Genomic DNA, 71,906 nt, shown 5'->3' on the forward strand with positions numbered 1-71,906 from the left:
AGAAGGTAAGGTCATGGGGCCTGGCAAACAGGGACATGCTGAAAGCAAGCAGATGCTTCTCCCTGAGGTCCCCGGGAGCGAAAGAGGGACACTGGAGAAAGAGGGGAGTGACTGTGTTAAACCTCCACGGGGGATGAGAGAGAACGGTAAATGTGCAATAATGAGCTGCAGCCATGAATACATCCGGAGTGTGCCCAAGGCAAGCAACAGCTGAGCACGGGAGCACCTTTTCAAAGCAGAGGAGACCTGTTGCTTGCTAGAAGCCTGTCACATCTAATACTGTTGGTGGGGAATCAATCATGCCCAGGAGGACAAGGGAGTGGTCAGAGGTCCTTAGTCTGGGGAGCTATCAACAAAGCAAACCCACACTTCGGGGATCTCCTGAGTCAGTAGTTGTAGACATATCTTCATGTTTCATAGCCCTTGTAACTTGTTTGCCATGAGTTTACCCAGCTACTTTTTGGGAGCATTTATACTCTTCATGATCAGTGATTCTTCTGACATAATTTCACACGGAAATATGGTGCCTGGTTTTCTTCAAATCCACTGTTCTCAAGGGTAGGAAAAAATGAACAGCTATTCCCTGTTCAGTTCTGCGTACCAGTCATGATCTTCTATGCTTCTGTTGCCCACTCCCTGCCACTGTCTTTTGTCCAAGCCAAAGATCACAAATCTGTTTATCCTTTCTTAATCCAAAAATAATTCTGGAGCTTTTTTTTCAGCTCTGCTGTGTACATCTCATATTCCTTCAACAGCTTTTCTTGAGCTTTCTTTTTGCCACTTGGGGAGTACCAGGTATTCACTCCATACAAGTGGTTGGCTTCATAATCCCTGTAGTGTAGGCAGAGCTCTGGGGATGAAGAAAAAGTTGTTCCAAATGTTGCTTTCATGCAAAGAGGGGTCACACAGGCTACACAAGGGCTGAAGAGATTGCAAATGGTTGCACGGTCAGCTAGCAAGGCAGCAAAGAAATCACATTCATTACTATACCTGTGTATCTTGCTGCTGGGGGAAAGGAAGAAGATTCAGAGAGTATCCAAAAAAAAGGGGACTACTAACCTTGCATATAGGTTACTCCTTGGATGATATTAATTTGAGGATTAAATAGAAGATGCTCCTTTTCAAACAAATATTGGTAAATCAGGTAAATGTGTTCTGCTGCTATTTTCCAAGAAATGGGGAGAGCTGCTACTAAGATAGACATAACTGAGAAAACCATATTTTTATTGACTGTGTATTATCCATGGACAAGTCTTTTCCTCATCTGCATTTAGAAGATTTCCATCGAAATTAATAATATTCTCAAACTTGATGCAGAACTTGCAAATATTCTCAGAGATCTGATTATCGTGCCTTATTCTCTCATGCCAATGATTATCGTACCATACTCTTATCATATAGGAAGGGAGGTCCTTTTCCATAGTGTAGTACTCTGTGCCTGTTCTTAGAAAAGCAGTTGTGTTTGTGCATTGCAGTGACTCGGCAGACCCACGTACATGCCTTTTTCCAGAGGGAAATAAAGTCCAGAAGGCACAACTTGTAACTAACCAGGGCAATCTCACAGGTCTGTGAACTCCTTCTCAGCTGAAACCACAAAGGTCATCAGCTGTCTGCATACCAGAATTTAAATAGACATTTTGCTCACCAGAATGACCAGGAACAAGTGCTGAGGGATAGCCCTGTGGGTAGACAACATACTTGTGAAGGAACTTGTTTCTGTTGATGATGATACACCTATTATCCACCTGCAAACCCACAAAAGCAGCATTATAACCAGGACTTAAGACAGGGGGTGATTCATATGGAAATGCAATTGTTTGTAGGAACAAGACACCTTGCCACAAAAAGAATCGTGTAACACACAGCCAATCTTGCCTTGAGAGAAATCCAAATACAAGTGGACGTTCTAATTCATTTGCCTTGGGCTGTATTACCTTCCCTGGAAGGAGAAAAGAATAGGGAAAACAACAAAAATAACAAAAATGCAGACCCTTCATTCATTCCTCTGGGCTGGGCAATGATTTCTTCCTCTCTTCCTCAGATCCTTGTCATGTCGATAGCTCAATATCCTGCCCTGGGGACAGAGAGCTGAGAGGCAGAAGAGAACAGAGGCATTGTACACAGAGAGGGTGAGGCACCTATAGTTCACTGCAGTTTCAGTTTTTCCAATGCAAATTTCCTCTCTTCGGCACCCTGGTCGTTAACATCTTAACGGGTAAGGACATTGCATAGCCATAACTCTGTTTTCTCGCGGTCTTAATTTAATTACATGGAGACAGGAGATAAATTATTTTAAAAATGCTGTTTAAGGTATTTGTTCTGCCATTTCTTTCAAACAAAAGCATCTCCTTTCCGTATAACTGCCTTGATTACTGGGGAATGTAGTGCTCATGACAGATGCCCAAAGCTGCAGAGGAAGATGTGTGTGCCTAGGCCATGTAGGGTGGTGTAGGGTTACTGCGTTCCCTCAGCCCAGATCCGGAAGAGCTGAGCATCTGAAATGCTGAAGTCCACACCTGCAATCTGACTCGGGGCCAGCCGGCTTGGGCAGACCACACTCAGCCTGTTGGACCTTTGGCACTGAGGCTGATGCTGTCATTCGTGCACTGAGCTGCCCCGGCTTTGTGCCTGTCAACCCCGAGGCTGGCTGGGGTCTCGGTGCTTTCTGATGAGCCTGGTACCCATTCCTGGAGCACGGATAACAACTGACAGACCTGGGTGGCTCACGAATTGCTGTGGGAAGAAGGGGAGGACAGCGTCCAGCTTTTACATAGCACTCTCTGCTTACAGTGCTCAGAGGTGGGTGCCGGAGAACGGTACTGAATGGCTGCCAGGGGCTCCTGCGAGCTCTAACCCCCGTTTTCCAGTTCCGGGAGGTGACTGTGTGACAGATGGACCTGTCTGGGTCTCCCTTCGAAGCCTCTCTCCCCAGGCTGCACCCCGACACCCAATATTCCCGTGAGCGGAGGGCATGCCACCCTGCACTGGCACCTGAGCGTCCCACAGCGACTTTGCCGCGTATCACCCCACGCGAGGAAGTTGGGCACTTCAGCGGCCCGAGAGCCGACGCGGGGCCGCGAGTTCCGCGGGGCGGAGAGGGAAGCGGAGCCCCGCGCAACCCCGGCCCGCCTCCGCCCGGCCCCTGCGGCCGCCCGCGGCCAAGTGCGCGGGGGCGGAGCGGCGGCGCCGGCCCGAGGAGCCGCAGAGAGCGCCGGCCCAGCGGCCCGCGGGGATGCTGCGCTACAGTTCGGGGCTCACGGTCACCGCCACCACCCCCCGGAGGCCGCCCGGCGACGGCGGCCGCTCCCGGCGGAAGGTGCGCGGGGTAGCGCGGGGGGGCGGCGGGGAGATCCCGCGGGCGGGGTCGCGGAGCGAAGCGGAGGTTTGACTTCCCCCCTCGCGTAGTTACCTACGAGGTAACTCTCTTTCTCTCTCTCCCCACCCCCCCCACCCATTATTTTCGGTGTTCTCAGGTGAAGCTTGCGGTGTGCGAGAGCATCTTTTTGTGCGTTCGTTGTAGGTGTGGGGAGAGGAAGAGTTTTTGGGGAGTCCTGCAAGGCTTTTGTAGTTCTAGACCCTGGCTTGTTCTGTAAACCTGCGAGGAAGGTGTACTTCTGTTGGAGACGTACCCCGCATCCTTGAAATGTGTCTGGATATTTACAGTTGAGAACTCGCCTATCCTAAAAAACTTGCCTATCGTGAGAAAGCTCACCGTAATGATTTAGGTGGCAATAGTGATTTAATTGTATAATCAGTTCCTCAAATGCAGATCTATAATTTGCTGATTTTTAAAAAATTTAATAAATGTGATAAATAATAACCATGTATTAATCTGTTGGGCTTCTAAAAAGTTGCTTAAACTCAGACAGATATGACAGGAATGCTCTGCAGCTACCCAGCTTTAAATAGCCCTTTTCTTGCTGCTGTAACTACACTCCTATCATTGTGAATGCTGATTCCACATGTGAAGAAAAAAATCAAAATCAGTGATAAACTTATCCTTACCAAAAATACATCCATACGATCATGATGTTTCATGAATTATGCAGTTATTGTTTTGATGCTTCGAAAATATGAGTTCATAATTGAAAAACTGAAGAATGTTGTGTTGCTCTGGTTTTACGTGATAGCAAGGTCAGAATCGTCTTCCTGAGAAAAAGATCCCTGGTCTCCCTATACGCCTTCTGTGTTCCCATTGAGTTTCCTTGTTTTAGTATTTCTTAAAGAAGTTACAGTAAGGGAACTTCTGTTCAGGTGATAAACTTCTTATTTTCATCCCCACGATAGGTTTCCTGGGAATGACGAACTGTGTTTGATACATTCTTCTAAGGAAACTGGTAAAAATTTAATTTGCAACTACAACCCACTGGGAAGCTCTTGTCCCTTATTTTAGTGAAATGTGACTCCCTTATTGTGAGTTGTCAGAAGAGGAGAGAAAGACAGTTAGAATAACTGCTGAATAAATGAAAGATCTGTGTCACATTCCTGTGTGCCTGCGGTCACAGGAAAAGTGCCCTTTAATTGTGTGTGGAATCTCATGGCAGAGATTTCATCAATGGAGAAGGCTAATCAACAGATAAATGACCAAAGAAAGTACCTTCTTCTTTGCTTTTTAGGACTGAAATTAAACATGCACTGTTGTTCTGCTTTTACCTTCAAAAGTCTAAAGCTAACACTGGACCTTAGGCAAATGGAGTGATTTTTGGCCATTGAGCTGATAGGGTAGTAGATAGTTCCTCAACAAACATGTTATTCTCATTTCTTTTATCAGTATCAACGTATTAATATGTTGATACTGAATATTAAATTCTGGTGGTGTTGAACTCCAGAGTTGGTTTGAAGCTAGATCAGTCTGGAGCCACATCTTTTTCCTGTGGTGTTCTTGTAAAAATCTTAGAGACTGGTCGCAAGTAGAATAGCCTGTATTTTTCTACTGCTGTACTAGTAACTTTGGTTATTCTATAACAGCGTTGCTCATAAATTTAACAATTAATTTTAATGAAATAATCTGTAATTATTTCAGCCCATAGTTAACTATGATTAATGCCTTTCTGGGTGCTTTGTTTTTTGGAAAGGGGGAAGAAGAGGCTGAAGAACATTACTCAAACTGAATCTGTCATCTGTGTTTAAGTTGCACCCTAGTGATTTGAGTAGGATGGTAAACATAAATGTGGATTGTGGATCTGGGCCATGAATTCTCAACATTTTAAACTAAGCTAGATTGGGGTTTTTTTTCCTTAACTGCCATATTGCAGTAGCTCTCCTCTATGCTATCCCATTAGCCTCTTAGAAATTTGGTAAAAAAGCATGTTTTCAGGGTTACTTTTCATTGCAGTCAGGAAACTTCTGCTGTTTGGTGTCATGTTGGGGTGAACCTGTCAGTCTTTTGTTTACTTGTCTGTGTCTTTGTTTCACAAATGATATCAGATGAGCTTTGGAAATGCCACTCATGGGTTGTTGGTGTCAAAAAGCCAGGAGCGAACATAAAATGTCGTCACATTTAAGATTATTTATATTGTTGACTTGCCAAAGCTACAGATGCTGCAAATTAAACAAAAATCTGTCAGTCTTGTAGGACTTTTAGAAAGATACCTGTTTCTTCTTCTACCCAGTATTTATTTTTAAAAGTTACACTCACAAAGTAACAATGCCAGTGACATAAAGGTAAGCTGGAAGTTGTGTCTGTCCCTGTTTTTTCTCACTTGTTCTTACTGTCAATACGCAGATGAAGGAAATTGAATCGCAGCTCTTTCTCTCATTCTCCTCCCCACTTTCTCTCTGCATTACCCAGTTTGTTTCTGGAAATTGCTTTTTCATCCTCAGTTGCACGTTATCCTGCCACTGTTTGGCACTGAGTCGAGACTCTTCCTGTTGGGATTTCATTTCCATTTTAAGGCATCACTACAGCAGTGTTTGCTGTGGGAGGAGGGCTTGCTGTGATTTCCATGTGAGTCTGCTCATTGATTTGGTCAAGTAAACTCACCAACAAATGGCACAGTGTGTTGTTCCTTCAGGAAGCCCTGCAGAGCAAGAACAGTGTATGTACGGTGTTCAGAACTGCTTCTGGGGGCTGGAGGAAAAAGCAGTGCCTGTTGTTTTTCCTTTCCAATCTCCACAGTGTTTCTGAATTTTACAAGATGGGTCTGTGGTTCTGTCCTTAGATAGAATGCATCATCTGGGGCCTAGGAGGAGCAGGACTGCATTGCTACTTCATACATTTGCTGCTGTTTCCCCAGAGATGCTGAGGAAGTCCTATTGTTGTAAACAATAGCAGAATACAGCCTGTGTAAGTTTGTTCCAGCAAGGAACTGGGTGGTACTTTGCCACTGCTGTACAAGCCTTGCTGGGCAACTTCAAGGCTGGAATCCTTATGGTTGCCAATTGGGGTGGGGTGGGGTAAGTGCTTTGGGGGTAATAAATAAGGCAAAGTGAAAAGGGCAAGAAAAAATAGCTTAAATGATAACAAGCTTTTGATTGTACAGAGGTTTTAGTCTCAACAAATGATTGTTGTTAATTTGTATTTCCAACCTAGTTGTTATGACTTGACTGCCATCTGTACTAGACTTCTGTGATTTCCTTCATAGTAGCCCTGTAACACCTGTGATGTGAAGGGCAGTCGTGGTTCACTCACTCTACAGCTACAGGGATAATTAACTTACTTACAATCACTGCACTGTGAATCTGTGTTGGCTATAATTAGCCTCGTACTGATTAATAGGCAAGTTATTTGCTTCAGAGAATCATACACAACCCCATTTCTCCTAACTTTGAGTTGCCAGTCAATATCTATTTCTAGTTATTTCAGGCATTTTAAATGTTTTATCCTAGCAATATGTTCATCCCATTCTGTCCAGTTTTCCTTTGTTCAAAATCAGTGTAAGAAAAAGTTTGCCTCATCTATCACTTCCTGCACAGCACAAATTCACTTCTATATCCTATTTATGGCTCTGGTCTTTGTTTGCGTACATGGAGGAATGCCAGTCTCTGTTTCCCTTCTTATTGTAAACATGTTGTAAGAGGAAAGAGCCATAATAAGCTAATGGGAGGAAAGGGCAGGGGGAAATAGATGAGAAAAGGGGATGTTAATTACCTTACGAATCAATGAGTTTCAAAGATGAGGAGTTTATTATTAATATATCTGGATAACTAATCTGTAAGTAGAAAGTATGACCAGCTTCTGTAATATATGAAGAGAATTTGTTGTTCTTAGAACAAACATAGCAGCCAATCAGTATCAAAAGCCAACGTACCAAGTTTCGTAATTTTTAAATGCATTTCATTGTTTCAGTATTCTTTAGCAAATATGAAAGCATAAACTGCTTTTATACTAAGTTTTGGAGTCCTTACATCACTTTGTGGCTTCTTGTTCTAGATTTGCTAGCATATGGATGAATGATAAATTAACAGTGAGGCAGCCACTGCACAAAACATTGCTTTCACAGATACACCTAAAGAGTAGGTTATATTTCACCTTGATCTTCTTATAGACTTTTTTCCCTTCTTATTCTTTGTAGTACAGACACATCTCACCTATTTTATTAGAACTTTATCTATCTCAGGATATTGTTTCTTGCTGGCCTTGCAGACCTGAAAGACTAAACTGAGAGGAAGATGGAAGGCAGTATGTAACATTTAAAACATACAGTTGACAAGTACAATACCAGTAGTCTAAATGTTAGTGAATTTTCCTCTCAACAGATTTAAAGAAACGCCAGAAGAAAAATAGCGAAGTTGTAGATAGTTCTTCCAATTGCTTTTGCTTGGGAAGAACAAAAAGTTAAAGCCTGTTTGAAAAGTTGAAAAAGGACTTTTGTCTGGAAACGGAAAATAGGGATCCTTGTTGTGATGCTGAACAGTCTTCTCTGAAGAAGTTTTATTGTAAAGAGACTTGAAAATGCAGTCAAGGCAGCTTAAATGATATATAAGACAGTTGGAAGAAATTAATTGAAAAATGGTAATGTGTGGGGTGTATGGGAAGGGCTTTGCTGCAGTGCTCTGAATGCAGTGAACAGAACATTATTGCCATTTTAAAGGCAAAAGGAGGTGCTGTAATGACCAAGATGTGAGCCTGAACAAGTGCAGTGGGAAGGTGGGTGTGAGAGAGAGACACACATTCAGCATGACTCCAGGGGAAACTGGAGAGATCTAGATGAAATGAGATGCTGGGCTGCGGAAGAACAGGGATGATGGCCCACAGTAATCATGAAAGAGATACTTCAGAGGTTTTGAGGAAGAGCTTTAAGAGCTCTCTTTGTTGCCAACAGACAGCTGGGATTTCACAGGAAGATACTGTGCAGCTTTGAATTCAGACAGCCAAATTTTTCATTTCATCATTTGCTATGCTCTGCTTAGGACTTAGAGTTGTTTTCCACAAAAACGTCTCGTGAATAGGACTAAGATTGAATGTTTTAACCAAGTTTCTTGTATGAAATGCACTGCTTTGAAAACACCATTAAAACAAAGATGTCTCAGCCCAAAGCAAGGCAAACTGCAACTGGGGACAGAAAGGTATCGTGCCTGTTGGCAAGAGAATGGCTGTTCTAAAATCAGTTAGGAAACAACACTTCTTAAATTTTTTCTGAAGCTTAAGTTCTGAAGCTTAGTATTTACACACCATTTGTATGTATCAGATTTCAATAATATTCTTATTCCACATTAAGTGGACTTGCAGTACTGAGGTATCCTTGGATCAAATACTTGGCTATATGCTGAGCAGGAAAGAAGCATTTACTCTAAAATACACTCTGTGTTTCTAAATAATCCCTTTTGAAGAATAAAAGTATGCCAAATCAGCAAACAAAACCCAGAAAGCAGAAAATTATGTTCATTGTTCTGTTATCTCAGCTCTCAATGTCATTTATGAGTACCTAGGAACAAGTTGTTGATTGAAATGGTTTTTTGCTACTTCAGGTATGTTTGTAATTATGGGGATGCCCTTGAATTATTTTTTGCCAGCTAAAAACCCCTCTAGCCTTCAAAAATAATATCTCGTCATCTGTGTGGTAGAAAACAGAAAATAGTAAGTTCAAATTTGAATCTCAGTACAGTTCATTCTGTAAAGCAAATTATTAAAATAATTTTTGTGATTTTAACACCTAATCTTGTTCTTCTTTCAGATGAATGTGTGTAGGTTACGCTTAACAGTACCACCTGATGAAGTGTCACAGCCTGAACAGGGACCAAAGGAAACTGAGAGAAAGAAAAGTGTAAGTTTTAAGAATCAAGAGTTACATTCTCTATAAATAAGAAGTAAATATTGTCCTCCACAGATGTTGATATTTGTTGTTTTGGCAGCCCAAAGCCCAGTCATCTTGGAACATTTAAGAACATGTGGATGGTCATCAAGTTGGGTGTGAGCTTTGAGCCTTGGAGTTAGGGATGGCAAAACTGCATGTAAAATAGGACAGTGGTAGAGAAACAACAGAGATTGATGGTGATTTGTGACTGAGGTACATTTAAAACTTGATTATTTCATATTTATATATCGAAGAGCAGGAAACTGTTACCAGGAACAGTGTCCTGTATTAAACAGGATCTTGATCAGGATCCTCTTGATCCCAAAAGAAGGTTTTATGTTTCCTGTAGGCTTAACAGTGTGCAAGATTTGAGCATTAATGTAGGTGGTATGCGGGGTTTCTTGATGTTTTGTGTGTGTTAGCTAGTTTTGGTAAATGGTGATGTACAAATAAGAAATATAAAATAAAGAATTCAAGATTGTTCTGAAGTGAAAGCGATTTGAAGGTCATGTGCTTAGAAGGGTTCAGAAGGGCATTTTTTTGGCAGGTGTGAGTAGTGTGTGCACAGAAAAAATTTTACAATCTGTTTTGGTGCAGAACTTGTTCTTTAAGAGCAGTTTCACAGCAAGAGAAGATGTTTCATTAGTCTTAAGGATGAAGACTAAAAGGGGAAGCTGAACAGCCTCCACAACTTTACCACATATATACTGTGATAAACCAAAATCAAACAAGAAGCTGGTGAGGTTTGCCAGACTCAATATCTGAATAGCAGTATGACAACAGGAAGAGAAACAACAATAGGATTTACTAGAAATAATTTCTTAGTGATATTTAAAGGCAAAAGTAACTGTAAAATTACCGAGAAAGACTAACATTCTAAGAAATAAAAATAAGTGCAAATTAAAATGCTCAAGATAAGGATTCCTTATCAGTTATTTTTTGTCCTGAAATCTTTTATACACTCAGGTTTTCACGCACGGGTCTGGCAGAGTAATTGGTTCTTCAGGATCTAGAAATGTTACTTACACGATAGATTAAATAGTCCTTAATGCAAACTGAATTTGGGCCACCATTGAAGAGTAATAATTCATTTTGTACAGAGGTGTTTGTTTGTAGCACTTAGAGTAGCTTCTCTGTCAGTCTCTTGTCAGCTTGTATCTGATTGCAGAAACCCTCGGACTGGCCTAAGTTTATGGGCTTGTTGCCTTAAGAGGAATCTGAGTTTGCTTTTGAGGAGGATAGGTATTTACTCATACCTTACTCACTTTATGGTTCTGAGTAATGTGATAATGAGAAAGAATTGTTAATGATCAGGGTTGGACAATTTGTAGTGACTTTCTTACGTGACCAGTTTTTTTCTCTGTGGAACCTTGTTTTTAATGAGCTGTTACTTCCCCCATAATACAAGTAAAGGCAAGTGGGCTTTTTATCAGAGAATGTTGAGGAGAGGATAGGAAGATAATAAATACATTATTTGGCTCAATGTACAAAACAGTGATGTTGAAGAGATGGGTCCTTATTAGTTGAGATCAGGAAAAACCGTATGCAATTTAAGTATTGTATGTTCTGAGTAGTTTCTAAAATTCAGTACTTTTAGACAATTTAAAGACTTTAAAAGGCTTCAGAGCTAGATGGGATCTACTCAGCCAATTTCATAGCAATTAAAAAATACAGAGGAATTGTGCCAACTACTTGTGTTTTATAGTTTCTGTGTAATTAAAAAAAATACCCCACAGATAGTATAGCCATAGTGTATGGAAGCAGCTACAAAGAAGTCACTGCTCATGAACTGGTTTTTCCTCCTGTCTCGAAAGCCAGACAGCAGTGTATTACCTGTAGATTTTTATTGTGTAATCAATTGCTTTATGTGTTCAAATTAGTTACACAGTAATGTCCAGTGCACACATGGCTCATGACTAGTCATGCTGTGATGCTTTTACTGCACATTTAATTTTTAAAAAATCTAAAAGCAGTGATCAGATGTCTCTGCTGATCACCCGTGTTCAGCTGGCTTCATGTTAATGAAATCACTTCGAGAACAAGTTCTACAAATGTTAGATAATCCTCACACAGTCCTATGAGAACTGTGTCCCCTTTTTGGAAATAGAGATAATAGAAATTAGGGAACTGCTCTGTTTTCTACCTTGCACTTTATAATTTAAGGTCAAAAAATCCAGCTTCAGCAAGAATCAAATTTAACATGAGATCCCTTGTTGGAATCTGGAGTTCTGTGCTGACTTTAATTGCTGACTCCTAAGAAAATGGGAGCTGAAAAATGCTTTTGGTATTTAAAATATATTAGTGTGACTTACAGAAACAAACTGTGGGGTTAATCTGTGGGATTGTACCATTTTTTCTGGAGTGCTCAACTAAGTCAGGCAGTCAGAGCCTGGCTGCAGGTGCTCTCCTGTTTGGGCAGGACAAGTCTCTGCCTCTGCTGCTGAGGGAGGAGAGCAAAGAGCTTGCAGTGTCAGAGGCAATGCCAGAAAACTATAAATACACCCTGGTGTGACATTTGGTTGTAATCTCCTCTTTCAACTCTTTCATTAGAAGGACGTGATTTTGAGCTGCCCTAATGTGACATGGTGATGGCTCACTATGTTTGTTACTTTTCTGCATCTCTCGGGCTCAGTACCATTAAGAGGTGCTTCAGTTGCAGAATCAGCTAATGAACTGCACAGCAGCTCTTGCTAGTGCTGATCCTCCCAATAACTTGTTTTGCTGCTGGATGTCAGACCAGAAGTGATTCTTTATCAGAAGAAAGCTCTTTTGTTGGTAGCTCTTGGCTTAGCCTTTTTCTTTGGAGTCCAAACTTTGCAGGAAATCTATGCTGCATTTCATTCAATCTGTATCAGTGCAGTAAGTTTCTAGATGAACTTTTTTACTGCTATGCATCCATGAAATAAAAATGTACCAGTGTAAGATATTAAAATGAAGTGATGGATCTGGGTGGTTTTGTTGCAACAAAATTGCTACAGGCAGTACTGTACTAGGGTGGCCTCTCCCTGCCTTTTCTGAAAGGCTGGCAGATGGTGCAGAGTTAGAGACTGATCTCAAAAACTGAAGGGGGAGTGAGCTTGTGTCAGGTTGGATTTTTGTACTCATATTTAGGATATGATACCCTGAAAGAAGCATATGAGAACTTAACTCACAGGTAGAGGCTGGTTGGTTGGGTTGTTCAAATTGTTAGCACTTTAGATAGAGAGAACCACAAACTATTCTGATTTTGTTCCATTATTTCTGTCCATCATAGACAATGGATGACAGTAGTGTGAGGCTGTTTACTTCACCATGAAGTACAAAGGAATATTGTGCTTGGCAGATTATATGCAAAATCTGCATGTTCTGAAGCCTGTCTTGTCTTGCATAATAAAGGGTTACCAGACAATTGTATTGTCCCTGTTTGAGACTGGGCTTATTTTTATCCATCAGTCTCTTTCTTCACTGTCATGGCTAAATTTAGAAGTGTCATTGGAAGCTGCAGCTAAGCTTTTGAGGGCAGAATGTGGAGATATGTATAGACAGACATTTCTTTTTCATTTGGATACGTGGACAAGAGAATGAAAATGAGATAACACTCTGGAAATTTGTGTCAATTTACTGTCTTTGTGGCTTTCAGCCAAGTTTGAGCAGTGTTTAGTTTTAAACTCAGCTTGGTACTTTGGCTGTATATATCCTCAAACACTTTAATTTTCTTATTTTTATTTTAAAGCATCACAGCTAAAAAGTGAAATTCTTTGTACTTCCTAAGCAAGAATATGGAAGCATAGCAAACATTTTTTTTCCCAGCAAAAAAAGTAAGCTGCAAAGAAGCCAGAAGGGGAATTTGCTTCTGTGCGTCATGGTGAGAATCAAGCAGAAACTTGTGTCCGGCCTGGTTCAAGAATATGAGTGCAGTGAACGTGGGGTTGTGGTGCACATGGAATCTAGGACAGTGCTTATTTTCTCTGCTGCTGCCAGCCCACTCCTGTCAGCAGAGCAGAACTTGTGCCTGAACAAATGTGGTTCATCTGCTACAGGTGATGTTACTGTTTCTCACCCTCTCCAGCACTGATTGTTTGATTTTTGACGTGTACTAATTTAGCAACACCTTTGTTAAAAACCAGCACTACATGAAAAATACAGAACGAATTCCACTGACTTCTGAGGTTACTGCTGTATTTGTTGTACCTTAGTTTCCCAATGTGTAAACATTGGCGTTCTGTCTACAGATTTCATGGGTTAGATGTGACTTTGTATAATGCCTGGCACTTCTCTTTTGAGATGGACCCTGAAATTCTACACCCAAGGAGCTTCAAAATTGGAATGTGTTCAGCGATGCATCTTGCATTCTTCACAAATTTAAGAACACTCATGTCTGTTGTGGCATATTTTCCCTATTGTAATACTGTTTTTATGTAAAACATTCTTAAGTGTAACATGGTTTTCATGGGCTGTAGAGGAATATGAAAAGACATAAAAACAGAGCTACCTTTTGTCAGAGCAGAGTAACTTTTCTTGGTGAGCTCAAAGTTATAAATGTGTCATTTTACTGAATAGAAAATATGTGACCTAAGTAACAGTGTGAATATTCTTGTTCCTTGTGTAATTAGGTAAAAGATAACTGGATATCTTAGAAATGTCTGGAATGTGGCTATTAAGGAAAAGATAAAGCCTCACTTAACTGATACAATTCTTGTTAAAAGTTTTTTGATGGTGTAGGTAAACAGAAGATCATGAGTCAGGAATATTTTAAGGCCATGGGGTACTAAACACAGAACTGTGTTAAGCATTACATTAGATGTCCTTTTTTCTCAAGAAAGATGTGTCTTCTGTGCTTTTCTTTCAATTTTGGGGCAGGGAGAAGTAAAAATATGAGCCTATCTGACTTTCATTTAAAAAACGGATATATTAGGAAGCAAATCATACCTCAGCGTTATTTATATAATGCAAATAAAACCATGGGCCATAGAAAAAACAGTTAAAAACTTAAATTTAGGGTTCGGTTTTATAATGTCTTCACCTGTTTCATGCTACTCGTGCTGACTCCTTGGACAGACATAAACAGGATGCAAGGTAATTATCAAGACTTTTGCAACCTTGGCGTGTAAGCTTCTGTTTTAAATATTTATTAGTTAAGTAAACACAAGTCTGTGTTTCTTTGGTACATTCTGTGTGATCACACCAAGCGCAGCTGTCTGTTGCTGCAACACAGACAGGACATGTTCCTGGAGGCTGATACAGGATGTGTGTGCATCCACATGATGTGTCCTTGCTGTCACCTTGGACTGCTCTAGAACTGACTATAGATGTAAAGAAATATTCGCAAATCGATTAAGCTATCTCTGCCTTTTCAGATCATTAGCTCACATTAGAAGGTATTTGGCTGATATTTTGACCTTAAACAGCAATGGTTGATTAATCTAATGTACCCTTCCACCTTCAAGAACTATTCTGGTTAGCTTTACAGTATTTACTTGCTCCTAAATACTTGCATGTATTTGCTTATGCTGTTATCTTCACTGAGATGCCTCACTGTACGTAAGAGTAGAGACCATTGAGGACTGATTCGAAAAATATCTGAGTTCTGAGAGTGGGTATGTATGGGACATAGAGGAAAATAATAGAAAGTATTTGACTTTAAAAAACTGTTCTGTAGTTCTTGAGGATGTGGAAAATCCAGGATTTGTGAAAGAGGAGGCATGGAAGAGAGGATGTGTCAGAGGAAGAACAGAGTATAAGGCAGAAAAGGAAAAAGCAGTGAAGGGAGAAAAATAGACAAAAGTGGGTGGAAGTAGCTTAAGAGAGGAGGCAAACTGGCAGAAGTATACTCAGTGCATGCTTAGTGATGCAGTTCTGTGGAGATCCTTGAGAACTGAGCTAATCAGCAAGGCCTCCTTTAGAGGCAAACCTGTATTGAAAAAGCAGTCAACAAACAAAGCAAGCCATCCACCTCTCAACCCTGCATTCAGAGGAGTTTTCTGATTGTAACCCTTTCCCTAAGAGGAGACTGCATCAGGTGAGCCCTTTTTTGGCTATTTATACAGAACCCTGAAACTAGTGGTCACTGAGTAGGAATTAAGAGTTACTAAACAGAAAAGGGTGAGTAGAAGATAAGCATGGCTGGAATAGAACAGCAATGAAAAAGGTTAGAGAAATATGAGAACAGTTATTTGTGTAGCTGTTGGCTCACACATCTTTAAAATAAGCAAGAACTGAAATTTTGACAGGCACTTGTCTGGGGATTGTGATACGAAGGAAGAAAAAGGAGAGGGTAAAAACAATATCCTGTATTTTAAGTAGCACATAGAACTGAAACAGTCAACAGATGATGGAAATTCTTTTAATCTTCTGAAAGAGGAGTAACAAAAGCATCTTAGGAGGCTTGTGCAAATACAGATAACAGGCAAGTTTAGCATTGTTGCAAGAGACATGTAACCAGTCTGCCTTTGTGCGTACCTAATCCTGCATGTACTATCCATTATAATGTAAATTTAAGTCTGTTCATCTCTGAAATACATATGTAAGTGCCATGGGTGATTCTCCAGCTGCAAAACCATTGGTCTGAATTTGTAGGTCTTTCTTAGAGAGGGGAAAGCATTCCTTAGGAATGTGTTCATAATATTCTAAAAATAAGGAACTTGGTCATAATTTTTATTCCAGAACTCTGCATACAGCACTTCAGACAATTCTGCTAATGTTTCAGAGGCCCAAAGGACCTTGGTATTGGTGATATTTAGCTGTTCACCTCATTAAAAATGAATGATCATGGGCAAAGGGTATGGATTTATGAATTCAATGTCTAGTGCCTTGGTAACCTCTAAACAGTCAAAGTGATTATTCATTCTGTTATCAGGAAGATGGAAACTTGTGTGTAATCCCTTTTTCCAGATGCAGGGGCGGAGCTGCAATGAACTATGAAAGAAACTGTACAACCCTGGAAGCAAACAAACACAAAATAATTATGAGTCATGTCCCCATCTAGTTTCTGTATTTCTCTATTTCAAAGTATGAAGTGTGGAGCTTTTGTTTGTGCACATCCAAACAGCAAAACAAAATCCTCAGTAATACATAATTATGAAACATCTCAGTATGAGGATATGAAGGTTTGCATATAATATTTACAAAGTGCAAAATTATATCATGTATAGGTAGGGCTGGTTGCCCAATATTTTCTTCATTAAATAGTTTTAAGGCTTTCTTTTCAAATGAAGGCTTACAGCTTTGTTGTTTTTTGCCTGAAATGTTCTCTATCAGGTGTCTGCTCTGTGATTGTTCCTCTCCCAGCCCTGCACACACACACACACACCCCCAGAGCTTCAGCAACATAGTTAAACTATTAATGATGTGGTAAAGAAGAGTGTGTAGGATACTGGGTTGAGGAAAATCTGTCAGTGCCGTGTGGGAAGGACACGATGTGAAACAAATGTCTGTCTCTATCCATTTTTCTTAATACAAATAAATTTTCCTGTTCATTTTCCCCTTACCCAAAGAAGTATTTATTCTTATATTGCCAGCATAGTTGTGTTGGTTTGGCTCCTAAAAACTGAGAGTGCTGCTGCTTTAGACTGCAGATGGTGTTCTCTCTTCATGGTCATAGTAAGGACTGGAGATCTCTAGGATGCAGCTGCAGATGGATATAAGATTCTGAGCTTTGTTTCTTTCAGCCTCTGTTTGGTATTTAGACAATGCTTAGAACAAACCAAAACATGTTCTAAAGTCAATGTAGTAAATGTCCTCAGATGTACCTGTACTCTTGTATATCCAGCATAAGAAAGTAAGTTCAGTAAAATCACCTATACTTGATTTTTCTCTAGAACTGACCTTTCAAAAACCATGTGCAAAGCTTATCAGTAACAGCTGTGTTTCCAAACTTTTCATTCTAACTTTCCATTCAGAAATCACTGATTATTTTTAGGTTCCTAGTTGGCAAATATTTCAAGTTCTGTGAGAATATTTTCCTGTTTTTTAAAAAAAGTCTTGATGTGGATGTCTTTATCTGAGGTAGTTGTTTAAATACCTTGTAATCAAGAAGAGAAATGAGTAGTTCTGAGGACTGACTCATTTCAGATGCTTGCCACAGAAGGATGTTTCACTGGGTTGATTAGAAGGGAGGAGAGGTGAGTAGTCATGTCAGGTGGTTGATCTGACCTTGCAGATATTTATTTACATGCTGAGGGAAATCATTCCTGCTGTTTGCATGAATATTTTTCTTACGAAGTGTACTGATGAGATGAACAAGAGGAGTCTGTTGCGAAGGGTGCCTTGAAGCAAGACATGCAATCATTATGAGTATGTTTCACAAATTTCTACAGATCATTAAAATAAAACATGTCAGCTCTTTAAAACAACCTCTATTTATATAGCAAGGCCTGATTTAGAAGGTTTATCCTTCTACAGTAGTTAATAATACTGAAACACCGACATAAATGCTGTTTCATAGCTTTGCTTTAGCTCTTACAATGTCAGTTCTGCAACATCTGTAAAAGAAATGAAGATCCGAAATGAGTTTGATTACTGTGGAGGTTCTTACTTAGCTTTAAATGCAAACTGAAATTCTACTTGGTTTATCTTCAAGAGAAAGAGGTATTTTCTTTTTTAAGGAACCCTGCCTAAAAGCTTTTAATTTCAGTTTCTTAGAAATTTCTATATTTTTTTGAGTAAATTTGTGAATTTTTGTTTCCTGCAGCAGGGAGTTTGGGAAGTGAGGGATAATTCTGTGGTTGGAAGAGTTTATAGGGAACTAGAGACCTGACAGTGATCTGCAAGAATGCAGAAAAGTAGCATAGGGTGTTGAATGAAAATAAGCCAGGATAACCTTTTCTTACATGACTCTACCTCTCCTTGTACAAATCCAGCCTGTTGTCTCTAGCTGTGCCTGCATCACTTCTGTTGAAGGCAGTGGTAATTAGACATCTTTATATTCTTTATCGATTATAAGTTGGTCATTGTTCTTTCCAAAAACATGAAGGCTGACAGGTTGGCTCCAAAATGTTTGGGAGTTAGTGTTCGTATGTACTGTTGTGCTTTCACTATAATTGGTGTCTCTCCTGGCCCTAAGTATCTGTGGTTTTATTAGTGTCTTTTTTTAATTCTAGTACTGTTTTTTTTTAATTTTTTTTTTTTTTAAATTTTTAGGAGCTCTACCATGTACCAAATGGGATGTCTCCAGGGAAGCTCTCTCATGGGATGGTGTATGGTGTTGTGCACCGAACTGACAACAACCATAAGAGAGAAATGGTGGTTTATGGCTGGTCAGCTGATCAGCTGAAAGAGGAGATGAATTACATTAAAGAAGTGAGTTACACTTTCACCTCAAAATATGTTAAATACCATTTCCATATATCCATGTAGAACTGTGAGTGTACAATCAGCTGACTGATTCAAACCTGAGTTTAAATTGGGAACCTACTCTGAAGCTAGAGGCTAGCCTTGTTAGTATTTGAGTTGGGAAAAAAGCATGCTCTGTGCCTGGGAACTGTGCTTGCTGATGGAAGAAACTATGTAAGCAGACAACTGAAAGGATAAAGTCTCTCTCTTTGTGTGCTTCCCCCATTCCCAACCCGCCCCCCCCCAGCTTTGTAAATTAGGTGACATAGTAAAATCAGTTAGGTATATTCTGGGGCAGCCTTTAAATAGTCAGCCATTTAATAAGGATGTCTTTGTACTACTTTCTCTGTGCCTGCTCATTTATCACAGTTGGCAGAAGATCTCCTGAAAAACAAAAATGCATTTCTGATCGTGCTTGAAATTTTTCTGTGCTTGAAACTCAGCATCTCTTTGTCTGTCAGTCTTTGGCTCTTAGGCTGTGGCAGTGACACCCTCATTACCTCAGGGCAAATAATCTGACCTTCCCTTTCCATCCATCTTCACCACCCAGCAGGCTGTTGGTCAGTGCTTATCATGTTACCCTGATTCAAGTGCAAACTGAGTTGATAGAAAAGGGAGGAACCCTGAATCAAGCAAGCAGTGTAAGGCAGTGTAATCATGTGTGCTCCTAACACCTGCCTGGTCTGTGGCTATCAGCACTTGCTTCTCTCCCATGGTACTCCCAGTTTGTCAGCTCTCAATGTTCACCACTCTCAAGCTGCTGAGTTTAGGGACTGGCAGGGTATGTCAGTGCTGCAGTGCTGACAAGGCACACAAGCTGCCTTGGCTGCTGTTTTCCTGCCTGGGTAGTTCCTCTGCCCAGCTGGGGTGGTGTCAAGAGACAGGTGAATTGGCACACAGCAGGGCCAGCTCCCCAAACTGCACGGTCTGTGGTACCTGGTGCAGATTGCTTGGGCTGGAACCATCTCCCTGCCCTTTTCTGTCCCTTATGGAGGGACACGTCAGATCAAGTGAACTGCATGTCTTGCTTATGCATTCAGGGTACTGATGCTTTCAGGAAAAAGTGGGAAAGACATGGGAAGAGACATACTGGCTCTTCTGTCTTCTGGAAGCTGTGTTTAGCTCTGCTAATTGTGATCTTTGGTCTGCCAGAGTAGTGTTGTCTTTAAAAGCAGAGTCTTAAACAAGAGTCCTCAGCTTCTGCCATGTATGTGCTGACTTAAATAGACCAAAAATGACGGGCCCCATCAGAGCTGCTGACAGCTCCCTCTGCCTGAGTCAGATCTGCATCTTGCAATAGGGTGTGTATGTGCCTGTGCCTGTGCGTGGGGAGGCACAGGGCGAGCGGTGCTTTCCTGAGGTGACGGGCAGGAGTCAGCTCCCTTCTCTCTTCCTCATCCCAAAGGGAGCACGTGGGGAGGGAGTACTCCTTGCCTAGGTTTGGTGGCCAGTGCCCCCCCTTTCTGGGAGTCAGTGGGGGTATTCTGTGCAGAGCTGCTAAAAACATCCGCTGCTGAAGTTCTCCCCTCACCCCAGTGTGCAGGGACACAGTAAACTCACTCCCCTAAATGATGTGCAATCAGCCTGTGTTTGGTACAAGTGAGGAAGGGAAAAAAAGAGGTTGAATTACATGGGCTGTAGGCAAACATGATTGCAGTGGTGTGTAAAGCCAAACTGGAAGCCAGCTTGGGGTTTTTTTGAGTTTGGTTTTTTTTCTAGAAAGGCAAGGAATAATTTGCATACATAGTTCTTGAAATCAAATTGAGTTCTCCATTCTTCAGATTTGGAATTGCATTGGTAGATGTAAGCTAGATACAAGTCTAAAAGACTGAAATTAAAAGGGTTTATCTGCAGGATAAACCCTTTAAAAGAATACCAAGGGGAAACCAACCACTTTTAAAAGTATGCAAGTGTACTAAGTCCATGCCTTTTTTTCAGAAATAAAACAATATATGGTCAAATTAATTTAAATTCATTTAGTAATTAGGTTAGAATGATTTATGGATAATTTAATTGAAATTATTTTTTAAAAATTATTTATTTACTAGTGTTTAAGTGTGTACAGAGAAATTTAGAATTACTCATAGTGACAGTTATTTATATATTCCCTATGTAGACAAGTCTTGAGACTTAAGTTTTTATCTTCTTCTTGAGAGTAAATTGCTGTTATGCAGAGGTAGATTAACAATGGAAATTATGGAAAGTAACAATGAAGAACATAGAGAAAAAAATCATGTCCTGTTATAAACAGTATAATCCAAAATTTTGATAAAGGCATTTGATTTTTCTGACACCAGGTGAGAGCAACTCTGGAAAAAGTAAGGAAGAAAATGTATGGTGAATATGATGAAATGAAACGAAAAATACAGCAGCTTACAAATGAACTGAAAGTAAGTATCCATTAATTTGTAGGGAAAGCATATGGGAATAACTGTCTCGGTGTTATCTAGAAACTTTTCTTTTGCTTTAGCAGAACAGAACTAATCTCCCAAAACACTCCAGTTCACTGTTTTATGTGATATCTGTAGTTTCCTTTCTTTATGTATTTTTCCATCCAGGAAGGTAAAGCAGTACAGGGGTGCTTTTGCATATGAAATTACTAATTGCCTGGAAATTCTTGGAAATAAAAGCATGATCTTGATACCATTGCTTGCGTGTATTGGTAATCAGTGGAGATGTATGTAACAGCTTCCAGTTGAATTGAATAAATAATATTCATGATTAGGGGAAACTGATAACTTGGTGTCATTTCAATACTTTGCTCTGTTTTACTGACTCTATTGCTTAAACACTAAATAAAAGAAGTAGCAATATTCTTTAGTATTAAAGTGCTAAAAAATTACTTACCTTTTCATTTTTAATGGAACATTTCAATGGCCATTCGATGACCTGTCTTTCTTCTGACATGCTGCTTTAGCAATAAAAGCAGTTGTACTCTGTAAAAATAGCCTTCATATTAAACTGCTGAGTTGTTTGATCCAAAAAATCTCCCTGAAAACTTGCTTTGAATTTATGTTCAGCATTGATTTTCACAGCCCTGGTTCAGAGGAAGCTTTGGCAATTAAAGGTATTCTGACTTCAAGGGACTGGGACCTTGACTTGTGCCCTTCTGCCATCCTCATTTGTAGGCTGTCAGTTCCCTGCATGCTGTATTAGGTACAAAAATCAGAACTTGTTGTAAACTGGTACTTTTATTCTGTGCAACTGGTCTCAAAAAAAGAGAAAAAAAAAATCCCCCTAACTTGAGAGGAAGAGAGAAAACTCAATTTCTGCAAACTGTGTTAAATAGTCGTAATGCTGCCAGCAAGTGTCACTCTCCTCCCCAGTGTGCATGTAGGTAAATGCTGATTCAGGGTCAGCTTTGTTGTCTTTGCTGCTGATCTTTACTGAATAGCAGTGATGATATCCTGCACTTCCAGATCTTCTGTCAGACCAGTAGAAACACTGCATGAGTCAGAAATTCTTCCTTAATTAAGGGTTTCTGACCAGCTCTGACAGAGTATCTAGTTCTGCAGCAAATTAGCAGTTCATGAAGCTTCCTTCTGACAAAAATGGCACATTAGGAGACATCCTTCCCCTTTTTTAATACTCTAGACTGCCTGAAAGGAAGCACAAGTGTTGTTTTTCCTAATAAAATGAGTTTTTTGTTTGGTTGGTTATTTGGGGGTTGATTTTGGTTTTACACAACTCTTGTCTTTCATGCTGTTTGCGGATCCTGTTTAAAATCCTTTCTATACTCTTTGCTTCAGCTTTCAATCACTGTGCTTTTATCCTATCAATTTCCAGGACAACTTTTTGTTCATAAAGATTGTTTGAAATTTGCTCTTCCAATATCCTGCTCTGGGCTTCTTCACACAAGTTCTTATCTTGTAACTTTCTTAATCCATCCAAAGCATGTCTGCTTTTTTTTGTTTAACATGAACACACATTTATATAAAGTTAACAGAAACTACTTGGCCTCTACTCCCTATGCTGACCTAATCTGTGTATGGCTTGGTTACTACACACTTGTCCTCTCTGTCAGTCCCTGGTGTTCTTCTGTTTTTATCAAGAAACAAATCTGGTCCATCTAAGAATGGGAGCTGGGCTGGCCTCCATTAGTAACACTCTTTCCCTCTTTATTACTGGATCATTTATAATTATTTACAGTGTTTGGGTTTTGGTCTCTTCTTGAATAATGTCATTTTGTGCCTTCTTCCCCCCTTCAGTTTTTAAGTATGTGTGTGTGTACATAACACAAAATGACTAATTTTCACAGAACAAAACTCTCTGGCTTCTCCTCCCTGCTTTGTACTGTTTCATCCTTACGTCTTCTTGATGTTGCTTCTTTATGTACCTGATTAGTCAGTTCCTTCTTAATTAAGGCTTTTCTACAATTCACAGTTCTAGATTTCCTTATTTCTTGCATTCTTCTGCTTTTTGCTCTGAATTTGTACAATCTGCCCACTCTATATATATAATCTTTCTGAATAGCTGCCAATTGTCCTCTTGTCCTTTCAAAAAGAACAGCTTATACAGTGATTGCAGATTAACAATAAACTCAGCTGCTCATGCCTTATTTCTGTTAGATTATTTGGATTTTAAGTTTTGTTTGTTTGTTTGTGAGGTGCAAGAATATACTTTGCGGCCTGTATATTTTAAGCATCATAATACTGTGAAAACGACCTTGGGGTCTTTCTCTTCTGTAGCTCCCTTGGAAAGAATAGGTAAACTTGATCATTATTCTATATAAAACCTTTTTTTTTTTTTCTTGCTCAGGTGACAAATGCTCATCAGGAATCCTTAGAGAATCATGTGCGAGTGCAGGCTGCAGCCTTAGATAGCTTTAGCGAAATGAACAGCTCCTTGACATCAGCATCAATAGACTTGCAGGTACATCTTCATAGCTGCTTCCCAGCTGCCAGCTGCCTTTTCTAGCATGGATATCAAAGCATACCGAAAACATGGATGACAGATACAGATTCTACCACTAAGCAAGACCATAAAGTACTGTCTTGGTTATCTAAAGCACCTAATTTAGGAGACAAAGAAAAAAGATCCAGAAGTTCCTGTGTTTAAAAAAAAAGCATTAAAAAATAGTGTACAATAAGGAGATATAAAGAGATGTAGATATGCAGCAGACTAATACCACAAGTTACGTCTCTATGAAGGATCTAAGGTGAAAATGTGATTTGGTCTGCATAGTGCAAAATGGTGCATCTCCTGACTTAGTTCTGCTGTCAGTTGGTAACAGAAATGGAAGTGGCATGTTTGGATGCCAGCCACTTGTGAGATTTTACATACCTGTGAAATGCAGGGGGAGGGACAAGGTGGGAATGTATTTTCTTTTTTAAAGACTTCTAAATTCCCATGTATTTGAGCTGAACCACTTAATGTCCCTTTCTTGTATGTTGCAGTTGTTTTCAGCCCGCTGCATTTTATATGTATGGCATGGCCCTCGGAGACGAGGGAAGATTATTCATACTGAAATGTATCCGTGTTTCTTTTTTTGTTTTTAATAGTGTTCCAGGACTTGATTTCACTGAGTATACTTCTCATGGAAATACCTTCTAGCAACAACAAAAGCCATAATTTTAAATGTTAAAACTTGCAAAACTGTTCACACTGCATTAATACATCAGGAAGCTCTTTAAATATGCTGTTTCATAATCTCTTGACTATATTAATTCATCAAATCATTTCTGGTTTTTAATATGTGGTTTGCCTCTTTTTTCTAGAAAACTCTAGTGGATGTTACATTGGAGAACACTGATATAAGGGAACAAATAAGGAATTTAAAATATACACACGAGCAATCTATGGAAAAGCTGAGAGAGAAGCAAAAGCAACTGGAAACAGCACAAATTGAAAATCAGTTACTGAAGTTAAAGGTGTGGTATATAAACTCCCCTAAAAATACTGCACAGTAAGGGCATTGGGTGAATGTTAAGTGAATTCCTTGGCCTTATTTGTAAAGGGTTCTTCATTCTTCATGCCCTCATCATGTCCTCTAGCTCACTTATTCCTGTGAATCAATACTGGTTTAATAACAAAGCATCTCAGCTGGCGACAGGCAGTCTTCCCGTAACATGGGATGTAACATAAGAGTCAGGGGTGTTGACAGGTGAAAATTCAAACCATTAAATGGTTACTAGCGTCCATTCCTATTAAGTGAAGGAATATTACAGCTCTCCGCATTGCTACATTAATTTCTTGGTGTTGAGTTTCTTTGGTATTGCACCATTTTTAATAGGTAATCTGTTAAGTCTTATGTGTATGTGGTCAGCAGATATGAGGTGTAGCAGCAGGCATCTTCAAAAGAGAATTAAGCTATTTCTTTCAGAGAAATGCAAGGGAATAAAACATGAAATGCAAGGTTTAATATGACAGAAAGCTTGACCATGTTCTCCCCTCATCTGCCAAATGTATTCTGGTAATCTCAAAAAAAACAAGCCCACAAAAATCCCAAATAAAACAAACACCACCAGCCCCCCTTCTTCTGGGAAGCTTTGTCTCTCTTAAAATTGCTCAAAGTAGACTAATTTGGATATAGTACTGTATCAGAATTTGTCAGATTTTTTTTGGTTAAGTTTGTGAAATTAAGGTGACTGCAGCTGTATTCCTGTTCAATTTTGTCAGAGAAGGTGTTCCTTTTTGGCTGTTTTGCTAGTGACTAGCAGTCATGCTTAATGATGACTGGTTAAACAAGAAAACACAAGTGCATTTCATATTCTGCTTTCCTCTCACAGTGAAGCTTTGCAGGCTATAAAAGTAGCTGTATTTTGCACCTGCTGTTGTCAGCAGGAAATAAAAAGAGGGAAAAACCAAGCAACAGAAGCAAAAATGATGCAATTAGGATTTTAAACCAGAAATTTGGGCTTCACTATAATTTTAAGGACATGCCCCAGCAAGTCAGGGAAAGGTATGTCTGTTTCTAAGAACAGGGAACTGCAGCTTACATCTCAGTTCAACGGAATGCATAAGGATTTGTTTATCTTCAAGCATGTCAAGCTCTGCAGAATACATGCCCTGCATTTACACAGAAAAAGTGTAAATTTTGCCCTCAAACTTGCAGTTTTAGTACCAAATTAGTGAATAAAATACCTCATTACTGTCTTTGACAGTTAAATATGTGTCTGTAAGGTGCCAAGACATCTGGGAATTCATTCTAGGGGTGAATGTAAGAGGATGGTCTGGAATCTGGGAGGTTAGTGTTGGAAAGCAGTAACTACTGTATACCATGATGACATTCTGGGTGCAGAACACACCTGTGGGACTTATTAAAGAGGTTTGGTTTATTCATACATCAGTAACAACTTAGAGTGGAGATGTTGCTTAAGCATATTATAACAGATGCCCTGATACATCTACTTTTTTACTCTTGCTTTTACTGTCCTTATTGCTCAAGGTGTAAGGAAAGGAATGATGGAGATAAAAAGCCAGAGATCCTATTCCAGTTCAGTGTATCTTAAGGAATCTGGGGTTTGATAATTGGCTTTCTCTAAATGGTACAATTCTTTCAGGCTTCCTGAAATGTGGAAGGTTCATTTAACTCCACACCCTCTCCTAAAGTGCACGCACTACCTGTGCCCCAGGGTTGGCCTAGGTGAGATGACAAAGGACACAATTGCAGTACAAGTGGAGTCCTTCAGAGCTCATCCCTTTTCAAAGAATAAAATGCAGTATGCTAAACAAGCTGGTTTCTACCATGCACAATGAACCCAAGGGTTTACTAAACCTTTCGGTCCTTGAAATAGAAAAAAAAATCCAACCCAAAACCTTAATCATCAGAACTCCCTATTTTGTGTTAAGTGTGGTGATCAGCAGGGAACACTTAATTCCTCCTCTTCCTGTCACTTTTGTAGCATCCACAGCATTTCACTATACCATGGGCTGATTCATAGCATCTCTTGGAAGAGAACTAAGTCCTGGACTAGCTGTTTTACTTCACTTTTATTGTGGTTTACATAGTAGATGGGTTTAAGCTGTGAATATCCTATCTGGTGTTTAATTGCTGAGGGTGTGGTTCAGTCAGTGTTTTCAGCCAACAGCAGGAAATCCTGTCTCTGAATTACCATTCTGCCCTCTTCCCTGTAGTTCTAGTAAAGTTTCTGGTTCTGTTGTTAAAAATTAACCCTTCCACACACCTGAGAATGTTGATTTTAAGTTTGATTGCTTTGTTGCATGGTTATCCTTGTTCTTATGCCTACACAAAGAGCAGAATGTGAAAAACCAAGAGAGAGCAGGGAGGGAACTGCAATAAAGTGTTGCTTTGAGTGTTCATGGTCATTTAAAAACAGGAGTTGAAGATAGTCCATCTCTAGTCTATGCTTCAGTAGAATGGGGGGAGATAATATTTCAATGGGGAAATAAACCAAGTGACTTGGAGGCTGTTATGGAAAGGTTCAGTAAAAGAGGCATGGCCTGGTCTTGGATAAGCAATGACTAAATGAGCTGAATTCAGACAACATGGAACTTGATGGAACAGTAACTTCTACAGATTCAAATTATGTGAATACTGGCAGAATGCTGTAAATGGTCTTGATGGAAATGGAAATCTACTTTTGCAATGTCAGATTTATAACAAGGTGGAGCTAAACTTCAAACTCATATTTTCTCATCATGTGAACTCTCTGTCTCCTGCTGCCAGCAATACTGTACTTACTGATGGGTCAACCTTCCTCTCTCATAGGTGGAATCATCACAGGAAGCCAATGCTGAAGTCATGAGAGAGATGACAAGAAAGCTGTATAGTCAGTATGAGGAAAAAATGCGAGAAGAGGAACAGAAACATAAGGCTGAGAAAGAAATGCTCCTAGTATGTATAGCCAGTCTGTAAGAGTGGTGCTTAGCTTGGGTGTCATTCCTCAATTGCTTCATACTCCGGAGTTGATGTGTATTCCTTCACTTCTGTCTCTGTGACTAGTTGTGCCATAGTTACTAAGCTTTCCAAACTTTTGGGGTTGTAGGACTAAGAAAAATTTGTATTCAAACATAGGAATGTCAGATAATAATGTAGATTTAAAAATCTGAAATAGAGTAAGTAGGTTTTTTTAACTTCTGATTCTCTAAAAAAGGAAAATACAATGTCCAATTTTAAGTGACAGTTTAAGAAGAAGAAAGGGAACAACTTCACTGGATACTACTGGAGCAAGAACTCTCCTGTCCCCCAATTCCCCTCCACCCCCAAGTTTAACCTTTCTATGAACAGTCAGTTATTGCATTTTTTAAAATGATAGAGTCAGATAATGATGGAGATTAAAGATAGATGCTCCTTTTTATTTGTATTGCTTTACATGTGAGGAAAGTACAAAGCTGAACATGGCTAACTGTGGTGTTTGAAAAGCTGTCTTTTGCAGCAGCATATTTTTCTTATGCTGTTACTTAACAGCATCCTCAGAAGGGAAATTAGCTATCTAAGAAATGGGTAAAAGTTTCTCTTGGATTGTCATAATGACTCTTTACTAATATCAGTGTATTTCAAAGTACCCCAAACCCTTTGCTCTATGTAATTCACATTTAGGGTCACAGGTCTTCCAGATTTCTGAGTAGGTGTAGTGAGAAGCTTTGAGCTCTTTAAGAGCTCTTAGCCGGGCTGTGTAGCCAAAAAGAGAAATAAATATTCCTCATTAATATATTAGATGCCAATGTGACTGTAAATGTTCTTACTTGTAGGAGGAAACAAATCGTCTTCTGAAGGCTATTGAAGAGGCAAATAAGAAGATGCAGATTACAGAAACAAGCATACAGGAGAAAGACCAGAGGATTGGTGAGCTGGACCGGCTGATTGAACGCATGGAAGAGGTATGAGAGCTGATTGCTGCCTTGAAAGGAAACTCACAAGTGTATGGAGGATATTTCACTTCTTGTTGTTCTGCTGCTCAGTTGCCTGCTCAGTGACAATACCATTGCTGTTTGGATCTTAGTTACTGTATTTGTATCAGTAAATGCACCTGGACTGCCATTGAGACAACTGTGATTAGGAGGTGGTTCTGGCTTTCTGGTGGTCCTTACAGGGCTAAGGTGTCAGCATTTATTTAGGAAGTGAGCCATTATTTTAAAGAGAGAATTTAAAAACCATTCAGTGTCCCTTAATGGTCTAATCAAGTAATAATCATAAATGACCCAGAGTCTCTTAGAAATGTTGTTGTGGTAGGTCTGTGGAGTGAACAAAGCTCCATCTGGGGATAAGTGAGAAGCTGATGGAGAACCTGTAGGTCAGGATTAAAGGGAGGGCAGGGACAGGTGACATTAGAGTGGGGGCCACTCAGCCAGGAATACTAAAAGGATGAGACCCTTTACAGACAATGGGAGCAGCCTCTTGTTCACAAGAGGTCCTCATGGGGATTTTCAACTACCCTGACATCATTTGGAGGGACAACACTGAAGAGCATAAGTAATCCAGGTTCCTGGAATGTGTTGATGATAACTTCCTTCTCCAGTTGCTAGAGGAGCCAGTGAGGAGAAGTGCTGTTCTGGACCTTGTTCTCACCAACAAGGAGGAGTTCCTGGGGAATGTGAAGCTCAAGTGCAGCCTTGGCTGCCATGGCTATGAAATAGTCTTGGATGTACTTTGGCATTTCTCATTTCATTCAATAGCGGGCATCTCATTATCTTTAAAGATTCGTGCCTCACTATCTCAAATACAGGAGCAGAGAGTGTTTTAGTCAGTGGAAGGAATAAAATCTTCTGCTCTTACAAATGAAGTGGTTTTTTTCACCAATTTTACTTTAGTGTAGTACATATTTAATATCGGTGTCTACTGAGAAATAGGTTTTTATAAGTCGGTCTTGCTGGCTTGACTGGTTAGTCTAATGTGCATTGAGTCCCTTTTATCTAATGCTTGAAAATCCATTAGTAGAATTAGTGATTACACTGAAATTACTCAGCTTAATATGCCCCTGTAGTGGCTCCATTAACTTCATCTGGGCTTCAGCCTACAACTTTTAAGTATTATGCAGTGAATGTAGGATTCCAGTATAGTTCACAAGTACAGATGAGTTCCTTCACATTAGTTATTTAGTCTGCTCTTATCTGGCTGATATTCACCCAGTGAGACTGAATGGCTCTTAAATTCCCATTAAAGTGGATAACACACTTACTTCTCTGCTAACTTGTTTTGACTCAGTCCCCAAGTCCTCATAGATCTTCACAAGCACTGTGCTGGTGGCACTTAAAAATAAACAGGAATACTCTGGGGGAAGAAAATGCAGCAATACCTTTTATCTCAGCCTTGGATTGGGAGATCTTTTTGGAGTGATAACATGGACAATTTGACATTTATGTAGTTAAAGATTTTGATGACTCATCTTTTTATTGAAAAAAATTGAGTTTCAAGTACAGCCGTATATCTTCAAATAGAAAATTGAAAAGTGATCTTATTTCCATGCATGGCTGGGAAATTGATTTTATTATTATGTATTCTGTGCTCCTTGGCAATAGGAAATACATGAATTTTGTTTAATCAGTTTCTATTTTAATTTCACAAATGATGCTTTGAATTGCAATGACATATGGTTTGTGAAGCCTTTACATTTTGATACACGGAGAACTGAAAGATAACTTTTCTTGTTTAGGAACGTCACCAGCTGCAAAAACAACTTGAATTAAATGAACTACAAATATCTGGAGCAAAATCTGAAAACAACTCCGACAGTGAAAGGTGAGATATGACTTGTCTGTGGAACTTTTAGTATTGCTAGGAAACTTTAGGGGTTTCTTTGTTTTTGAAGACATCTGAATTTTGCCTTTTCTGACTTTAAAACTGCAGTCCGGTAGGGATTGTCCATCTGAATGTAGGTTTATTTATGTGTAAAATATCAAGACAATTAATTTTTGTGACAAAGACCACCTTCATGCATCTTTTCTGAAAAGTTTGCAAATGTGTAGAGTCCATTGTAGATGGAACAAGCTGTGACATATCTGTGGCTTGCATTTTTCTTAAATCTGTATTCTCAAATTTAGAGGACTATAATCCTGACTATGAATACTTTCACTATCTAAGCTCAAAGGTTTATATGACACTGCTTGAGTGGGTAAAGATGAATTATAACCAGAGACTGAATAATTGTACTTGATTACTACTTATGGTTCTGTGGCACCCAGAAATTTAGTTTTAAGGCTTTGGGCATCCTGCTGTTCTTTGGGAAGCATAAACATAAAAGGAGGTCCCTGCTGAGAGCTTCTCAGTGCCTTGTATTGATCAGTGACCAGCTTCTCTGGTTCCAGGATAAGAATGGCTTTTCGCAGCAGCCTGTTAAAATAATAGCTTAAAGTGAACAGATGTCACTTGCATGCAACATAGAATATGGAGATGAAAGATAATTGCTGGTTTCCTTTACCCCTGAATAACACAGACCCTTCTCGCTTCAGTGAATCCTTTTCAGTGTGAAAAGTTACACTGCAGTAAAAAGGGTAAAGGCAATGTTCAGGCAGGAATTCATGCAATGCAAGCAAGCTCACAGTTGCAATCTATGCTGTGCAAGCAATGAATCTATGTTCAGATGATGCTGGTTTGTTCTTAAGTTGTCTTTACCTGTCTGTACCTTATCAGACACTTGTGCTCCACCTTAGAAAGGATGTCTGTTCCGTTTCTCTATTGCTCTAAATGCTTAAGATCCTGAATCTTCCAATGAGATACAAAATATGTGCTATAATTGCAATCACAATATAAATTAAAGTTTTGTGAGACCTTAATATGCACAATTGAAAAACCAGCAGCAGTGCCTTGAATTTTTTGAGTCCTTGTCCAAGTGCTGCAGTTACATTTCTGCAGAGTACTTCACAGTTAATGGAGACTCTTTTGGGGGTGAAAGAGCATACAATTCAGTCATTCACTGGAATCATGTCTTACAGTTTGCCATCTGCTGCTTTGTCTTAGAATGGTTTTTCTCTTTAACAGGTTTTTTTTCTGCTGTGCACAGGTCAAGATGAAAAAAGCCTTTTTGTTTTTGATTCCCCTCTTCCCGTTCTCAAATTCTGTCCAGTCCTGAACCTAAGAGTACAGCAGTTTATTTTGTAAGCAAGTAATTGCTTTCTTTGACAAATTTTAAGAATTGGACATTCAGATAAATATGGAGACTCCCATGGCCAAAGAGACAAAAACTTACGGAAAAGCTTCACTCCTGTTTCCTTGTATATTCTAAAGCTACTTTTCTGACAAGCTGAAAACCAACTTGTGGCAGGAGTTCTGTGGGTGTTCACTTTCTGTATTAAACAGATCTGAAGAAATGCAGAATCTATCTGAAGAGTTGTATGCACAAATTTAAACCATTTATAGCATTCTTGCTGACTGTTGAGGAGTTAATGCTATTCCAGTTAGCATTGTGCTGCTGTTGGCAGCTCTGCCAAATTCTTGACTCAAGGCTCCCCTGCAGTAAGACAGCTTTGAAAGCTTCCTGGCTTTTGTTTAGCATACATTTCCAAAATATTTGCAGGTAGTAGTAAGTCAGGCTAAATGTGTCTCTCTGAAGCTAAAGATCTAGTTGTCTAAAAGCCTTTCACTTAAAGGAAAACACATCTTGAGATGAGTTTTGTCACATTGTTTAATTGTCAGCATTTCAGGCTCTGACTAAGCATGTCAGTATGCAAGACAAAGGTGAGTTGAATTGGGTGGAGACGGCCACTTAGACTAAGATCACATTAAAATGTACTTTGGACAATTTGACATCTGTCAGTGCAATTTGACTTGCCTGCCCTGATTTATGGTGGATTATGGGGGTTGTTCTTGTTCTGCTTACACTGCATAGCTCCCCACTTACAGGTTTGGTTCTTGCATGTTTTGCCAGGTCGCAGCATTTGGAGGAGGTAGCGGCCAGCCTGAGAGAGCGGATCAAGCATCTGGATGACATGGTCCACTGCCAACAGAAGAAAGTCAAGCATATGGTTGAGGAGGTGAGGTGTAGTAAAACGTCTTTGAGGAGCACTGATTCTTTTAGTACATAATCCAAAGAGAACTGTGTTTGTGCAATTGCCTTATGCCACCTTAGTTACAGTGGAAGTTGAGTTAAGCATCTGGAGCCAGCAAAACAGTAGATGAAAGCAGTTTAATCCAGTGGCTATGGGTTTTATACTTTTATATAAGTATAAAGATCACTTTTATATACGTGATCTTTAGGCTGACACTAATTCTTTACTTCTTCAAGGGTGTTCAGGAAATGCAACATACAACTTCTGGCTCAATTTGAACTATTCAGAGGGTACCTGCTGACACAATGCAGTCTAGTCATGAAGGGTCTCCCTCCTGTACAGAAGTGGAAGGCAAAAACTGACCTTTATTGTTCTGTTGTTTTAGTTTGGGGGGGGATTTTGTTTGGGTTTTTTTGTTTTTTTAATGTGATTCCTCACAGAAATAGGTGAGTAAGCACAGTTTTTCACTGCTCATCTCTTCTTACCCTGGTCTGGGGACACCATCTTAGCGGATACCATTTCCTGCAAAATTTTAAGTGGAATTTTGCTGGATAGATGCTTTAGGTTACAGGCTACTTATGTGTCAGGAAACTTTTGCAGTCAGAAGGCTGTAATTGCAAACATTTCTGTTTCTCCAAGTGGAAAGAATGACGTGGGAAATAGATAAGTTTATATTGGAGCTTTACAAAGCAGACTGACAGCTCTGTTTAGATGAGCCTTCCTACTGCACAGAGGATAGGCATTCATGAGATATCTTTGATTTGTATCTGGACATCATATATTCAAAATATCAAATATTTAGAAACCACTCAAATCTAAGGCATTCTTTCTGCATTCACAATGTGCTATTGCAGGATTTCTGATTAGACATGGAGCTGTTCCGTTTTTGTCAAGTATGTATTTATATGTAATTATGTGTATCTGCTTTGTTTTATAAGATTCTGATGTAGTCCTTCTGTATGATCAGATGTGTGATACTAAGTGTTTTTTACACAGAAGGATTAAAGTCATAACAGACACGTCAAGTCTTGAGGTTTTGGTTTTAGTTTAGTTTGCCATTATCACTGTTTTCAAGCATCATAGCTGGTCTAAAACTGAACTAACAGTTTTTATACCATGATAGTCTATTAAGGAAAATTTCTTCAGTCTAATAATCCAATCCATCTAATTAATGGATTATGGTGTGGCGGTGCAAATGGTACAAAAACCCCTCATTATGGGAACAGTTATTTAATCTGTTTTGTATCTGTGTTCACCAGACATTGTATTATGAGGTTTTTTCTGTGTCTTCTAAACAAAAAAGTTCTAAAGGATTTGTTATACATGTGGCACCTTGAATGATTATAGTAATATATGAGGATGGTGGCCTAAATTTTGCCCTTTATTACTAAACGTGTTTTAAACTGCTAGTTGACCTCTAGTGGGCTGCATTGGTAAAACAAATCCTTTCCACTCCATGTTTTGTTTTGGAATAAAACCACATACAAAGCCTGAGCCAATGATTATGATATCATAAATATTAGATTTAATGGGTGAGTTTAGCTTGCTGATTCCTTGTAATGAATCTCTGTTGGTGCCTTCATATACACAGAAAGCCCATCTAGATCATCTGGTTATCCTATTTAATGAGTGTTAGGTGACCAAGTCACTACTTAATTGTCAAACATGTCTGCTTCTAACTGCTGTCTGACTGCCTGCTCTTCAGATTCAGTTAAACCTCTATCAGTCCTTGACTGCCACATAACCATAGGGTAAATATTTTTGCTCTCTCCTTTAGTCCTTGTGTGTTCTAATTTTTAATTCAGCTTCCTTGAGAACGGCATGAACATCTGTAGCTACATCTGTATTTTCACTAATGAGGTAGCTAAAGACTCCTGTACCAGAGGTTTGATCAGGTCAGGTGGTACCAAGTACATCAGGCATTTAATGTTTGGGGCTTTGCTTTTTAATTTCGTGCTATTTGTTGCTGTGTTTGTACTGTGTTCAAGAAAATATCCACAATATAGTTGGCATGCGCTATTTTAAACTGGACTCTTAATTAAAGGCCTAAAAATAGCAGCTTTAATAATGTAGAGAAGAGTAGCTGTTCACCATGGGGCAAGAGAAAAAGCATTGTAGATATGTATGCCCTCAACTATCCAAGCATGTGGTGCTTTTCATGATTTTGTGGTCTTCTCTACGTAACATTAGATAAGTATTTTTTGGCTCATTTTAAGCAAGCACTCACTAACTATGCCATAGAAGCTGAGAAACTGGCAATGAAAATATTGAAAAGCAAAGCTATCTGAAGAGTCTGTTCTGAAGTTAGGTTAAAAACTAGTGAGCAGCAGCACTAAAAATATCTGCTGGAGTAAATAGGGAAGATTGCACTACTATTTAAGTCCCGGAAGACATGTTCATCAGGGTATATTTAAACACACATCCTCCCTACACTAAATTTAACTGATTGCAGGATTTAATGGCAAGGAATAGCAAGAAAAGTGCAATGAAAACCTGTCATGTTACTCATTATTGCAGTATTTTCATGGCTGGTATCTGTAAAATAACATGCCATCTTAGGGTTTATGAGGGTATTATAATGATATTGATAACTTGCATTTAAATAATTGAGAAAGAATAATCAAGTAATTCAAAAGCTAGAAATCTTTCTTTCTGAAACTCTTAGCTTCTCTGTGGCATGACAGCAGAGTGAGAACAGGCTAACCTGGTGTCGTGGTTCTGACATGTGGTTTTGAAACTCAGGAGAGAAGTGGAAGGAAAAGAAGTAGTCAAAATTATCAGCAGTGCTTTTGTTGGAAGCTGGAACAGAGCTACTCTATGAGCTGCTAGGTGAGAAAGCCTATACTTGCTTGACTGCAGGATGAGATTTATTTAGTATTAATCATCATGTATTGGACACAGATCTGAAGTATAAATAAGGGGTTTATTCTTCCAGTGTAAATCACAACGAGTTTATGCTGTTACAATCTCCAATTCAGAGAAATTGGAGAAATTAACATCACTTCAAAGGGATGCTGAACAAACAAGATATACTGCTTCAAACTCATATGGAGAATTGTCAAAGTTGGACAAGTACTGAGATGAATCTCCTGGCTGAAAAAAATCCCAAAATAGATTGCTCTTAAGCCCTTCTTGGGAAAGATGATGGATCATTTGCAAGTGACAGATGCAAGACATTCTATAAAAGAACAGCAAGCAGTCAGGACGAAGTGAAAGAGAAACTTTATAGTGGAGTTTTCTGATGCAGCAGGCAGCTCTAACACCTCTGATGCTGTTTTGATGGCATTTAAAAAAGTGTTAGGAGGTGGTGGTCAATCCTAACTTAGGCATAAAAGGGGATGCTGGCAGAGAGGCACCAAATGTAGGAGGCCATGGAGGGAAAGAGTATTAACACCTTCCTCTTCATAAGTCTCATCATGTTGGCACTGAATGCAGTGTTTATATGATCTAGGGAATTGAGCCCAGGCAGAGAAGGACACTCACAATTCAGTGTGCTTATACTCCTTAGCAAAGAAATAATTTGCTTCTAATTTTTTTCCTCTTAAAAGAAATCCTTCCATCTCAGGTATTAATAGAACCTTTTTCAACTTGATCTAGTTAAACCAGTCATAAATTAAACAGGAGCACAGAAAATAACTTTCAGAAGAAAAATAAATGGAAGAAATAAAATGGAAGTTTGCTGGAGTCAGACTTTCAATATCTCTGTGTGTTAGCTCTCATGCACACACATTTTTCATCCTCATGGGGATACTTTTCTATGAGAGCAAAAAATTGCTGCCCATTAGTGCACCAGCTGAGCAGAAACTTATCCTGCATAGTCTTAAAGCCTCATGTTCTCATTAAAGAGAGACTGCAGATGATTTATGGCTGACAGATTCATCCATGTGCTGAACTTGTTTGTTATACAAATCTATTTGCTCACTGCTTAGTGTAGTACATTTGATATGAAACGCTGGCAGTTAAAAGTGCAGGACTTGTATCTGGCAGGTGTTTAGAAACCCAGCCCTTTTCTCATGCTATTTGTACATTGCAGGCTTTCAAAAAACAAGTGAGGAGAGACAGATGGCCAGAGTGGGTCACCCAAAGCTCAGAGATTTTTTAGCCTTTGCCGCTATCTCAAAGTATGGCTGGGCAGAGAGAGACTTGCAAAGACAATCCAGGAAAAAGACAGTTTGATGAGAGGAAGAATTTGCAGGGAAATTCAGGTGAAAGGCAGAGGCACACAAACTTCAGGCCCTTCCACTAAGGACTTTCCCCTGCAGAGATGGGACTGGGCAGGCAGATGCAGACACAGAGGCACCACAGCAGGGCATGGGAAGCTGCTACCACATTGTTTCCTTCAGGGTTGAAATTGCTCTTGTTCTGTGAGAGGGGTAAAAGCTTCTCTTCTGAGTATCTATCTATCTGATAGGGTCAACCAGTTCATCCTGTTGATCTGCCAGGGTAGGAAATGAAACTGTCATGTAAGATAAATGAAATACAAAACAAATACAAAAAAATTTGATTTTAAATTAACAAAATAATTATTTTGTGGCTTGATCTCAATTTCAAACCTGGAGAGATTTAAGAGAGGTTTAGTTCTGAGATTTGTGCAATTCACTTTGAAATGGATGCAATTTCATTGCACAATAAGCTAATTTTATATGTAATGTTTCATTGTTGAGAAGCAGGAGAGGGAAGGAAATAAGCATTTACATTTTGTAAGCAAGACGAGGGGGTTGATGCAGATATAGGAAGCTGTTCTGAAGGGGTCTGAAGAAAAAAGGATATTTGATTTCATGCCAAGAACTTATCTACAGAACTCAGATTTCACGTGAAATTCCCCTAACTACTGAATTGAACTGTCTCTAGGTCATGGCCCATGAGCTGTTCTCCAGCTTTAGTCTCAGATTCGTTGGATAATAAATGGTGAGCAGACACCAGGGAGAAGCTGTCTCCTGTTCTGTCGGGGAAGATACTTGCATGAAAGGAAAAAGTGCTAATGAGCAAATGATATCCCAAATGCAGAAGATATTTTGTATTGCACAAATGGGGTATAAAAGAAGAAATTTTTCCACAAAAGACTTGACCATCTGAAAACATCTGTATCAAGACAGTCCAACTTCAGATATACAGAGAATTTTCCCTCTTTGAATATGGAAGAACAGTTTCAAGGTCAAGTAAAAGAAGCCACACAGAAGCACAGAGGAGGACAAGATGGAATTACCAACAACAGATGCCAAACTTTGGTTAACCAAAATCTGCACTGCATAGTACCTACCATAAAAACAAAACAACAACAAAAATGCAGAACGAGAAATGTAGAAAGAGAAACCCACCTTGGGAGATTTGAGGAAGAAGATAAAGGACAGAACACGAATAACTTGCCACACCCTCCTCCACCCCTCCCCAATACAAGCGTTTGGCATTCCTCAGTGGACTTAAGCAAGCAGTACATTGCTTATCTATTGGCAGAGGTAGAAGCACTGCTGGTGTTTGGTGAGAGTGTTTATATATGCATAACATCAGCACTTTCAGCTGGGAATTGCCAGGCCGAGTCATTAATTAGAAAACTTGCCCATTACTAAGGTAGTGCTTAACGAGGTGGGTGATGTGCAGACAATGAGCCAATGTCTGTAACTCATTAGGATATGCCAGCCTCTGCTTTAGCCATATGTGGACATCAACCACTGGCATAATGCGTTCATAGAGCTCATTCATTTAGGAAGGTCTCTATGTTGGTGCATTAACCTAAATCAATCAGTTGTTACTTTTTCTGTAAGTGCAATGTGAATTTTAAAATACAAAAAGTATTGATAAGTTGCTCACATGATTTAAGGAGGATTAAAAGGCAAAGGTGCTCATTCCTATTTACTGTATTATTCTCCCTGAAAAAATTTCAACACTTGTCTAGCCTCTCATAAATACCAGTTAAGGTCCAGTGAAATACTGGACTGGGGAAAATCCTGTTTTCCTTGTACAGCAATTACCTCTGAGAGTTCAGGCTGATGTTACAATGTGTCATCTGTCTTGTTTTGTGCATGCTGTGTAGCATGTGTTTGTTCTGTGTAGTCATATTTATGACCAATTTGTTCACGTCTCTTGTATTGGTGTTACTGATGCCCAATCCATTAATGGTAGATGAATAAGGAAAATATAAGCATACTTGAGTAATATGATACTTACATATATTAAAACTGCGTCCTGATAAATATTTTAAACTAATGGATAATACTATCAAGTGGTAAATGTTGACTGTGTTTACCTAATAGCTGGGTCTGTTCCAATCCAGGAGATCACTGTGTAGTTTAATGCCTCCAAATCTGTGTCTGAGTTACACAGAATAAAATAAAGTTTCCTATTTCAGGCTTTCTTTATAAAGGCTCTACATTTAAACACAATTTTAGTTTTTTCTCAAGATGCTTTTTCCTTCTGCTTTAGTAGCTTAGTAATTCTGTTGACTTTTCATTCTAATACCGCTACTCACATATCCAGCATTTCTTTAGAGACTCTTCCTTTTAGGTCTTGAATTCTCCAATTCTCTTCCTGACTGTTCTTCTTAGGTATTCTGTCCACAAGATCAGTTTAATGCTGTTGACTCTTATATCTCACTTTCCATCTTAGTGAAGCAAAGTTTAGTTGCTTGATGGTGCAGGAGAAAGTCAGAAGTGCAGCTCCTCCTAGAAAGTATTTACACAGCCCATTCAAGTACTGTGACAATTGTTTGGTATTTGGAGACTCTATATAAGGTGCAGCAGTGAGAAAGAAAGAGATCTTCATTGATGGGATGGACAAGAAGAATTGAATGTTCTGGGAGATGCAGCAAGATAAAGTGACAGTGGGAAGATTGAAGCAGTTTGAGAAATGACCTCAAAGTTTCAGAAGGAGGCAAAAGCATAGGGGTGGTAACAGTAGTAGGGTGGAAAAAAGGATGAGAGAGCTTAAAAAGAAGTGCATGACCATATTAATCCTGAGTCAATGGATAAATTCAGGATGATTCACATTCCATGTTGGACTGATTCAGATCATTAGAAATTGCAGTGGGTATGTGAAATGCAAGCTGTACATCCAGCACCATTGGCAGGGAACTTCATGGATTGTGCCAGGATGGGGAGAGATCAGTTGCCCTTTCTCTGCCCGACAGGGCAATGCTGGGGATTGAGGTGGGGTGGCTGAAGGGCTGAGAGCACGTGATGCCCCTCAGTTGCTGGCACACCAGATAAATTACAAACTGTAGCTTGGGCCTTGTAGCTTTTCTCTTCACAGTTTTGGAATAGACAGATACCTCCTAACAGGAGAAGGGAAAGCAGGAACAATGGATACAGTGGGTTGGGGGAGGTAAGAGAGAATGAAGTGGTAAGAAAAAGGGTGACTGTGGCCCAGGGTTGCTAAAGTGACATTACTACTGTTAGTACAACTGTTTTGAAATTAATTAATGTAACTGATATTTCTAAGTATGTTGCCAGTTTTGTTTGAGTGCTTAATGTAGACATGAAGGTTATAGAAGTACAGGTAGAAATGTGGAGTCTTAACAATGTAAGTCAGGTCAAGAATTAAGTGCTAGGGGAAGTCTGTCTGGACATTTCTAGAGAAGGTTGGAAGAGTGAACCTGAAGGATGTACCTGAATAGTGCTTGTAGAAAATTATGAAGAAATCTGAGAGAGTAGTTGTGCAAAAGCCAGGTTTGGGAGCAAGTTGCTGAGTTCAGTGAGCTGAAATGCTGAAGTCTGCAGACAGCAAGGATGAGGTGGATTATAGTCCGTGGGCATCGACCAAAGAAAACATAGGAACATCTTGATGATAATTTTATCCTGGAGTCAGTCCAGAAATTACTTGGATACAAGAGTCAGTCCATGGAATTTGAGAGTCTTTGGTTTGCAGTGATTTGTTTCTGACCATTCTGACCAGTCTATTCTGGCCACCACTCAGGCCCGGAGTTCAGTATTGTGTTTGACCCATCTTGCTTCTCCTCTCTTCCTCTTTACATTGTATTCAACCCAGAGTTAAAGTCTATTGCTCTGTCACCTGCTAGTTGTTCTCTTGCTTTATGAAGCTTCTAGAAACAAAGAAATTCTCAAGACTTGGATTTGTGGGTTTTGGGGTTTTTAAAATTTAATATAGTAATATATTAATATAATCTCATAGAGTTATTCCTGTTTTTCCTGGTTTCCTGTGACATACCCTCTCAAGGATTAATCAAATCAGGTTTTTCATTCCTGGGGCTAATGGCATAAGATGATGTGTACCCAAGTCCTTATTCAGTAAATAAACTTATTTTTATAGTAAGTTACTCTGCTGGGATGTGTCATCTGTGTCAGGCCACTTGTTTCAGCCCTTGGACTGCAGTAGCTGCTGAGGCAGCTGTTTGGCCATGTGTCTGGGGATGCAGCGTTCCTGCTCCATTCTCATCCTGCTTTCCTCTGCAGTGGCCTCACAGGGTGCTCTGTTGCATCCAGGGAGCAGGGACTGCTGGACATTTTTCCTGGTGCTGAAACAGCCTCTCATTTTAGCCACTGTTGCATTTATTTCTCCTGAAATGTATTTGGGGTGTGTGGCTGTGTCTGAGTTCCAAATGTTTAAAGATCCACCAAAAGGTTTTATATAAGTTTATGTAAGTTACACAATTCACAGCCTGATCATTCTGTAACCGGCATGGTCTAACCACACCATTCTGTTTGACTGCTAGACTGAGACACTGAGCATGGGATTGTGTAGGACCATATTCTCTGCAGAAAAGAAGGCATATTTAAAAATCTGGTGTGATTCTGGGGCAAGGGCATGGTTTTAATGGGTTCTGACTGGTACTCTGTTACAGAGAGGCTGGCGGTACTGTTGTGTATGCTTCAGTCTGCTGCTCCCTAGAGCATCCTCACCAAACTACAAAATGTCTTTTTGGAGTTCAGTTCTGTGTTTGGGAAGGGGAGGAAGCTGTTTGTCAAAATCTTCCTTTTTGTATTCTCCGTTAGATTTTAAGGTGTCCATGCTCATCTTTGCCTTCAGACTATTCTAATTAAAGTAACTCAAAAACATCCTTAGGGAGTTTGTCTTTCTGTAGCCAATGTGAAGAATAAATGGAACTTTAATTTTAACTTACACAAAATCTATTTGTACATGATACTGGTGAACGTAATGGTTGCTGTCAGTGTATTTCATGTCTTAGGATCTTTCTATCACAGAATGAATATAAGTTAAGGTACATGCCTGTGAAGCACAAGAGTTTGGTACTGCTTTTAGATGACAGATAATTTGATCACTTATTTGGAAACAGAAATATTTTGTGTTTGATGTAAAAACCAGCCTAGGTAGCTGATGGAGTTGATTACTCAATAACAAGCAAGAATGGCTGTGTGTCAGTGTGATCACACAGCGGTGCTTGGCTTTGGGCTTCTTTGGCACTGATTATTGATGTTAGTATTATTTCCTTATATGCACAGTAGGAGAACAGAATATTAATAGAAAAGATCCACTTGAAAGTCCTAAGAGAACAGTTTATCTTTTTAAAGTGAAGTTTATTGGCAGGATTGAAGCTATTGAACCAGTGAAGACATAGCTGACTTCATTCAGGCATACTATTAAACAAAGTAGTAATTAAATATAAAGATCAAGGTATGTTCTAAGATTTTCTGAAAATGCTACAAGCTTTGTGTTTCTGTGAGTTGAAAACTGAAATGATAATAGCTTTAGATGACATGGGTGGTTTTTACATGGACTTTAAAAGAGAAAAAAAGGAAATACCGGATTTTGAGAAAGATGGATGATGATAGCACTCCTGTATTCTGCAAACACTGTATGGCATTTATGTTTTAGCTTTTCCAAGTAACAGCTGATCATTGTGTCAGTGAGATGTGATACCTGAAGGTCATGGAGGCTAAATTAAAGTTCAGTTGGTGTTATAACTTTTCATTTTTCAGTTCAATATATGTATTTGTTTTGCTTAATTTCTTTCATAGTTCTGTATGTTTTTTTAAAATACTTTATCATTTTCTAGCAGTAAATTTTTGGGAGGGTGGTAGTACTGCTGTTGTTTTCATTATTGTGCCTTGAGGATTTTATCTTTCTCTTTTAGCAAGATGGGAATATTTCTATTAATCCCTGTTTCCAGATATGCTGAAAAATTTTACACTGGTGGTTTTGAAAGGGACGTTAGTGTTTTTTCACAGCATTGATTTTAAGCTACAGTGTTTAAAAGTGACTGGCGAGAATGCATGGAAAATTTGACCCAAGTATTCAGAAATGGTCATTCTTGCAATGACTGCCATAAAAAAATGAATGCATTCTGAGTGTTCCTTGATTTCAGTTTAGCTGTTCTACAGAATGAATTCTCTTTAGTAAAAGTCCACTAAATTTGGTAGCTAATCCAGTGATTAAAGCAGTTTGTGAATACTTACAGGTATTCAGTTACTGCTGAACAATAATATTAAACATGTTTTCTTCCTGTGATACCTAGATCCTTTTCTTCCTTTTCCCATCCCCATCAGACTAAATGTCTTTGTTTTTCTTCATAGATTGAAATGCTAAGGAAGAAAGTAAAAGAAAAGGAATTATTTATAATACAGCTTTTAGAAAAAATCTCTTTCTTAGAATGTGAGGTAAGGCATTACCATTTAAGTTTGCATTATTGTGATTATTTTATGAAACCAAATTAAGTTTGAACAAATGTCATCCAGTGTTACCTGGATGTATAATTACTATATGTATTTGCTGTTCTCAAATGGAAATTAAACTTACGACACCAGTCATACAGTCAGGAATGTATGTAATAAAGTTTCAATATTCATGCTAAGTTTCTTAACTTACAATTTTAAAATGGTTTTATAATGACTTAAACCAGAAGCTTCTGAATAAAACTGTTGGTTTAATTTATATTCTTTCCAGAATTAAGGATTCCTTTATTTTCTCAATAAATACTTATACACTATTTCTTGTGGGGAGAGTGCAATGTGCAATTTTATTTCCTTGTTTAATTAACATAAATTAAATAAACTTGTGATGAAAATTACTGATTCCCAGAATAAAGAATTACAAGATAAACTGGACTACTTAATGGAAAACCAACGAAAGACCAATATAGAAACCAGAGATACTGCCGTAGAATGTGATCTTCCATACAGGTATTTATTTTTCTGCTTGTTTGTAGGAAAATTCCTCATAATGTCCCTTATCAGTGCTGTACTAGTAAACCGTTTTGCTAATAAACTATTTGAGTGGATTGTGGAGTTTAAAAGGGCACTTCACTCCTAGGTGCAGTTTACTTCAGTGATCTATGGTTTAGGATTTATTGTTTTCTTAAAGATGCAAACATACTGCAAACCCTTGGGGAGTAGTTATTGCCAATAATGTGATTTAAGTCAAGAGTAAAGCTGAATTCAGAGAGGGGACCGTGAGGTATGAGAAGTATTGGTGCAGAGTGGCTGCTGGCAGCTCAGCCACAGACACTGCACAGCTCTGCCCGAGGCTGCTCAGCGCTGGCTCCAGGCACAGTCTACCCTGTGTGCCCGGAGGTGTGACCAGGACCACGGGGAGAGCAGGTAACACCAACAGTGGAGGGCTGCAGTAAGTCCTGGAGATCTCCTGGCCCAAGGTGGAGGATTGCCAGGTAAACAGTGCCGTGACAACGCGACATCTGCACAGGAACGCTGTTGCTGCTCTGTGGGGCCAGTGGCTCTGGAGCCTGGTTTCTAAAGACCGGGTGTGGTGCCTCCCCTTCTCCTCAGCTCTCTCTGCCCTGAGCCTGCAGCAGGGCACTGAGCGCTGGGAGCAGGACTCTGCACTGGCATTTCAGTCTTCGCCACAAGTCACCACAGGGAAGGGCTAAACAGGAAGAAACCAGTAAGATAACGAGGACCACTTCACATTACTTTTATTACCAACAAGTAAACTTGTTCATTGTAACTGCCCTGCAAACTGAATCATTTAGTTTGAGGAATGTAAATTAGTATATGAAATCAGTAAGCAAACTAAAATTTCCTTCATAATTTAAAAATACACTCATTTCGGAGTTCAGCCTAGAGCATATTTTAATGGCATGTGTTTTGAAACCTTAAATACAGTTTTTCACTCAGATTGTCAATAGAAACTTATCTTTGTTGCTCTCTCTCGGGCCCCTCTGTATGTAAGCACAGCCCCTACTTATCTGATATTTTCCTATTTTTGAGATTTATCTCTGTGCAGGAATGCACTTCTGTGCAGTTTAGATTTCATGGAATTACTCTTAATGATTAATTGTGTTCTTAAATGCAGTATTGCTATCTTTTTTTGTTGCAGGATCCTTAGTCCTAATAACTTTATTGCTGGACATTCTACTATGAGCTCCAGCAAATGCCAGCCTGTAAATGTGACAGTATCTGCCACGGTTTTTATCAAATATTCTTTGTGGCATTATAGAAAAGAAATATGGAATATACCAAATACACTGACTAGTTTAATTTTAGCCTGACACTATCAACACAAGGGCACAAGTTCATTGCCATGGCATTGTGAGCCCAGCTGTGTGATACTCTAACCTTAACTCTGTAAGATTTCTCTTGTCTCCTGAACAGCACAAGCACTGAGAACAGATCCCCTGAAAGTCCAAGGCCGGTGAGGACATACACCCCGTTCAAGAGAGTGCTGGAATTTAGCACAAAACCCAGTACATCCTGAGCATTCAACTCATCGAGCTTTCTAAATAGGAGCAGGTATCTTGCGCCTTCGCAGCTTAGTTAGATAAATTTTTATCCATTCATAGAGAAGAACAGCAGCATGGAGTCTTGCTAAATTTATCCTGAAAGCAGCTCTTTAGTAACTTCATACCTGAAGTTACTACTGATGTTACCTGTGAGGGAATAGGGAAGCAGCAGGCTGAGTGAAGCAGCAGTCAGGCAATACTGCTTCTTTAGAAGCTGTCTAATGCAATAGTCATTTCAAATGCCTGTAAGAAGGACTTGTATAGCTGTACAGTTGGTTTTTTTCTTCAATTGTGTTGTAATTTGGTTGTGTACCAAAGCTCTAATATATTCTGTTGTCACTACTACTGGAAGCAGTATCTGAAGCTGTGCTGGCAGAGGGAATTAGTGTGGAAGCTCTGAATCTGTTCAGACTGGGGTGGATCACACCTGTCACAGAGACCTGGTACAGTTGAGGGCTTTCTTCACCTGGGAGCAGCTCTCTTGTACCCAGCACTGTTCGGTTGGGAGGGAGAGATGAAGCGGGCTGTTTGAAACAATTCCCTCAACACATGCAGATGAATATAGTGTTTGCTGCTCAAAATAGTAAGGCACAGAGCAGATTATAATGGAATTTGCTTTGTTGGACTGAGGCCCTGGTTTGCACTTTCTCAGTCGTGGGATAGAGCGACCATGGGTGATACATTCAGTAGTAACTGTGTGGGAACATCCCTGACACTTTATTTATTTACTTTTCCATTTGAGGAAGGAGTTTTCATTAAACAAAATTTTGCCTACTGCAACCTGCAGCAGTCCTTGAAATTCCAACAGCAATAGCAATCCTGAATCAGGATTTTGGGGTTTGAGTACTATTTTTTTGTCCAAAGCACTTAAAATCTTATATTTGGCTTCAAAGTAGCAGCAGGATTGACTGTATCTAGTACTGATCTAATTTAAATATACATATACGGTATTATTTACATCTTGTTTTGATCTTCCACTCTTAGTGAACTTAAAATTAATTAGGAATATTTTATCGTAATTCTGTTAACATGGACGAAGGACCGTTTTGTATTAATTAACTGCAACAGAAAACTAACAACTTAGGTTTTGTATGATCAGTATTGTTCTTGCATGCAGTGTCAATCCCAGGAGGTTCACAGAGGGGGCTTTTATCTCCAGCCTAATGCAATTCAGTCCTGTCTATTCAAATCAAGTACACTTAACTAAAGTTGTATTTAAAATAATTATATTTACCTCATATTGAACCCACAAGAAGATGAGTAACGACTCAACTCTGATTTCAGGGATAAGCTTTGTACCTGTGAAATCTTATCTCCATCTAGTGGCTGATAACAGCAAATATTAAACAGACAGTATCTGTTTTGGAAGAGAAAGACACTAAAAACTAATCCCCACAGGTATATTAATGTCCATTAGGGATACAGCTTTAGGTCTTACAGAATGTCTTTTAGCATTTTTGTGCCCAAATAGTCCCTCTGTAATTCAGGACTTGAATTCTGCGCCATGGTTTGTGAAAATTACCTTTAAACTTAAGATAAATGGATGAAGGTGGTATTTTTAGATAAAAGGAAATGCATGTTGTTGTAAAAGACATTGACTGGCAAGATTAAATAAGTGAAAATCCCTCATCCCTCTGATTTTGGTCAGAATTCAGAAAACAGAACCTGATGACTGTGAGGTGCTCAATGAATGGTAGGAGAGGGCAGGATAAGTATCAAAATGTTGTTTTGACACAGACTCAAAGGAAGTTCTCTCTGCTTTTAATATGCTCCTGAGGATCTCCTGAAAATGCTGCAAGCTGTTTTAACTCTGAGACTTGCAACATTTTGATAATCTGCTCAAGCCTTTACCAGGAATGCAGCAAGGCCTTAAGTTTTTACTGTAAAGGTTTTTTGTGTAAATTCTGTCTTGACTGTTTAATGAAATATGGTATTTTTTAAAAAACCAAGTAAGGACTGAAGTCTAAGCTGTATTTTAAGCGAATTTTGACATGCAGTGAGCTGGATGACCATCATTTGATTGGACTACTGCTCTAAATTTGGTAACTGTGAAGAATAGGAAAAGAACTGTATGTATGTAATTGTGTTACATGAAAATGTAGAGCTTTCCAGTCAAATGAGCAGTAATGTAAATTAGCACAGATAATAAAAAATCTGACTGAAAAGACTGTAACACTTCTGTATAAATTTTCTCAATTTGAGACTGAGTAATTAGTACTATAACATTAGAAACTAGTAAAATTTCTGTAAACAGCAATAAAAGCCATATAGAAAGGTCCCAGAAAGTACTAAATGTAAGTCAGTTGTATGACTACATTTGTACCATGACAAGTATTTTTTGTGATTTATTCCAGATACTCTGGAAAGTATTTTGGGATACACTTTTCATATATGCCGTATAAATAATGTATTACATTGTATGCTTTTAATACATCTGGTATGTAGGACATGAAAAGGATAAACTGCAATAAATACTGTATTTAAACTTGTTGTTCTGTTGTGTCAACAGTCATTTAGAAATAAACCTACCTTAAAACATTGCAAGCTCATACTGTTCACAACCTTGTTTGTTCAAAACATGTGGGAATGGAAGGCGGCTCCTGCGGAGCCTCGATGTTCTCGTCGGTGTTTCCTTTGGCAGACGGGCTCTTGAGAACAGGAAGGCACTCCCTTGCTAAAGACCTTCTCAAAGCCAAGTAACAAAAGTAGATGAACTCTTTCATGAAAAAAAAAACCTATTGAGTTGCACAGGATAAACAAGAACTGGGCAGCACAGCTCTTACAAAAATCCCAAACAGCTTCAGATCCTCCAGATAACATCTGAATCCATCTGGGATGATGTTCTCCAGGCTTCAGCGGGATGAGACTGGGATGGCTGTGGCCCATCTTTATTTACAGTTTATATCCACTTACTGATAATAGAGATTAATTTTTAAGACTATAACAATTAAGCAATCTACATGTCAACTAAAGAAGAGGTCATGCAAACATGACAATCACAGTGTTACAGGTTTGCAATGCTCAGAGGAAGAATGTCAAGTTTTTTACTCAAATCATGCTTCCCTATATATGTGTATTCAGTTCAGATTGTCAACAAGCCCTGATACAATCTTGTTGAGATCAGCAGTGCTTGGTGCTGAACCTACAACATGGGATTTTGGGAGCTGGATATTGATGCTTTTCAGATAGCTTTAAATATTTGACATCTGAAAAGTTTTACATATGGAAAGATGAGAAGTAAGTTCTCCGTGCATTAAATCAGTAATTCTGCACAGGAAATCCCTGCTCCACAGAATGGAGATGTACATGCTGGGAGTTTCATCCCACTTACATTTTATTTCATTCCTGTTCAGCACCTGGGGCTATTTGCATGTGTAAAAGAAAAGTGCTTGAGAGACCAGAGCCCTTCCAGCCCTACCTTAAGCACAACATGGAAGGAGCACAAGAAAAGAAGGACACAGGAGCCATTTACAACTCAAAGTATGTGAATGTTTTCAAAAGAAAAGTTGGAGATCATTTCCCTGTCTGTTATGCACTACCTGGATCATCTGTGGAAAATCCCTTGGGGAGTTTTGCCTAGAAGTTCAGGGAAGAGGAAATCCCTTTTCTCACCCTGACTGTGGTATTTTTTCCATGGGTAGCTGCCTACTTGATTGATCTCATTTCCCCTGGCCCGCAGCCTTTCCTTCGGTCATCCAGCTGTGCAAGCAAAAGGGCAGTGGACATTTCAGAGCACTTCCTTCGCCAGTCCCTCCGGCTTGGCCCTGCCTTCGTCCTGCTCATAAAACAACGGCTTCAACAGTCCCTGAGAAATGTGCCTCTCACTACTGCTCAGATCGAGAAACCTCCACTGGCATCAACTTTAAAAAGCTGCCAGCTACCAGCGGGCAACCACCATTCAGTAATGACCCCACGGCTGCTACACGGAGAGGCTCACTGAGGGTGCGTGTGCCAGTTCAGGTGGTCTGGAGCCAGTGCTATGCCACAGTCTGCAGTTCTGAATTGTTTCTGGGATGCTGTGGCCTTTGTGGAGCCTCATGCAGCCGGACCTGCCTGCAGTGACACGAACGGGCAGCGCGTCAGGCAAGTGTGACCCTGCAGTAAAGTTTTGCTAATGGTCCACTTAAAAATGTGGCTGGAGCATATCCACTGAAAGATTCGTATTTCACAAGATAAAGTACCTAAATTTTAAAATAAAATATAGTAAATGTAGCATAACATAGGCAAGGAAAGATGAACCGCCTGTATTTTAAAGTTGTGCATTGCCCAAAAATGATAGCAGAAATTTCCAGAATTTTGAGAAAAAAAATTGGGTTTAGACTTTGCTTAATAATTTCCACAGACAAAAGATGTCGAAAAACTTTGATAGAATACCAAATTGGTGTCTGGGGAGGGGGAACAGTCAGAGTCTGCTGAGGTGCTGCCCCAAAAAGTTGCTAAAAGGTGTCAAATTGGTCCCAAACGCACAGCCTTTCAGCTGCTGCTCCGTACGTGTCACACGTGCCATACAGAACACAAAACGCAGCTTTCCCAGCTGTTGTTGCAATTCTCGTACGATCAGGGCGAGTGCCCAGCGCGGGGCTGAGTGGCCCCCGCTCCCGCGCGCCGGCCGCCCCTCAGGGCTCTGCCGCCGCCGCTCGGCGGACGGGCTGGAGGATCCTTTTCGGCGTTCGCGTTCCGAGCAAGTCCGGCCCTGCCGCCGTGCCGTCGCTTCCGGCAAGATGGCGGCCCGCGGGGCGCTGCCGGGTGCCCATGGCGGCGGCTCCGGGGCTGCGCGGGCGGGCGCTGCCCGAGCTCCGCGAGATGCTGAGGCGGCAGGAGCGGCTGCTGGCTGACCGGTGAGGGCTGCCGGAGCGCGGGCGCCGAGGAGCGGGCCGGGCTTACCGCCGGCTTCGCCCGTCCCCGCGCAGGCGGCAGAGGACGAATCGCTTGCTGTCGTTCAGCGCCTGCGGGGGCGGCGAGGCCGCGGGTACCCCCGGAGCTCCAGCGGGGATGCGGGGCAGCGCTCAGCAGCCGTGTGGCTCTGCAGTCTGTGGGCACAGGGATGGACACCTGTCCTGTGAGGAAGGGCTGAGAGAATTGGGATCGTTCAGCCTGGAAAAGAGAAGGCTTTGGGGTAACCTAATTGCGGCCTTCCAGAACTTGAGGGGAACTTACAGGAAAGATGGGGCAAAACTATTTACAAGAGCATGTAGTGGCGGACAAGGAGGGATTGGGTTCAAATTGAAAGAGAGTAGGTTTAGATTAGATACAGAAGGAAGAAATTTTTCCCTGTGAGGGTGGTGAGGCACTGGAACAGAAGCTGTGGCTGCCCCTCCCTGGAAGTGTTCAGGGTTGGATGGGCTCTGAGCAACCTGGTCTGGTGGAAGGTGTCCCTGCCCGTGGCAGGGAGTGGAACGAGATGATCTCTAAGGTCCCTTCCCACCCAAACCATTTCATGACTCGTATATTTCACTGACAACACATAGTTACTGCTGTGCTGCAAGTGCTTTGCATCTTGCTGTGTTTCAGAAGTTTAGTATGTAAATAAGAAGCTGATGTTACAATGTGAAAGTGGCCCCATTAGCTATTCTAATAAAACACTTCTGTATCTCAGATTGAAATAAGATTGTTTATAATAATTTTGTTTGTTTTTTGTTTGTTTCAGGAAATTCATTGCTAGGCTTCCAGATAAGGGTAAGAAGATTTCTGATTTTGCTGAAAAGCTGAAGCTTGCCATTTTCCAAGAGGAAGAACTTGCCAGGACAGCTGAGTTGTTATCTGCTGTCAGGTTGGAGTTTCAGGCAAAACAGGAGGAGATTAGTACAAACAAACAGGAAGTTGTCCTAAATGAGGACACAGTGAACAGTGCAGATTCCTCAGTCTTTAATGAAAACTCTAATATTAAAGATACTCCTGATGTTTCTGCTGAAAGGCACGAGGCAGAATGTATTGAGGAAGATGCCACAAATACAGCTTCGGAAAATCAAAGGACTCAGAGGAAGAATGATAAAGTAAAGACTGTTACAAAGGATCAGAATTGTTTTTGTGAAGTTGTCTCCAAGCCAGCCACGAGCAGTCATCTGAACAATGATCAGCAGGTCTCTCAGAGCAATACTGAGGATGATACAGAAAATACAGCTGCTTTGGACAGTAGTAAAGATGCCTTGGTTGATGCCTTTCAAAGAGTTACAATTGCAGATGGGGAAAACAGTGAAAAAATATTGGAAAAAGAGCAGGATGTGGCAAAACATAAATGCAATGTATTTGGAAGCCAGCATCCCAAGACACCACATTATATTGAAGTTCTAGAGGCTAGAGCCAAGAATCCAGTCATAAAAAAACCCAAATTTAAAACAAATGTGTAAGTATTATGAAATAGAAAAACCTTTTGTGAGATACTTGATGTGCATAAAATTGGAAATGGTACAGAACAAGCATGATGGCTTTATGTTCTAGTGATGATTAAAGAGATTTAAAGTCTCATGACACACGAGGTTCATATGTTGGCTCTTTAGTTTTAAATGCCACAGAATCGCAGTACTGAGCAGTGGTCTCATTCTACCCATTAAAACAATTGTCATGAATCTTCACAGAATTTCATAGCTTAAGGTGCAAAACTACTAAACAATTGGCAAAAATTTTGGATCAATTCTAAAACATGTAGAACTTTAATAGCTGGCAGCCTTTTGCTTTTTCTACACTTTTAGGAAAATTACAGTTCACATTGTTCTGGTAGCAGTAGCAGTTTGTACCTTGTGTGACCCCCAAAGCGTTGCTACTTCAGTTTGCTAATAAATCAGCAAACCAGCTTGGTTCACTGTCAGGAGGAGCTTGTGATATTGTCTCTCTGCAGAGAAATAGTTCTAGTTTTTCTGAGTGCTGCTTACTTTTTATTTGTCTGTGTTTTTGTAGTACTTCAGATTTATTTTCCACTCTTACGTGTTAAAAGTAAGTTTTGGAACTGGAGTTGTTCAACCTTGTGATGCGAATTTGGGTCACAACTTAGGTGTTTCATGTCTCCCAGATTATCAGGAGAGCAGAGTGGATCATCTCATGGTTCCTCATCCAGTCAATCACCTGGGGGATTTGGCTCTCTAGTTCCTCCAGAAGAAAGACGACTCAGAGATAAGAAACATTTGGATGACATCACAGCAGCTCGACTGCCACCACTTCACCACTCCCCCGCTAAGCTGTTATCCATAGAGGAATCCATAGCAATTCAGATACAGCAAAAAGAAGCTTATGAGGTATGAATTTACAGTTTGGTCTGAAAATTATATAATCAGGATCACTCCTAAAAAAGAAAACATAAAGGGATCTTTTCATGATGGTGAATTGAGATGGGCAGACTTTGAGGAAAGGCACTTTGTCTTGTATTTGATTCTTTTAATGATAAAGAATGTATTATTGGCCTCTGAAAGTATTAGTTCTACATTAAACAAAATCTGTGTGTGTTGATATGCTGAACTTATTGCACTTTCTTCACTCTTCATTAAAGAGTTTTTGTCCCTTGCATAAATGAAGGCCTAGCAGTATTTGTTATGTTAAAATATGCAAGTATCTACATTTGCCTTTATTTCTGCTGTGTCTGAAGAATCCAAGTTCTGAGGTTCTTCAAAATCTTTTGTAATGGATTTTGACTTTCCAGGTAGTGTCAGGCTAATGTTTAAATTAGACACTATTGTAGAAGTGTTCTGTTAAAACTGACATTAGTGTATCATGGGTGGGGGCTGCTACAGGGGGAATTTCAACTCTTACTAAAAAGAATCAAATATTAATAGTATAATTATGTGTAAGTGTGAAAAGAAACCTGAAATTTCTTTGCTAGTTACTAAAACTTTTAATTAAGCCCGCTTTGGAATTACTGGTAGTATGATGTCCAGTTTATACTTTTGTATATTAGTTTATTCATGAAAATGACAAATGAACACTTTTTTTAACCTGTGTCCTTTTTTTCCTTACATAGGAAATGCAAGCCAAGCTTGCAGCACAGAAGCTTGCAGAGAGACTGAATATAAAAATGCTCAGGTTTGAACCAGAGGGGGAGGCCTCAATGCAGTACAGAGAAGTGAGAGATGAAGATTATTTTTCAGCAGAAGACTGAATACATGAAAGGGTATCTGAGGATGAGCCATGTGACTGATCTTTATGCAGTACTTCTTAAAACCCAAACCCGAATATTGAGAATGCTTGATCTAGTCAGTTTTTTCTTAAAATTTTCACATGACAGCTCCAGGAAGGGTTCAGTGTAGACATCATAAATATACATGTGACATATATTTATCAGTCTTATTTGGGGACTGTTCTTTGAGCACTTGGGGCAGCCAGTCCTTGTGGAATGCCCCACAGTTCTCAGCTTTAATAAAGTGAGCTCCTTAATACACTTTTACAGGCTATGATGGGTCAGCTACAAGAGAAGGTTTCTTCTGTGCAGTAATGCGATTGCAAAGGGCTTTGGCACAAAACGTGTCCATAAAGTAAGCTGAGGTGCCTGTGAACTGTTCACATGTATGAAAGCTCTTGTCTTGTATAAATGTGAGATACTTCTTTTACCTATTTAATATTACCTTGCTTTTACCATATGGTGAAAATACCTGCTCAGAAATTTACAATAAATACCTGATCTTTAGGCTGTAAAGTAGCTTCTTACCACATGAGAACTTGTTTCTGAGCCTGCACCTTAAAATAACACTTGCTGCCCTTATGTTGTAAATAGGGAAGAATTTAAAGTTATTTTGTAACTCAAATTCCATTTGGGCTTTAAGGGACTGCTGTTTGATTTGGTTATTATGGCAAAGTACATCGAGAGATCAAGTTAATCTGAAGACTTTACTATTTTTATTAAAGATTTTTATGTTTTTCCTTATTTTTGTACACTGCTTTCATACTTTGGAGTACTATTTTTTCATAGTCCAGTACTGTAAATTAAGAGATGCACCCTCTGGTTTTCTTGGAGAAAGTGTTCTGTGTATTTTTAAGTTTTGGCTGTTAACTTGAAGACAAAAAGCAACCTTCCTTACAAGACCATGAATAATAGTATGAATTTGGAAAGATAAGGAACACACCTGGCAAGTATCTCACAATGATAGTTCACTGTGGACTAGGATTTTCCAAGCCTAGTTTGAATTCAGTTCTTAAAAACAAACCTCAGAGATTCCTTGTATAGCCTGGCAACACCTGTTTTGCAAGATGTTGCCACAGCTGTCCCTGGTTGTGTACGTGTTCCTGCAGGAATGATGTCTTTGGAAACCAAGGCTTCTCCAGCTGCAAGTCATTTAAAAAGCTGCACGGGATGAAAATGGGGGAGGAAGCTCTCTGCCACTTCTTGAGTGCATATAGCACCTTCCTAGCAGGCAGTAACTCTTTCCCAAATGCTCCACAAGCTCTCCTGGGCAGTCCCTGTGGCACAGTCCATACTCTGGCCCTGCAGTTGGACAGGTGGAACTGCTGCTAAGCTAATTGTGATATTTTTTGACTAGGTCATCTCTTGCTCTTTCCTGTACCCTTTCCTCTTGCAGCCTTCTTGTTCTCATTGTTCATTGGCTTCTCATCAGCTCTTCCCTTTTCCGTATTAGGTTTACTTGCTGTCACTAAACCAAATCCATATTCTGCCTCCCTGTACCCCCATTCCCTTTCATATGACACATTGCTCTGTGTGTGTGTGTGTCTAACTCCTGCCCTGTGTCATGCATCCTCCTGCCACTGCTATCTTATCTTGCTCTCTGGAGCTCCATCTAAATACCAGCTGTACACCTGGCACCTCTTACGTGCCTCAGTCCCTTGAATATCTCAGAGACCTCAACATCTTTGTGTCTTTGCCATGACAGCTCTCCTGAGGCTTTCCTTATTTCCTGTTTTGGTTTCAGACTCTGCAGATGTTTGTCATTTCCAGGCCTTCTCACTTTTCCACCTTCTTTTCATACTTGGGGATTTTTTTACCTCCTCTCTTGTCTATGCTCCTTCTTCATCCTCCCAGCTTCTCACCATCACTTGCCTTTGTCAGCACAATTCTTTGGCTTGTTTTCAGCCATTCACATTCATCCCTCAGCATCCATGCTGACAACCCAGTTGATCTCAGTTGATTCTATTTCTGTTCAGTGTGTGGCTCTGACTCACAGGCCAGAGGAGTGATCTCCTCTTGTGGATGCAGCTCATCTCTCAGATCAATGCTTTCCATGCTACCACCTGCTTGTCCAGCTGCATCTCGTCACCAGCCCTCCCATTATTGCAGTCTGTGCTGCTCAAGGACAAGCAGCCTCAGAATTGTATTGCCTTTCCCTTTGCTGTTTCATGAAACATAAATTACCACTTCCAGGCTGTTTGCATCTCTTCCCCTGGTTAGGATCATTGCCCTTATCCTTACTGACTCTGCTGTCACACTTCTGTAAGATGCTGTGTGTGTTTTCTCCATGCTGGCTTTTCTGTGCTAAAGGCTTACACAAAGCTTCACAGTTAGGGATTTGTTTTCTAGAGTACTTAAATTTACCTCTACCTAGGCTTCTGCTGACCACACACTTTTGCTAACTAAACCAACTCTTTCCTTGTGCTATTAACACATACTTTTGCTCTCTAAACTTTGTAAAGCAGAGGCAGTTTCCTTGATCTTTATTTTGATAGCATTCAACATGTTGGGCCTTTGCCAAAATAATCCCTAAAATGGGTAAACTTCACCTTTAAGAGGAGATAAGGTGGGGTGGAAATCACTGTGGTAACAGGTGAAATGCATTATGTGTTTGTTAAACAATTAGCAGCTGTTCAGTGCAGTTTTGGGGAGTTCTTGTGGAGGAGAGTCTTGTGTGAACACAAAACCAAGCTAAAGGTATGAATTTTAAGTTATTTAAAAGCTTGTGAAATCTAGAACCTTTCGTGGGGGCTGTTGCTTCTGAGCACAGGTATGCACTTTGAATTAGGATTCTGTGGATGATAAGAAAGCAAAGTCAGGTTTAAAAAGAATCCTATGTTAAGGTGGATGTGCAATCCAGGAGTTTGTGAAAGGTTAGAGTACAAGAGGATCACGAAAGGATTTGTTAGATAATAAAAGGATTAATCATTAAATAGTATAGTCATACTGAAAAAGTTTCTGATTGAGGTTGGTGTTGCTGTTGTGTATTTCACTGTTCCCCAGTTCCAGATCATTTCAAAATGTATATTGAGAGTTGAGGAGCTTGGTCTCTGTTCTGAGAATGGACTGTTATATTGGAATGGGCTGTTAACACAGTAAAAATAAAGAATGGGTAATATATTTTTGAAGTTGCTCGTGTGAATAATGTTTTGTTTTGACCATGTAAAATTTAGAGGAAAATTGGATCTCTTTTGCTTCAGTGCTTCACAAGGAAAACACGGAGATGGAGCTAGGAAACAATGGCTATATTGGGTAAGAAAACTAGGAATGCAAATGGTGAGAAAAGACCTGTGAGACCTAAAGCTGGCCAGTCTTGCAGGTCTGAGAGATGGCACAGAGACAGAGCTTAAATGTGTCCTGTGAGTCAGAGAGCTATAGTATGTGAGGCAGAGATCTATGCAGCACCAGCTGTAGTCCCTTGATTTCTGCATTGCTGGAAGTACCTGATGCCCAAACTGCACAGAAGAAAAGCCCTGTAACAGATTTTCTGTGCAGCAGCTTTAACTTTTCCTGAGGGAGAGAACATACAATCTGGTTTGCCAGCTATGGTGATAACATCATCTAGAGGATTTAGCCACCTAAAAATTTATGCTAAGTATTTAGGAACTATTTGAAAGAAGAAAAGCCTAAATGCTGCTGTACTCCAATTATTTTTGTCAGACTTTAAGAATAACTAAGAGTACAAAAGACACAGAAGCCTTTCCTGTATTTCAGAGTTAGTAGTTTTCTGTCTGATGGTTTGTGGACTACTAAGGGCCACGTCATCAGAAAAAAGTCAGTGACAGTAAGCTGTGAGCTCCTGTGTGGAGGAAATGGGACTGGCAAATGGAGAGAATGTGTAAACTGTGGCTCTGTGCTGTGGAATTTCTGAATCTGTCACAGGGATACAGTATCAGGAGTCGGGGAAAACCATACCCAGGTGCTACTGATTGATGAATCAAAAGCTGAGTGGGAAAAGCTGGTCATGGTCCATGAGCAGCCCCAGGCAATAGTTTCGGGGTTTCTGTGTGGAACTCGCAGACACACCACAAGCTGGCAGCCTTTAGCAGCCTCCCGGAGGTCAGTCCTGAGCAGCCCGAATTGGAGGTGTGGATGTGGCTGCTGGTTTGTTTCTTTGCGCGGCTCCATTGCAGGGCCAGCTCTCTGGATCCAGGAGCCTGGAGCCTCAGTCATGTGCCATGCTGGGTTTTGCCAGTGAAAATTATCTGTAGTAGGAGCCAGTTCAGAACACTTCTGGCATAGTTTGGGTGGTGTCTGGCTCATTCTCTGCCTACAGCAAATTAGTGCCTGCAAGGAACGTCCTTGGGCCAGGGGGATTGCAACCAGCCTTTTACCACAAATGAAAATGAAAGGCATAAAGAGGACAAGCTGAGAGAGTCCTGTGTTGGAAGAAAGTGTGCCCTACCCTGGGGACTCTACTGTAGGAAAAGGTAGCTTTTCTCAGCTCTCCCAGCCCTGCTTCTTTTTCAGAGCAGTATAAGAAAGAAGCATAATTTCTCCAAACTATTTTGTAAGCGCAAATTTTTCAGGGTATAGGTGTTGCATGTTGTGGCCTTGTATTTTCCCTTAGTTTGTGGTTTACAGGTTTTTTCGCAAATTCACTGCTTTTAGGGTGGTATGTGTGGAGATGACCATTGAGATTTCCTGGTCTCCTAATGTTTGGGTTTAGGTTGTGAACTCCCACGTTCTGGGAGGGAAAGGGAAGTAGAAAACACAGCTGTGTGAAAACATTTATTTTGTTGTGGTATTTTTTTCTTTTTCAGTCAGCTAATGATTGTGTTTTATTCTCATTCTCTGCAGTGCTAGGTCACTGCTGCCACTGTTGTGGGCAAATGTTAGCTGACTGCAGCCCAAACATTTTACAATCACACTCACTTTTCATGGGATATGAATGCACAACTGCATTTGACTCCTTTGTAAATCCATGCTGTAATTATTATTATGTATGCAAAGCTTTAGAAGCATTTAGTCATCTCTTGTTTAAAGCAACTGTTCTGATCATTTGGTTATTAAGCTTTTACTACATTGCCCCTTGATTTGGTGAAGCATGAAAGCTTCACTGTAATACTGAATTGAAGTCAAAGTTGGATTCCTCTAGGAACATTTATTTGCAAGTGCTGTTGAACCGGGATATCGGCTCTGTGTTTTGTTTAATCTGTGTGCAAGGGAATTTGCGAATAAGAGCTGTGAACCAGTTACTGGATGTGAGGAGACACAAATGAGCACAGTGAAATGTGTGTGGGAAGCAAATTGATTTTCAACTTGCTAGAATCATTGAGCTAAGCGTTTCACTTCTAATCACCTAAACATGAGTGTATGTGTCCTCCAGCAGTAAGTTTAAGAGATTTCTTGACAGGAAAATTTGTAAGAATTTGTATTGACACCCTCATTGCTTTTCTTTCAGGTTTGATATTGGGGACCATAATTGTGTCATGCATGAATTGGCAGATCTCCACTGAAATCATGACTGATATGAGTGGAGCCATAATGCTTAATGAATGTATTCCTATTTCCTCCCTCTCTCCACACAGCTGGTATTAATGTACTTGCTTATTAGATCAAGACAGTGATATAATGTGGCAAGTGGTTGCAGTCCAAGGTTTGCCAAGTCTCCGAAGCTGAGCACTTGATAGGAGATACTCTTTGTACACTTGTGAATAGAAATTTCAGTTGTAACATTTCTGTATTTTTTCCTTTTTTTTTTTCCTGAAAAATGTTTTCTCACTTGTTACTTGATTGCAGTAACATATACATTAAATTTACTCAGCGAGTAGTCAGACAGTGGTGGGAGTACTGCAGCTCTGGCTGTAACAGCAAGAGATCTCCTGCACCCATCTCTGAATTGAAGCTGTCATCTACACTGCCCAACCTGTGCTGCACTGGGCACAAATACTGTGACAAAGCTTGCCCTGCAGAATCACAACTGAATCTGGAGGTGCAATGACACCATTTGTAGGAGATCTTAGGGAGAATGACTCTCTGCAAGGCTGAATGCTCAGCTATTAGGGCTTTGCCTGGTAGGTGGATACACCTTCCCAAACTGACAGTGGAGGGAGAGTAAATTACATAGTCAATGAGCATTACATTTCCAAGTTATTTAGGCACTTTTCCATTGAAGTTGCAAGGTGCCTGTCTCTTACAGATCAATGAGAACTAAAATTCCTCACCAAGAGAGGAACCTGGTGTTAGTACCTGGGTACTAACTTGAAAACATGAAATAGCATTGGCACTCTTCTTCAGCCATCTTATGGCTCTGCTTCCACTTATATTGAATTAATGTTTATTTTCTTCTTTTTTCTTACAAATCTTTGAAAATGAATCTTCCAGAATTTGCCTACAACAAAATGAACCCCCTGATTTTGGGTAACAGATAACCTAGCTCATGTTTATATATATATATATATATAACTTGGCTATTATTTGTATTTGAATGTATGAAACCTTCAGCGACTGTGATAAGCTCTTTCTGTTTAAGTCACTGTTACGAGTGGTCTGTGTTGTCTCCTGGTTACTATAAAAGTCTTGATGTAATTCTGGTTTCCAGAGTTACAGATCCATCAATTCCATTTGTAATTATGTGTGAAATTACTTTGTCATTGACTTTCCCCCTGCTTTCTCCTTATGGGAAAAAAAACAAAACCCAACCCAAGCCACACGGATTCACAAAACTTTTCTTATATGTAATAATATTTTCTTTACTGACACAGTTTTTTTCATATTGATTAGAAGTTCCTATTCCTTGGTTTCACATGTCTTTCTCAGAACTGCTTTAAGTTGGCATTGTACTGATTATAGTACTGCTTAAATGATAGCTGATGATAAATATTATCCTTGCACAGACATTGGGCATCTTCATGTGTCATGTCTGCAGACCAGTTTTTTTGCCTGCACGGCAGATTTTTGTGGCTGTGAGCCAGGAATTTTAATGAAAGAAAACATCAAAGATGCAGAAGAAATGAGAATATTAGTCAAGGAAGATACACAGTGATGCTCTCTGATAACCCCTAGTAATTGACATTAGAACTATGTGGGAGCAACTTAAATAAACATCTGGACACTGAGTTTAGACATTTCCAGTGACAAAACCCAGACAGATCTTCTGGACTTGCAATAATAAATATTTCAGCGCAGTCCACATGAATCAACTTAGAATTCTGTTTTCAATTATTCTAGTTTTATAAATATATCATAGTTAATTATTCAGGGATACAGTTTCTTTTGAAGATTAAGGAATTTGATGTTTGCTTCATTCACGTAAAGTTCCATTTTTTATTTGTATCAAACTTACTTCTGTTTGTACAAAAACAATAGTGCAAGCTTGCCAGAAGCCATTAAAGTAGAATGCAACTGAACTTTTCCTGGGGTGGAAGGGCCTTTTCTGAAATTCCTGGCAGTGCACTGTACTTCATTCCAGTTATGATAACACTTAAATTGTGCTGAAAAGAAAATGATAAATAATAATTTTTAAAAGTTATTCTTAATATTTGAAAGATGCTGTCTTTATCTTTTTTACTTTTGGTAATGTGATAGTGCTAAGAATGTGGTATCCCTTACAAACAGTGAAGAGATATTTTTATCCACCGAAGTATTTTAAAAAGGTAGCAATGAAGCGACAAGACTGAATGAAATACTGTTTGTAGTCCAGATCTGATCCTGGTATTACAACTGTGATGAGTCAATGGCTAGCAAAAGCATGCTCAGTTTTTGGTTTTTCTCTATATTCCTTAGAGAAGCCTCTACTGTGGGCTATAATTGCAAAACCACTTACTTTGGGAGGAGTGAATCATGTGTCTGAGGTTGAACAGTTATTTCCACATATTATTAAAACTACTCCATTCATTGCAGTGAAAAAAAAAAATTATAATTTTGAGATGATCTGTACCTTTGTTGCTGGGTGCCCTGGACAAAATGAAGAATTCTTCTGTAGCGTGTTCAGGATTTAGTAATCTTCAATTTCCACTTTCAGTTTAATTTATGCTTCCCCACAGCCCAGCCTGTCAACATCAGCACATTTCTGCAGTTTCCTACCCTGGCTGTCACTAGCAGGAGCACAAGTGTAAGCTGGCTGCCAACATTATTGAGTCACTGGCTGAGTTGTGCTGTACCACTGGATTAAGAAAGTTTTAGGGGACTACTGTGCTAGTGTGAACTACAGGTCATCATCCCTTTCAGAGGTGGGAGAGGCAGACATGTTGAGTACAATTCAGAAAGTCTCTCTTGTGCTAGCTGACAAAGTTGTTCCTGCGTCAGACTGGGCTCGTGTGGCAGTTCAGGTTAGAAGGGACCTGAGGAGAGCTCCTGGCCAGGCTCCTGCACAAAGCAGTCAGTTCTGAGGCCAGATGATATTGCTCAGGGCCGTAATCCAGACTGGTTTTGGAAACCTCCAAGGATGGAGACCATGCAATCTCTCAGGATAATCTGTTCCCAAGTATGACTGTCCTCCTGTGAGGCTGGGAACAAAGCCTCTCTTGTTTCAGTTTATGCCTGGCTCTCTCTTTTGATGATGACCGTATAGGTACTGGAGAAAGCTGTTCAATCGCCTTGAGGTCTCCCCTTCTCCAAGCTGAACAGGTACACTGCTGGCTCAAGCAGCTTGCTCTTTACCAAGATCCTCAGAGCCCTTTCAGCAGGGCTACTCCACAGCTTGTCATTTCTGGGCAAATCATAGGCATGTTAGAAAGTTGTAGGCTGACAAGTGTATTGTATTTGGTTCTGTTACAGCTCTCCCAAATTAATAAAATATGTTTTCTGCTTTCATATTTTGAAAACAAAAAAAGTAACCTAGACTCAGATCAGGGTAGCCATGCTATCCGAAACTTCACTGTTAATTAAAACAAGGCAATTTGTGCTATGTAACCCTTTCTACACACTATAAACGTGATGGATAACGAAGCACAGTGAAAGCCATAAATCAGCCTTGAGTTTGATAATCTAATAAGAGCATCTCTTTGGCAGTTTCACCTCTTGCTCGTTGATCTATAGCTTAGTAGTTAATTTTCCTTAATTTTATCCTTGTATTTATTAGAATACCTAATTCTTTATTGCTAAAACTATGCACCGGAAATTTGTAGTGTTATAGTTCAGAAAGTGCAAACTACTCATTGTTACAGGAACACAGAGGAGGAAGACAAATTATTTAGAGGTTTATAACTCAGAGAGGTGCACTTGAGGAAGGACAGGGAATAACGTGGAATGGATAAATCTAAGGGGAAAATGTAGGTTGTGAATATTAAGCAGATCTTGTAACAGAGGAATTATCTGTTGAATGATCTCCCATGGGAAAGTGTTCAGTTCTCATCTGCAGGTGCTCACAGAGCACTGACTGCAGAGAACAGCTCTGCACTGAAGGGGTAAATGGATAATTGTGATGTGGGGATGTGCTGCTGCTGTGTGTGTGCTGCCCATGCCATGACTGCAGCATTCCCCTCTTACAGGGCAGCCACTCTTTGCAGTTGTATTCATAGTTAAAACCTGAGGGTGTGGTTTGGACATCTTAACTCTCATGGAATTTAAGGGAAATTGCTCATCAGATCTTGAATCTGAAATACACTGACAGTTCTGAATTCTTCCTCCGGTTTTGTTTTCTGATCTTGCTAAAAGGATGGGGCAGTATGGGTAAATGCTTTGCTTATCAGCTCTGCCCCGTTCCAACACTGATTACTTTTTCCCAATAATGAAAAACGCTGATAAAAAACAGTAATAAAATTAGCTTCAAATCATTTGTAGCAGATGAAAATTCTCTTTATGCATTCTTTTGGTGCTTTGTCTACAGGCAAAAGAGTTCAAGCTCTGTCTTGACCCTTCGTTTAACTCAAACTACCATACGGTAGAGAGGAAATGAAGTTTATAGGTTTGTACTTAATGGCTGTTGAGACACTTGACATGTACATTTAGAATGCTAACTCATTTATCTATTTAGGTATTTTTATTTCCTAAATCATTCTTAAGTTTTGTAGAGATCCAAAGATAAAAAACTTCTAGGTAGTACATACATTACAAGCTGACTTTTGTGCTCATGTGCCACATACTTATATGCAGAGAAATTTTTAAAATGAAAAGAAAGCAAGATGTAGAAAAAGTAAATATTTCATTAGATGGTAAAGTTATCACTTACTACTTTATAAATAGCACTTTGTTTAAAACAAGCAATCAAACCCCACAACCGAAACCAAAACCAACACAGCAAAGAGCATATGTTGTTATAAGGTTATCAGAATCTTCCTGAAAAAAGAGTACAAGTCAGGTATATTAGCCAGATGTTGAGAAGAGCTCTGTCCTCTATCTTGCAAGCAGTTCTCAGGGTTATCAATTGTGTTTGGCTTTTAGCATAAAGGTAATTGGTGAAGCACCATGTCATATTTCATCCATTATGCCTGTCTTATGAGGTATCACACACTTCTTCCTAGAATAGGGGCTCCCTCTCCTCAGAGATCAGACTGTGCTTTTACTAGTGGAATGGGTCTGTGGGATACTGTCACCTGAACTGCACTTTTCCTATCTTTAAAAACAGGGAGATAAGAGATAAAGTTTCATAGGTCTGGAGAGAGCAGCAGTTTGTATTTCAGTCTGTGTCGCATCTGTCTAACTTGTGTATGTTGTCCATAACTCTGCCACAGCTTTGGAGGGAAGTGCTCCAGAGGACTTGGTGTGCTCTTTTTTGTGCATTAGTGTGTAAGAAAGGATAGCTCCAAAATATTTGGAGGCTCTAAGAATCAGTGATGTAGAGATTAGGATAAAAACCCAAGACACCTTTTCCAGATGTGTAAGGAAGGACAGCATGGCACTCATTCTTAAACCTAGCCTATACTTACGTTCCTTGCTAAACTGATGTCTAAGTAAATAGCTTTACTAGTGGAGTAGAGGAGACATGAGTCGGATTACACTTTATCACAAAACTCGATATGAAATCCATACTTTGTTGCCTGGACAGTGCAGTGAGATGGATATCTGTGGTAGTAATATAAGAGGATGTTTGTAGGAGTGCTATATGTCACAGGGCTCCCCTGGATCAAATAGCATTTAAATACATTGTACATGGGCTTTGATCAAGGACCATGGGGCCATGTCTAGCCCATGGAGAACCAGGAGACCTCCTTACAGCCTATCACTGCAGCAGGAAATGTTTTGCTAGGTTATGGTTTTCTATTATTAATACAGGTGTTGTATAATACAGGATCACCCAACAGTACTAGTTAAACCAGGATACTGTGTGGATACACAACTTACTCCTGTTTTCGATTTAGCTGGAGCAGCCCCAGAGTGATGGTTATGCTGCCTTTATGATTCTTTGCCACCTGTGTAAGGACAATACTCAACCTGGCACACAGCCTGCCAGGAGAGCAGTGTTTTTCCGAACAGCAGAAACAACTGAGACTCATGTGATCAGTCTGAATCAGTGTTGCCATTTGTTTCACCTGTCCAGTAGTGCTTTGTTTGTGGTTGGACTAGGTGCTTAAACCCAGGTGATGATTGATTGAGCTATGTCCTCAGGAAAGTCTCAATCTGTGCTTCTGTCTGAAGAGCTGATGTCCCCTCTGTGACCACCCTGTTCCCCATTGCAGAGCTGTGCCATACAAGGCATTTTGTGGCTTTTGTCGTTGTGCCAATGTTTCAAGGCTGCCATTTAAACCCTAAGGTAGAGAGAAACCAATTTTCCTTTTTTTCCTGCCCACAAAAATGGCCTTGTTTGGGACTTGTTTTAGGGCTTGAAATTGTAACTAGTGTTTTCTATAATTAGTGCACTCCTACTGTAATGCCATGAGATACCAGTGTGGCAGCAGGCAGCACCCTGGAACCCTGCCTGGCTTGACAGGGCAATCGTAGCAATGGAATCTCATTAGTGCAAGCTCTGCTTGGGTTAATGAAGACCTGCTAATGAGCAATGTGCTAGGTAGTGTAACCTCATGTCAGTAGAGTAACCAAGCATGATAACGTTTGAAAACTAAGAGGGTTTGAAAACATCTTTTGATATTTTTATTGACAGCCTTGCCTGATCCTCTATCTGTTCCCATTGCTTGAGGAATACAGTTGGCCTGTTTGTAGCTTCTGACTAACAGCTTAACTCCAACTCTAACACAATTTTCTGTGGATCTATGATGTTCTGTCAAGCTGATATCATCATGTAATTAAATATCTAGTTTTGTCATGATACTTTAATTAAATATCAGACCTCCTTACGGAGCTTCAGAAGACAGGAAGCACACAAAGTGGGAGTTGCGCCCTGCAAGTCACCCCGGACTGGGGCTGTGGAGAGGACCCCAGCTCGGGGATTGTCTGTGCGGGGCGGCACAGCCCGGGGTGACGGGAACCGGAGCGGCGGCCGGGCTGGCGGCGGGTCCGGGGCTGCTCCACGCGGGAGGAGATGGCGTGGCCTCCCCCTGAGCTGCGAGGAGAAGTTCGGTGAGAGCTGAGGAAAAACTTTAAATGGGCCATAGCCTGGAGATATTGTACTCTCCCTGGCTGACAGCCTGGGCCTGGAGCGCAGCCAGGGAGGGCGGAATGGGGCCCTGGGGGTCTGCAGATATGAACAAAATAAATAACCCCGCGCAGCACCTCTTGCGCGCCCGAGCGGCCACGCGGAGCCGGCAGCGCCCTCCTCTGCGCGGCCTCCTGAGGGCACCGCGCAGCCACGTCTGCTTTCTATTATTAAAAGAGGGAAATGAGGGGGGGGGGCGGGCAAGGACCCGCAATGTAAACACTCTTACAATTGCTGCGGAAACTGGATATAACCAGGTTATTCAAAGGGAAAAAAAAAAAATAAAGCCGTCTGTACATGCCAAGTTTTCCTTCACATCTGTTAATTGTAAGGGGACGATGAAAAAAAAAAAAGAGAAGAAGAAATCGTGTTTTAGAGCCTAGTTCGGCAAAGGCTGTGAATGTGTACTCTCGAAAAGAGGGTTAAATCTGCTCGTGTTCCATGAAGTCCTCACACATGCCGGTGGCCGTGGAAATACACCGTGTTTTCCTGGGCTGTGCGGCGGGAGCAGCGCCGGCCCGGCCTCCATGGCCTGGGGTTCCACAGCCGAGCGCTGAGGGCGTCCGGCCCACCCTTGGCCGGGAAAGCGTTATTGTTGTATTGTCAGCACTGTGTTGCTATTATCCTGTCAGCAATGTACGGTAAGAAGAAATGAGCCCTGTTTTGAAAAATTTAAAGGACAGAAAATGCCAGTGTTGTTGCTACTATTACATTTTAGGAGTGTATTGTCTTACTATAACATTATTACGTTACTGTTATATCATCCACACCATGACATTTCTGAGTTCAGCACAGTATTTTTAACAACAAATAGTAAATCGTTTATCTCAGAAAATCTTTAGTTGAGTTTAGCATGGAGACACGTTTAAACGTCAAGACAAATCTGGTTTAGGCTCTGCATGCTCACATGTGGGCCTATCTTTGGTGGCCTATCTTAGAGAGCCGCGATCCACTTCTTACTGAAATTCTGATTTCAGTAGGAAAATCTAAAAAGTCAGAATCGTTAGTTCAAACTGCAGTGTTCTGGTTTCTTGACTGTTACTTGAAAATGTCATCCCATTAGAACCACAATGGTGTCAATGCCCATTATTTTGCTGGGAACATTAAAATATTCAGTAGGGTTTGGGGGCAGTTTTGTTTGTTTTGTTGTTGCTTTTTTTCTTTAACACTCTATCACCTGAATCAATCATACATGAAAATCTTGGGTTCAGTTGTATAAGCTGAGTTTCTATGCCTGAAATCTGGGACATCAGCCTTAAAGGTAAATTATTTTTAAAATTCTGTCACTTATAAAGAATCCAGTGCTTCCTATGTTTACAAATAAATAAATAAATCAGCCAGTTCCCATGATTTTCTGTTTGGAAATTGGCTTAATTTTTACTGTTTAGAATTGTTAATACTGAAAATAAATAGAGCAGAGGAAGAAAGCATATTCTGTGCCTGCTCAAATGAACTCTTAAGATATTTTGGTTTTCTAAGTGGTCTTTTAATTTTAAACAACATCCTATTCTTCTACAACGATTCCTTTCATTACGTTGTTTACATGTTTTTCTAAAAGGATTTTTTTTGCTAAACTTTATTTGTCAGTAGAATAATAATTAAAATGTAAATAAATGAATACTCAATAACTGGAAAACCTTGCACACACACACCAAAAATGGTTTAAATAACATCCTGTAAAAAGTAGTCTTTACTGCATTATTGAACTGTTAAAGTTTTAAGATACAAAGCCATTATCAAATTACGACACTATCCTCCTTTCTAACATCTTTAAAGGTACATATTTTATAAGTAAGTTTACATACATATATGACACTTGGAAGCATTTGAACAAGATGCATTAATGTAATCTTTCAATGAGGTTTTGTGCATATTGCCTTGCAGAGTACTTGGGGAGCATGAGTATTTTCGAAGATATCTGTGACATCTGTTCTTAATATTCTAACATCTTTCTTCCGTGTATGTTTGATAGACAACATATTTTTGGCAGTTTTTGTTATTAGGATTGCCAAAATGTTGATATTGAGTGCCTTGGTTTTCCGTGAGTGCAAGCCAGAGTGAGCCTTTTCAGAGGCTCATCTCTGGAACCAAGTTTTTTCTAGAAAGTCATGTGCTTCAACATTCTTTTTAGGTAATCAGAAATAGATTTGTAATAGAATAAGGAAATTATTTCTGTTCAGGAACAGTTGTTCGAATATGTTCTGCTCCGTCATCTTTATTTCTGATCTGTGTATTTTTAAACATAACAGTGTGTTAGAATTCCGTCCAAGTACCAGGCCATGGGATTTTGCTTCTGTAGATCCTTAACTCTCCTAAATGCCCATTGTAAATGCATTGATATGAGTGTATAAATGGCATTTAATTGAGGGATTTTCTGAGACTGAGATGTAACAGTGTTGAGCACTGTGCTGTGCAGTTTTTAGAGCTCTGAGTACAGCATGAAAGGCACAGCCATGAGTTAAGTGCCAGGGCTTCTTATAAAATATGTGAGAAGCCCCCTCTGAAAGATCCGTGTAAGGTCCAGGTCACACCAGAAAGCAGAAAGAGAAACAGTAAGGGGTACTCTGGATTAGCGATCTGACAGGAAATAAGGTTCCTGGGTATTTCTTTTCAGAAGTTAAATGACTTTCATTTCTCTGAAATCACACCATCAAATGATTAGGTGTCTGTAGAATTCAGCTGGGATTAAATCCTCTTATTGCAGAGCCTGTTCCCTTCTGTTTGTTGAATGTCTCAGAAAAATTCATTAGCCAGGGGCCTGCAAACTGCTCTCTACTGGTGTAGGTTTATGTCCTCAGGGAAAGCTGTTACCCAGTTTAGCAAACCTCAGGGAAAGGGAGAACATGGGTTTAAACCTATCTGATGTGTTGAAGAGAAAGATTAGTTTCCAGTTGCTCTTCAAAGCATTATTTTGGTGAAGAAGCAGTATAACTCACCTTTTCCTACTCTAGGAAGACAGACAAGGCTGCAGCTACTTTTTCTGAGGAGGCCAGTGTGAGAAATAGGAATGTATTCTGGATTAGACATGAGTGATGACTACATGAATCCTGCTGGTAAGTGCTGAACTGTATAGTCCTCCCATGTGGCATGTCAGAATGTATGTAGAAGCCAAGCTTTAGGTATGAAGAAAAATTCAAGGTGATAACTGAGGCATAGATCCTTCCATTAGAGAACAGTCAGGAGAGGGTTTCCAATCCTGTCCTGCAGTTTTTAACCTATGTGTGATTTTCAAAGCAGAACCTAAGTGGGAGCTGTGTGTGTATCAGCTTTATCAATTGGACCTACTCACCTAAAAATGTTGGAACTTAGTCCTGTGTCCAAAAATTAGTGATGGAGATATTTTATACAACAGATACATGAGCCAAAGGTCTCCTGTTTACATCTGTTTCAGAATCTGTAGAAAACAACTGTGAAAAGCTCTTGCAGACACTGAAATCCTGGCTCTGTCAAGGTCATGGGGGCATTTCATAACAACTTAGATCAAATCTTGTAATGTGATATTTAATTTTGACTGTGAAGGTTTCACTTATAGAAATATTGTGTTGCTCTATGTTACAAATATTTATTTGCCAAATTAGTTTTTATTTATAATCCTGTAAATTCAATGTAACATCAGTGATGAGAACATTGCCCCAGAAGTGGAGAAACAAGTGCCCACTCAATCATTATCACCCTGACTCACTCCAACTTTATTAGAAGGTTATGTTGTTTCTTCCCCCACGCCCCCCAAACTGCTGTTACCCAAACTGAGATAGACACACCTTTCCTGCTGTAGAATGAAATCCTTAGACATGAGACCTGTAGTAATGGTTATTGTTCTATGGCTCTATGGATGGCTATGAATTCTTTGTTCAGCATGGGGAAAGAACGTGCTTTTTAATGCACAAGGTACCAGCAAAAATTTTTCTTGAATTGCTTGAATAGTGTCACTGCCATGTGTCACTGTGACAACAGACACACACATCAGAAAGTATTTCTGACTTGGTTTTTTTTGTGTACAATTCTCATAGTTGTGATATTTTTATTCCTGCCATAGTTTAGCTAAATGTTTTGTTTCCTATAGGAAACAAATGATACTACATTTTCAATATTACTTTTGGAGCACGGTTTCTTAAATCCAGTGTTTTGTACTATGTGGATTTTGGCTTCAGCTGCCACAATTTGAGGGGTTTATGTGCAGTCAGTATGAGCTAGAAGTGCATCCTGATACACCTGATCCTGTGTGTCAATCTGAGCTTTCAGATTTGCAGCTGTAAGAACAAGTCTGCAGCATTTATGTAAGGGATAAAGCCATCTCCTGAAGGCCCCTTTTATCTCCTCCCTGACGTTTCCTATAATATATCTATTGACTCACTGACCTTAAATGAAGCAAGTGAATATTGATACAAGATAATAAATATGCAAGCAGGCATGAAATGCGTCTGAAAAGCAGAAGAGCAAACAACAAATAAGGGCCAAAGGAGGCTCATCCCTTTGCAAAGATGTGCAATTTGGCTTTCTCTCAGTAGATGTCAGCAGCACTACAAACTTGCCCAGTTCACCGCTTCGAGAGCCCTTCTGTTTACAATTTTTATTAGTTCACAATTTCAGATTTGCAAAGGAATATCCCATCTAAACCAGTGGAAACTATTGCCCTCCAAAGTGGGTTCAGAGACTTCTGTTCATCATCTTAGAATAATATTGTATTCTCAGTAATGCATTTTTTTCACAGAGAACTTAGAAGGGGCTTATTGCTACATTTTTAGAATTTTCTGAACATTTACCTCACATTTGCCCTCCAGGCAAATGTGAAGTAATATAAGATGTCTAATATTTTGCTTCTTTCTGTGAAGTAAATCAAAACCGTGGGAATGTTTTCATATAATTTGATTTACTCCTGTCTCCTACAATACATCTTCAGCTCTGTTCAATTAACTCTCTGCCTGCTATAAGAAAAGGGTGCAATTGTATTTTGACTGAAAGCAATGGCAAGTGTTCTGTTGGATCTGCTGGGAGTTGTCAGCCCCAGAGGAGTTCACAACCACAAAGGAAGGATGTGGAAGGAAGTTTCTTGTGTGTAGAATTTTGTGTGTGTTTGGCAGGGAGAAAAAGGGTTGTTTATTTCAGTGTGTAAGGAACATTCATTTTGCTGCATATTATAAAATAAACAGAAATATTTCAAAATCACCATGTACATGAAATGGGGACAAGAAGATAAACAATCCAGTGTTTATTTGGTTAGAAATGAAGAAACTTCATTATCTTCTGATTCTCACAGGAGGGGTCTTTTCCTTCATCTGATCTCCTGCAGGAATCTTTAAAATTTTTTTGGTTTACTGGGTACTTGTCAAGTGTGGCAGAGTTGTACTTTAGGAAGTTAAGATCATACTCTGAGACAGAATCAGCCCAGAAAGCAGCATTGACCACTTTTCCACATGTCTGTCACCATCTTACTTGCAAGAGCACCAAAATGAGCAGCCCTAAGAATAAGATGCCAGTTCAGCCCCAAGCAGTGCTGGGGACATTTTGTGTGGCATTTTCTTGTCTGTAGGAAAATAGGCTGTGACTGTTTTATCTTGACTGCAGGGCGTGCCTACACATGTTGTAGCCAGCTAGACCTGGCCAACTCCAGGGCCAAATTTCTCTAACCAGAGATGTTTATTTCCACACCTCCACAACCCCTCCCCAAATCTGGAGGGGAATCAGGTGGAATGATTTTAACCTGGTGAAGGGAGATAAAGAGCTGTGCTCCCCAACCTGTGTTGGCTACTGTCAACAACACTGTGCAATTATCACACTCTTGGCAACATTGTAATTTATTTTCCATGCTTCAGAACCTTTTCCATGTCTTCAGAACCTTTTCATTTCCTGTGTCACAAGCAACTTTACTGTGTGTTGCTTTAATCTATAGGTTGGGGGCCGCTAGTATGTTGTACTATTTCTTCTATATTTGTTCCCCAAATTCTTTATCCTTCCCTGTGATCTGTTCCTTTTGGTGTTCTTTCCTTTAATGACCTGTCCCACTTCACAATCATCTGTTCCTGACCTTTTCAAGTGGGCTTTGATCATTTCCTGCTTGTCAGTTTACCCATTCTGTATCAATCCTTTTCTTAACTGCACTTTTTTCATGACTCCACTGGAGTGGGCTGGGAGATGCTCTCTGGCAGACCAGCACTGCCAAAGGAATAATTACTAGTTCTAGGGATGGATCCAAAACACAGGGGAGCCAGCCCCCCACATGAGCCCATTGATGTCTGGATCTCAGCTTGG

General features: G+C 39.9%; 1 protein-coding gene and 1 long non-coding RNA gene across 7 annotated transcripts in view; both read left to right on the forward strand.

The window, feature by feature from the left end:
• The first annotated feature begins 1,329 nt into the window (after positions 1-1,329).
• LOC121669888 (myocardial zonula adherens protein) lies at positions 1,330-56,310 on the forward strand. Of its 6 annotated transcripts, XM_042039470.1 has the most exons (15): positions 3,155-3,316; positions 9,117-9,206; positions 18,354-18,512; positions 20,843-20,935; positions 23,304-23,417; positions 24,263-24,415; positions 27,217-27,342; positions 28,200-28,328; positions 30,101-30,186; positions 32,312-32,417; positions 42,917-43,000; positions 43,422-43,522; positions 50,726-51,421; positions 52,085-52,307; positions 53,027-56,310. In XM_042039470.1, exons 1-15 carry the CDS (start codon positions 3,233-3,235, stop codon positions 53,162-53,164), a joined length of 2,382 nt encoding a protein of 793 aa, XP_041895404.1. In that variant the 5' UTR covers positions 3,155-3,232; the 3' UTR covers positions 53,165-56,310. The 6 variants fall into 6 exon arrangements, with proteins under 6 accessions (XP_041895400.1, XP_041895401.1, XP_041895404.1 ...); XM_042039466.1 differs by lacking the exons at positions 3,155-3,316; positions 50,726-51,421; positions 52,085-52,307; positions 53,027-56,310 and adding exons at positions 1,330-2,215; positions 44,951-47,568; XM_042039467.1 differs by lacking the exons at positions 3,155-3,316; positions 50,726-51,421; positions 52,085-52,307; positions 53,027-56,310 and adding exons at positions 2,469-2,799; positions 44,951-47,568.
• Positions 56,311-64,997: 8,687 nt separating this feature from the next.
• LOC121669891 overlaps positions 64,998-71,906 on the forward strand; it is a 125,536-nt gene continuing 118,627 nt past the window's right edge. The window contains exons 1-2 of the long non-coding RNA XR_006017924.1: positions 64,998-66,298; positions 68,609-68,710. This is a non-coding gene — a long non-coding RNA (uncharacterized LOC121669891). The remainder of the gene's footprint in view (positions 66,299-68,608; positions 68,711-71,906) is intronic.

The sequence above is a fragment of the Corvus kubaryi genome, unplaced genomic scaffold (genome assembly GCF_017639235.1).
Source record: "Corvus kubaryi isolate FWS band 111438036 unplaced genomic scaffold, C.kubaryi_AGA036_p1.0 37394, whole genome shotgun sequence".
NCBI lineage: Eukaryota > Metazoa > Chordata > Aves > Passeriformes > Corvidae > Corvus > Corvus kubaryi.

Bases quoted from the DNA above. Each gene is read 5' to 3' on its own strand.
- LOC121669888 (XM_042039470.1), top strand. From the start codon at position 3,233: ATGCTGCGCTACAGTTCGGGGCTCACGGTCACCGCCACCACCCCCCGG. The intron at 32,418-42,916 runs GTGAGGTGTAGT...TTTTCTTCATAG, and splicing joins TCAAGCATATGGTTGAGGAG to ATTGAAATGCTAAGGAAGAA. The intron at 51,422-52,084 runs GTAAGTATTATG...CATGTCTCCCAG, and splicing joins CCCAAATTTAAAACAAATGT to ATTATCAGGAGAGCAGAGTG.